Source organism: Terrapene carolina, unplaced genomic scaffold (genome assembly GCF_002925995.2).
Source record: "Terrapene carolina triunguis isolate 2854851 unplaced genomic scaffold, T_m_triunguis-2.0 Scaffold22, whole genome shotgun sequence".
Classification (NCBI taxonomy): Eukaryota; Metazoa; Chordata; order Testudines; family Emydidae; genus Terrapene; species Terrapene triunguis.
This window is the reverse complement of record NW_020664373.1, coordinates 16,154,498-16,226,586: the sequence shown is the minus strand read 5'-3', so window position 1 is coordinate 16,226,586 and position 72,089 is coordinate 16,154,498. Positions and strand designations below refer to the sequence as shown.

The 72,089-nt window shown below is 45.0% G+C and overlaps 2 protein-coding genes and 1 pseudogene across 2 annotated transcripts in view; all 3 read right to left on the bottom strand.

Moving 5' to 3' along the window:
• LOC113406044 (pyruvate dehydrogenase (acetyl-transferring) kinase isozyme 3, mitochondrial) overlaps positions 1 to 62 on the bottom strand; it is an 87,412-nt gene extending 87,350 nt beyond the window's left edge. The window contains exon 1 of the mRNA XM_026648208.2: positions 1 to 62. This exon is cut by the window's left edge and continues 169 nt beyond it. The gene's annotated coding sequence lies outside the window, so the exon portion shown is untranslated.
• A 33,794-nt stretch (positions 63 to 33,856) lies between these two features.
• LOC112118066 lies at positions 33,857 to 34,011 on the bottom strand (annotated as a pseudogene).
• A 4,290-nt stretch (positions 34,012 to 38,301) lies between these two features.
• Positions 38,302 to 67,637, bottom strand: LOC113406043 (organic solute transporter subunit alpha-like). The gene is made up of 8 exons (XM_026648196.1): positions 67,560 to 67,637; positions 53,457 to 53,608; positions 53,258 to 53,331; positions 50,966 to 51,124; positions 48,446 to 48,557; positions 47,527 to 47,673; positions 43,011 to 43,116; positions 38,302 to 39,416 (listed from the first exon to the last, which is right to left on the bottom strand). The coding sequence occupies exons 1-8, from the start codon at positions 67,624 to 67,626 to the stop codon at positions 39,229 to 39,231; spliced, it is 1,005 nt and encodes a 334-aa protein (XP_026503981.1). The 5' UTR covers positions 67,627 to 67,637; the 3' UTR covers positions 38,302 to 39,228.
• Between the last annotated feature and the right edge of the window lie 4,452 nt (positions 67,638 to 72,089).

The following is a 72,089-nucleotide window of genomic DNA, read 5'->3' as shown; positions in this document are numbered from 1 at the left end:
CAGCCGCCCCCCCTCATGCCGGGCAGCAGCGAGGCCGGCTCCGCCTGTCACCGGCAGCCAACGGCGGCCGGCTGCTGGGAGGGAGGGAGCCCGGCGACAGCACCTGACGCGCGCGCGCACCCCCCGCGCGCTGCCTGGGCACTGCGCAGCCGGCAACCGCCGGGCACCGCCCCCCCATCACCCGGGCGCATGCGCCAACTGCCCCGGCAGCGGGCCCGGGCTGGTGGGGATTCGGGGTTGGGGGGGTCAGGTTGACAGGAGAGCGGTGTAACCGCCACCCCGGCCTCAGACGGGGGAGAGACTGTCACACACAGACACAGCAACACCCTGCATGTCCTTCCTGGCACAGGGGAGAGACTGTCACCTGCCCCCTTCCTTGCCTCCCCCACAGAAGAGAAAACACTGTTACAGGCCCAGCAACCACTCTCACATCCACAGCAGGGGAACCACTGAATGAAAATACACCCAGCAAAACTCTCCTCTCTCCCTCCCTCCATCACACAGGAGAACAGCCTGTAGCACACCCTTCACGCCCACACAGGGAAATAGGTAACATGTTCACTGCCAAAAAAAAAAAAAAAAAAGTGTGTTTTTACATAGAGCTGTTTAATGGTGTAAAATCCCAGTGGAGACAAAGCATTGATAGTTTTACCGAATGTAGCCTGGTGGCAGTGTAGGTTGACCTCAACTAGCTACATCTAGGTTAAAAACTACTTGTGATTTATCTCCATTGATCTTGTTTCTAGAGTTAGGTATCTCAATGTAAAATGAACCTCTTGTGCAGTGAAAAAGCCAGAGACTGTAAGGTCTTGTGATCTGGGAGTAATGGTGTATTTTTAACCCATGTTAAGGTAACTCCTGTTAACATTCTATTGTAGATAAGGCAAGTTGTAGTTTCAACCCACATTAGCTGGTCAAGGAAAACCTTCAGATCCCCCCCGGACCAGTGTAGATAGGTTAAAACCATAACTGCTTCATTAGGATTTTAACATGGCTTAAATACCCTTTTTTCCTAGTGAAGTCACAGCCTAACTCACCCAGTAATACTGCCCATCTCCACATAGGTGGGGACACTAACAAATACAGTAATATCCACCTGAGAGAATATAATACATCAAAATCTTCTAATCTGAGGGACAAAGTGAGGAGCACACATGCAGTGCTCACATTTGTCCATAGTAAGGCAATCTCTCCACATGCATAAAAGGTTAGGATTATCAAGTGTAGAAAGGTGACAAATGTTACTGTCTTTATTAGCCATACATAGCAAAAAGACTTCTGAGTACTGGCAGTGACCTAGCCTAGAGTGACACTATTAACAGCAACTGCATAGGTAAGAGTGGGAGCTGATGAATTAGGTGTTAGACAGTTGGGGGTCATTTTATCTCAGTGGGTGGTAGTCATGAGTTGGGCAGGAAGGAGCACTGCTCTTTTGTGGGGGTGGGAAATTATTAATGTAGGTGGGTATATTAGTCTGGACAGGGCAATTAGGGGCTAAATTTAGTATCAAAGTAAGCATTAACTTCAGGGCAGGAAGTAAGGGAGCAAAAAGTTTGAGGCAATGTTATGGGGAGGAAAGGGAACAGCCAGATGTAGTGCAAAAAACAGAGCGAGAGAGAAAGAAAGGATTTGGGCCAGCTGATGCTATATAGAGAGAGGACGTTGAACGCACCAGCATACAGTACTCACTTATTAAATGAAATGTTGGAACCTGTACCTGGAATTTATGGTGCAATCTGGTCCTTCACAATAAAGCATAATTTATTGATATTCAGGGAGAGGACTGCTCCATAGCTAGTGTATCAGATGCAATCTGATACACTCTTTAGTGCCCTCATCTGTAAGGACTATTGTCAGTGTATGCTAACACAAATGAAGCATTATCTATGTTATTATGTCACAGTAGCACTTGGATGCTTCAACGGTGACCAGGGTCCCATCATGTTAGGTACTGTACAAACACATCATAAGAGAAAATTCCAGTTGCAAAAACCCTCCATCTAAATAGTTAAGACAGGCAGAGGATGGGAAGGGAAAGAAAGGCAAAATGATTTGCCCTTGGTCACAAAGCACATCAATGGCAGAGCTGAGATAGAACCCAGGTGTCCTGGGTAGTGTCACATCCACTGAACCAAGTTGCCTGTGTAGTAATGCCTTAGGCCATCCAAATATTTTTAAAAGTTTTTGTATTTTTTCTTTTTCTTTTTGAAAAGCCAAATCCCAAAGCTTCCATTGACTTCAACAAAGTCAAAATTTTACCCCTTAGTGTGCCTACTGTGACAGACCCAGACTAGTGGGGTACAGGAGTCTGGTAGAGGGCAAATATACTGGTCACTGGATGAGTAGTTTTCTGTTCCCTGAGTGACCAGAGCAGGGGCTGCACTAGAATAATCAGGAACCTGCTAGAACCAGTTAAGGCAGGCAGGCTAATTAGGACACCTGGAGCCAATTAAGAAGAAGCTGCTAGAATCAATTAAGGCAGGCTAGTCAGGGCACCTGGGTTTTAAAAAGGAGCTCACCCCAGTTGGTGGTGGGAGTGTGAGGAGCTGGGAGCAAGAGGTGCAAGGAGCTGAGAGTGAATGCTGCTGGAGGACCGAGGAGCACAAGTGTTATCAGACACCAGGAGGAAGGTCCTGTGGTGAGAATAAGGAAGGTGTTTGGAGGAGGTCATGGGGAAGTAGCCCAGGGAGTTGTAGCTGTCATGCAGCTGTTACAGGAGGCACTATAGACAGCTGCAGTCCACAGGGCCCTGGGCTGGAACCTGGAGTAGAGGGTGGGCCTGGGTTCCTCCCAATTGACCTGGACTGTGGGTTCTTCCAGAGGGGAAGGTCTCTGGGCTGTTCCCCCAACCCACATGGTGAATCTCCGAGGCAAGAAAATCTGCCAATAAGTGCAGGACCCACCAAGATAGAGGAGGAACTTTGTCACCCTACAATAATTTTCTAAGAAATTTTTGTTTCAAAGGTAACTTTCTTCTTTAACCATTTCACCGCTTTGCATTTTGTGTTATTTCTGTCTAGACTTCAGAAGTGCTCATTCTTTTTCTAGCCTTTGCCACTGGCTGGTTATTTCTTTAATATATGATAATAAAATAATTTGTCTCTTCTCTTGGAGGCATTATTTGAATTTTCATGTCTGAGAGCAATATTGAGAGAGACTTAAATTGTGGGTCTGACAGGAGAACAAAAAGGCAAGGAAAACTGGCGGGTGTCACTAAGCATCCTAAATGGCAATCCATATAGTTAGTGATGGGGAGATGTAAGATAAGGACAGGCTTCTACTCAGACCAGGTATGTCTTGTGCACTGAACTTGGACTCCAATCCTGTAAACACATGTGATTAACTGTATGCATGTTTGCAGAATCAAGGCGATATTGCACACCTGGGTATACCAAATAACTAGTCTTGCAGAGAATGGGGACTTGATACTGCTCCAGATGAGGTAATTACAATTTTGCCACTACTCAAAAACAGATTCATTGTATGTTAGTGGGTATTCAAATTTCTAAAATGTTACCTTCTCTGTCTACCTCACAGGGAAAATACAAGTCCATGTGTAGTCCAAGAACATGTTTGCTTTTTGTTTCATTTTAAGAACTTCAAAGGCAAATCTTTATCCAATTCAGGAAAGCACTTAAGTATATACTTAAATCCTATTGACGTCAATCAGCCTTAAACATAAATGCATGTGTTTTTCTGAGCTGGGAGGCCTTCCTGAATCAGGGGTCCAGAATTCTGCAGTGGTTGTGGTTTAAGTCAGAATTCTGCAACCATTTTCTGAAGATTCAGCAATACTAAACTAGCAGTTTTGAACCTCACTCTGGAAGTCATAAAAAGTATTATTTTTCCAACTCCAAGTGATTAAATGTGTTCTTTAGGCTGACTGTGTCTCATTAACATAAATATCACAGATTTTTCTGAAGAATTCATGCAGAAAGATAGAACTCTGACCCCTCAAGGAAAACCAAGAAATTAGAACAGACAGTGCCATAAGCTTTTTTCCTTTATTTTATAATATGACCCTCAGTTGTCTTACCCTTGGAGAAAATCACACCTGCATTTAGTATTTTATAACATGTTATTTATATATTTAGAACAGAAAGAAAAGTTAACTTTGTGTGTTGAGAGGTCAAGGGGTTGATATAATTTTCTTCCAGTGTTTCTTAATACTTTATTATTTACACCAATACATAGTTTATATCTTCAAAGCATTATTCATTAATGCTCATAATAAGGGACATAGTATTACCCCATTTTATTCACTGGAAACAGAGCCTCATTCTCTCCAGTCTTTCATCGTATGTAGTCATAGTAGTTATAAAATGGTACTGTTCTAATTTGGTAGTTTTTACATCCCCTTTGCATATGTGTAAATGGCTATCTATGGTCTGAGATAATGAACTATCCACCCCACAGCAGAATTCACTCAGAGAATTTGTGAGTTGCCGTGGGCCAACAATGATTCAGTGTCAGATGTGATTAGAACTAAGGCAGTTTGATGCGGTTACATGCTCTGTCCTCCAAACCATGCTGCCTCCTTCAGGAAGGATTACAACAATGCAAATGTCAACCTGTGTGTGTGTGTGTGTTTTTTTTTTTTTAATCAAATATTCATCACTATTTATTCTATAAATTCTTGCTGTATCTTTCTTGGCTCTACTAGATTTTACAGTCCACAAATATTTTTGTCCAGGAATTCATGAGTAGAACTAATTTCCAAGATTAAAAATCCTTAACTAAGGGACCATGTCTTCCTCTATGCTTAGGCTGGGCCACCCATGCTGATAGGTGCCCTATAAATAATTACACAGCTTCCAAGTACTTTGGAATGTTTGAATAGCCTTGTTTATGACCTCTGGTCTATTACCCTTTTCATCTGTTCCTCATCCCCAGCCACATGGTCTGATTTCTTCCTCCCACCCTGCTCCATAATTTGCTTTTAGCTAGGGCACCTCCAGAATATAGTGGCTGGACTCAATGGTCATTTAAACTAGTCATAGACATAAGATATCCCATTCTCTGCAGCAAGTAAAGTGATATGTAGACACCGTGTGTTCAAAATAGAGTACATTTGTGTGATGCTAGCAGACCAGGTGCCAGCTCATGCCAAGTCCCTAGGCCTCAACCGAACTCTGTCCAATACATAGGTGGAAAACAGTCTGACCGTTGTGGTTTTTTTTGGTCCATCCATCTCCCGGCCAGCAGTTGTCAGACACCTTCCTTTTCCTCCCAAAATCTTTCTTTTAAGGACCACAAAAGGGAGTGATGGGTGGAATAGCTCATCCCCACATTCTTTTGTCCACCAATTAAGTCTAATTTCCATCATACCTTGTCAAGGCTGTATCCCCACTTTGAACTTTAGGGTACAAATGTAGGGGCCTGCATGAAAAACTCTAAGCTTAACTACCAGCTTAGCTTTGGTCCCGCTGCCACCATCTCAAGAATCCCCTCCCTGGGAAGCCTTGAGAACCCTTTCACCAATTCCCTGGTGAACACAGATCCAAACCCCCTTGGATCTTAAAACAAGGCAAAATCAATCTGGTTCTTAAAAAAGACGACTTTTAATTAAAGAAAAAGGTAAAAATCATCTCTGTAAAATCAGTATGGAAAATACTTTACAGGGTAATCAAACTTAAAGAGCTCAGAGGACCCCCCTCTGTCTTAGGTTCAAAGTACAGCAAAACAAAGATAAACACTCTAGTAAAAGGTACATTTACAAGTTGAGAAAACAAAGTAAATCTAAGACACCTTGCCTGTCTTTTTACTTACAAGTTTGAAATAGGAGAGACTTGTTTAGAAAGATGGGGAGAACCTGGATTGATGTCTGGTCCCTCTCAGTCCCAAGAGCGAACAACCCCTTAAACAAAGGACACACACAAGCCTTTTTCCCCCCCCCCCAAGATTTGAAAGTATCTTGTCCCCTTATTGGTCCTTGGGGTCAGGTGTCAGCCAGGTTACCTGAGCTTCAAATCCTTTTACCTGTAAAGGGTTAAGGAGTCTCTGTACACAGAGAGCTGTTACCCTTCCCTTTATAGTTATGACATACCTATTTTGGTCCTTTGATTTCTGGTGTTACCCACATAATTGGGGACACCCTACCTATTCCCTACCAGTGGCTCAAGGTGTGACCCAGTCAATTTAGACACCCCCTACCCCATCCTTTCTCTTCCAAGGGCTTGGGGCATAAGGCACCTACTTACTCCCAGGGCTCAGGGAGCAACCTGGTCAATTTAAGTACCCACCATTACCCTCAGGGCTCTAGGCGTCTGCAGGACCTTTTCCCAATGAAAGAGCCTTAAACAGCTGTGCTCTAAACATCTATTTATTAGCAAGACCCACAGAATACACATGCCAAGCAAATCTCTTATGCTCATCACTCCCAATATACAGACAAATTTCATCTGATGGCCAGTCAGGATTTGTCTGGGGGTTCCCGGTGCTCTTACACATCATGGTCATGTAGGGTATGATGTCTTGTAGCTTGTTGTTGTACTGCAGTCCAGAGTTGATTCCCAAAGAGCATTATTTTTCATTTACATTCAATAGGTAAAACTAATTACCTCCTTCAAATTTACTAAACCTATCACATTATCCCACACTCTTAAGGAACAAAAAAATGTAACCACTCACACTGGTACCTATGTGTCCTCCTTCCTGCCCAAGTTTTTTACAATTTATCTTTCATGCCCAAATTGTCACTTATTTGTGACCTTCTGTGTTTGTGCTGATGGTCAGAGCCTATCTTACCATTTATTGAGTGGCTCTGTATCCTCGATAAAATTTCCTAGCACCTGGGTGTCTTTACTTTACAATCCTTTACAACAACAATAGTGGTGCTCAGCACCCACCAGCCACCTGCTGATCAGCCCCTTCCCAGGGCTTCCCGCAGCCACTGATCAGCTGTTTGGCAGCGTGCGAGAGGCACTAGGGGAGGAGGAGCAGGGACAGGAAGAGGCAGGGAGGGGATAGAGCCTCGGGAGAGGGGGCGGATCAGGGGCAGGAAGAGGCGGAGCGAGGGTGGGGCCTTGGGGGAAGGCACAGAGTGGGGCAAGGCCTTGGGAGCAGGGGTGGAGCGCTCCTGGAGAAAGCTGAAAGTCAGAACCTGTGCTTGGTGGTAATAACTCTTGTTAGGGACATTCCTGCAGTGGGCATGCTCTGTCAGCAGCAGCAGAGCATTCTTTTTTTCAATTTTAGTGGTGAACTCCCTGAATTTCACCCAAGGCTGGTTTAATATGGGGGGGGGGGGGAATTAGGTCTCAGGCCTACACTGGTGCCACTCTTCTCTTGTTTACCATTCATGATCTTAACACAGTCCCTTATTTATATCAGTTTGCATTAGTCCAGATAAAAAGGCCGTCCTTCTGCAGCCCTTTTGCACCTTTTCCTATCAACATTTATTGTTATAGATTATTGTGACATTTTTGAACTTTCACTTATTTCTCACAATTGAGCTCATAATGAGTGTAAATGTGTAGGCCCCATTATTACAACATAATGCAAGTGTGCACAGTCTATCAGCTTTTCAATCAATGTGTTGTCCAGTTTTCCTCTGAGGAGAGATAGATGACATCCATTAAAATGCTAATGGTCAGTCTCATCTCATTGGGCAGCTCTATAATAAGAGTTCCAGTTTTACTTATGATCTCACCAGCAATACCGCATTGGGCATTTTTAATCCAAAAAGGCATCTCCTCTAGTATATCTTTGGCCTAATTTTCTTGGCCTAATCTTTTTCTCATTATTTGTCTACCTTCTTATGGAGGATCTTGACCGATAGGGCCAAATCTTGCTCATCTTATCCATGTAGTCCCATTGATTTCAAAATGGTGAGTTTTAGAACCTACACAGCACTTTACAGAGGAGTTATGATAATTGTTAACATTTCTAATGTAGATAGATATTATCCCATTTTACAAAGGGGGAAAATGGGGCACAGAGAGGTTAAGGCCAACATTTTCAAACTTGAGTAAATGAAGTTAAGCACCTGAATATATTTAAGCATCTAAGTGACCTTATTTTTAGAGGTGCTGAGCACTCATAGTTCAGACTGAGGTATTGGAAGCTTTGACTCATCAGTAGCTTTAGATTTAGGTACCTACGTTTAGATATCCAGGTTTGAAAATTTTGTCCTATATGATCTGACAAAAGGCCACAGAGGGTGTCCGTTTCAGAGCAGGGATTACTCCCCTGCTCAGTTCTCTTGCACTTTTGAGCTGAATCTCCTTTTATACATAGGTCATGCTAGCTACGCAGCAGAGGATTTGGCTCAGTCACAGACAGCTGTCTGGTAGTCAATTTTCAATGATACTAATGTTGTAGCCATGTTGGTCCCATGAGGTGGGTGAGGTGATATCTTTTATTAGACCAATTTCTATTGCTGAGACAGACAAGCTCTGAAGCTTACACAGAGCTCTTCTTCAGGTCTGGGAAACATATTTTAGAGTGTCACTGCTAAATACAATGTGGAACAGATTGCTTAGCATAAGTATTTAATACATATTTCAAGGGACAATTTCATGGTGAAGTGGCCTGTTAATGCCTCTCCAGTCGTAGGGGGGGAAAGGAAGGCAAGAGGCAGCTGTGGGGAGAGGGGGTGGTTAGTACTAGTGTCATTTACAGTAGTCCAGGCAGCACTGTGAAATGACTTGGGGGGGCCACTGGGGCGACCACCCAGGGCACCATGGTTTGGGGGGGGCCATGCGGCAGCACAGAGATTTGCACTGCCAGCAGGCAGAGGAGCTCCACAAACTCACAGAAGAGACATGTTGGGGACAGGAGCACCGCCAGCTTTTCCGCCGCCCTAGGCAGCGGAAGGTCCCGCCCTGAAATGCCACCCCCCCACAGAGGCGGCAGAAGGTCCCGCCGCGGAAATACCGTCGTGGTCGCCGCCCCCCAAATCGCAGCACCCTAGGTGACCGCCTAGGTCGCCTAATGGGTTGCGCCGGCCCTGGTTGGGGAGCACCCAGATTTCTCTCTACTTCCTCCTGGCAGAGGAACATGGGGTGGGGGGTCACGAGCAGTGACTCACAGATACTGCTCCCCTCATGTTCTTCTGTGCCCCCCTAGGAGTCTGTGAGGTGGGGAGCAAGAAGCAACACCAAGCACGCCATGCATCCAGGTCACTTTCCCCACCTGAGCTGTGCTGTGAAGTGAGCATCAGGAACTGCTGCTCTCCTACCTTCTCCTTACACAGCCCAGATGAGGAAAGTGATCTGGATGCAGGGAGCCCATGGCTATCTTGGGAAGAAAGAGGGCCTGAAATGTACTTTTAAAAAATAAAAGCTGAGATTCTTTGTATACAAGTCCCCTGAGGTTTGTCTCCCAGATGGTGGGGGAACCTGACCACACCCAGTTACTTGCACTGGGAGGCTCCTGCACAGCTCCTAGTTCCTTCCTTCTTACATAGGCCCTTACCCCTTGCAGGCCTTCTTAAGTCTCTCCCGGGGAGTTTACTGCACTCCACGTAGGTTCAGGGTGAAGATCTTCTGGCTGGGAGGTCCTTGTGGCCCCAGGTGTCACACAAGCAGTTGCCTGATTAGCAATCCTGCTACTTCTCCTCCCACTCTAGCTGACTGCCATCTCCTCCTGTCTATCATATATGACTAACAAGGCCAGAGGGGCAGGGCTAGCCTCTCTGGTACCTCTGGCCTCTCTGGCACCTTCCTCATTAGTATGGGGTGTGTATACCCCATCACATTCTTCTCTACATTTCCATTTCCAAGGCATTCAAGGGCCCATAAAATCCAACTCTGGTATGAGTGATTCTTCTGGCCCTCACCCAACTCTGGACTTCCCATAACTCATTCCCACCTGCTTGCGTACCAATGAACGGCTCTCATGGGGCTGTTCTCTACAACTCACTGTGTAACTGCCTCCCCCCACTCTCCATGCAGCAGAACCATGTCCATCTTACTGTAAAAAAGGCCCCCACAGCTATGGAGGATACAGCTGGATTTACCTCACAGTGGGGGTTCAGTGCATCCATAACACACTGAGTACAGAACCCTTTGTAGATATCTAAGATCACTTACTTTGAAAAACAGGCAAAGAACAATCTTTACATAGACATCTAGGGCCAAAATGTTCAGGAGTGGCTACTGATCAAAGATGCCTCAAGTTTTGGGTGCCCAATTTGAATCACCAAAGGCCTGATTTTTAAAAATGTTTGGAGGATCCACTCTTCCCATTGACTTCAAGGGCCACTTTTGAAAATCTGACTACTTTTTTTTCTAGCTTTTGTGCTTTAGATATTTATGATGGTTTTTATATTTTAATAGGATACTGTGCACTTAATAGATAAAAGCCTTAGCTGCCAGACCCTCACACATGTGACTAGTATTTACTCATGTGAGTAGTCCCACAGAACAAGTCAGACTTGGCCACACATGCTCATTTTTATAGTCTTTTGTGGCCTGCTGTACGCTAGAAATTGGTCAGTTTAATTATGTCAGTCGGGTGTGAAATATCCACACCCCTAAATAGCCCTGTTAAGCCAACCTAAATCCCCATGTAAACAGCACTAGGTCAATGAAAGAATTCTTCCATTAACCTAGCTACCTCCTCTTCGGGAGGTGGATTACCTACACCGATGAAAGAACCTGTGCCAGTGGCAAAAGTAGTTTCTACACTGAAGTGTGCCGCTGTAGCATGTTAAGTGTAGACAAGTCCTATTTCTATTCCGTGTCCTATATTTCCAAAACTTTGATACTGTACATATTTCAGTTTCTGCTCTTTAGTATCTAGGAAGCAAAAGTTTTTACAGTGAATATTTTTTCTGACTGGGATTGGTTAATTCCATTCTTAATGAACCATTCAGAATATTACATCACTGTTGCTATAATCTCTCTAAGGGTATGTCTACACTACAAAATTAGGTCAAATTTATAGAAGTCGATTTTTTAGGAAGCAATTTTATACAGTCGATTGTGTGTCCCCACTAAGCACATTAAGTTGGCGGTGTGCGTCCACAGTACCATGGCTAGCGTCGACTTTCGGAGTGTTGCACTGTGGGTAGCTATCCCACAGTTCCCGCAGTCTCCGCTGCCCATTGGAATTCTGGGTTGAGCTCCCAATGCCTGATGGGGCAAAACATTGTCACGTGTGGTTTCGGGTACATGTCATCAGTCGCCCCTCCCTCCGTGAAAGCAATGGCAGACAATCGTTTCGCGCCTTTTTTCCGTGCAGACGCCATACTGCTTTCAGTAGATGGTGCAGTAGGACTGCTAACCGTCATCATCCAACCACCGCTTCCACTGCAACTCTGCTCTCCTGGTGCCATGAATCCACCTTGCAGGTCCTCTCGTCGTTCTTTATAAATATCTGTCTCGGTGTGACAGTTCTGTTTGTTTCTCCTTGATGAAAACCCGCCACCTTGGTTGACTCTACTTCCCTGTAAGCCAACCGACCTCCCCCCTTCGATCACCCCTTTCAGAGGCAATAAAGTCATTATTGTTTCAAAATCATGCATTCTTTATTATTTCATCACACAAATAGGGGGAAAACTCGCAAGGTAGCCCAGGAACAGTGGTTGAGGAGGGAAGCACCGGGTAGGGTGGTGGATGAGGGAAGGACAGTGCCACACTACAGTTCAAAACTTATTGAATGCCAGCCTTCTGTTGCTTGGGCAATCCTCTGGGGTGGAGTGGCTGGGTGCCCATAGCCTCCCCCTCCCCCCCCACACGTTCTTGGGTGTTTGGGTGAGGAGGATATGGAAGTTGGGGAGGAGGGCAGGCGGTTCCCATATTCTGGATTTTTCTTGCAATTGTTCTTTGGCTGGAGATCATCATTTCCTTTCTTTTTCCTCACCACAGGGTTTGACCTTGCCCCTTTCCTAACAGCATTTTTTAGAGGAGTGAGGAGAGGTGTGCATAGCTCCCTGGTTCTGTGGCTGCTGGTTAGGTGTGAAGCCGAGCTTCTCAGGGAAAACAGTTTGTTTCAGGAACTTCAAAGAGTTCCCACTATGAAAATATTCTGGTGTTTCCAAGAAAAAATATTGCAGAATTTCAGTTCTGTGAAAATGTTCAAGTTTTTGTTTTTGTTTGTTTTGGGGAGGGAGGTGTCTTGACTTGGGATAAAAAAATTCTGAAAATGCAAAAATATTTGATAGAACTGAAATTCTTTCCACAGCCAGCTCCACTCTGGAAGCAGGGCATTCCCCTGCTGTCACAAATAGGTCTGGTTCTGCCCCCATAGCAAGCAGGCTGTAGTACCCCATTGTAATGGATCTGTGAATCTTATTACTCAAAGAAAGGACATTTTCAGGTTAGCACAGATACATTTCCTTATTCTCTCCTTTCCCAGAGCTGGGGTCATAGGCAAACGCGGCCAGGTAGTAAGAGCCTCCACTGCAGTCGCAGCAGCCTCTCCCTAACGTTTGAGGTTGCTCCTTGTAATCAGACAACTTTTCTCCCCTTTATGGTATTTCTAGGCAGATCTCATCCTTCAAACTTCAAAGATTTTTTAATCCAGTATTGTATCAAGTACTTACTGAAATCAATGTACATGACATCCACTGGATTGTCTTTGTCTAATACACATGTAATTATAACCTTTTAGATAGCAAGTGTGACCTGATCATTTTATTAACCTGTGTTCCTTGTTGCTCATTGGGTTCCCTCCCACAACTGTTTACACATAGATTTGTTAGTTGTTCATTTTAGATTTTACATGGGACTAAAATTAAACTCACTGGATCATAATTTCCTGTCTCCATTTTTAAAATGTTTTACAGCATTATTGTGACCAGTAAATCTTTAATTGCTCTTAAATTATTTCTTCCAAGTGTTGTTGGTTTTTTCCCCTTGTTTGTTTCACATGTTCATTCTACATTGCTGATTTGCAAATTCACCACAGAAAAACTGCCTGCATTGGAACACAAGTTAAATATTATCTTTAACCTGTCTGTGATATCATGACCTTCAAATATACTCTTGCACCTTCTGCTGATACTTTGGCATGGATGTAATGCTTCCTGCCAGATTCTGAAGGCCCTGAATATTTCTCCATACTGAAGAGTGCAATAAGCAGTGTATTTTGTTTGGTTTTCTGTAACATTTCACAAACTGAAGCTTTGTGCCTATCATTTTAAAACAGTTCTACAAACCTGTCTCCTTGTCTAGTCCAGAATCCTGGCTCCTAATCCACTCAAACAGTGGCAAAGTTCAGATGAGGGCACAAATGTCACAGCTCAGACCTATGTCTGTAATGGAACTCAAGATGAACCCCAAATCAAAACCTTCTGAAATTTCTATTCACCCATATGTTTCTACCTCCCCTCCAGCTATGTATACTACTCTCATTGCTATAATATTCAAGTACCTGATCTTGGGAGTTTGAATCTGGATCTGAATTCAGGGGCTGAGGTCCATCTCTAATTTGGTTAGATGACAGCTATTCCAATGTTATCTTTCATGTAATCCTCATGGGTCTCTAAAAAAAAAGAGTTTCCTAAAAGCACTAAGGGCAAGAATGCCACAACTGAGGCACAAAAAAATCCCAAATTTCTAAACAAATTTTTAAAAATCATTTCCCCTTCTACAGAAATAACATTTTCATGACTTAAGTTCTATACGTGTTCTGCTGTTTAACGTATTTAATTTTTTTAAAGATTACATTATTTTAACATAACTACAGTACATCCAAAAGCCATTCTCCTGCAAGCAACATCCTGCCATTCATTTGACTAGTGAACATAACCACTAAGCAACACACAAAATCTTATCTTGCAAGATATTCTGGTGAGCAGTAAACAAGACAGTGCCCAAAGCACTCCAAACCTGGGGAAGAGAACCTTTATTTGGTTGTTTGCTTTTTAGATTGGAGACATTTAAGTGGATTTATTCCACATGAAAGGTGTAAAATCACAAACACTGGAACTTGATCCTCCTTCCAAAGAGTAAGTACAGCACAAATGCAACTTCCTCGCATTTATCTGCAAGCTGCACCTTCCTCGTGATAATAAAAGTAATTAAATGCTATGCTTCAGGACATAAACTGATAATATATACCGATCTGACTATAAGCAAGACATTCCTGCCCCCATGCAAACCATTGTACTGTTTGGTAGCTTATTATAGGGTGGATTAGATTTTTCTGACAGATTTGTTATTGCTTGGAACAGCACCTCTGTTTGAGTGGATTGGGAGCCAGGGTTCAAGTTCACGACATTAATAGTTAACAACCAACCTAGAAAGTTCTACACTCAGGTGGTTCAAAAAATTTCCACTTTCCCTACAGCTAAAATACTTCACTTCCTTGTGACTAGTGTGTTTTTGTGATTTGGATACCTACCTACTGGAAATTGGACTGAGACTTAGACTATCATTATATTAAGGTTGTCTGACACTTCCCATTATAAGACCCTGTTTTCAGTTTCTTAAATCTGTGCCAAATTAACTATGTGGGCTGAAATTTTCCATGCTGGGTGTCTGCCTCAGGCTGAACAGTTTTGGAAAATTTCAGCCAAAACAGTTCAGCTTTTTCTGACAATGTGGGAAAAAATGTTTAGTACATGTTTAATTCCGGTGACCTTTTCTTTGAACAACCACACCCTCCCCCCAGGCTCTGCAACACAAACTTGACATTGTGGCCTTTGTGTCATTGATGTGCCTTTTGCTATCCCCAGGAAAATCCCCCCAAATCTGGCCAAATTGTAAGCCTCTGGGGAAAAAAAAAATCAGAGTTTGTGCATGCTCAGAGACTTTCAATTTTAACAGCCAAAATCTCTGAACAGTCTGTCTTCGCTGAGCATGTTGAGCCTCTCACAGCTGTTCCTGCTGGTCAAACTGTGCATGCTGCATTCCCTCATGCCTCCTATTGATCATTAAACTGTGCATAGTCCATCCCCATAAGACCAATTGAGCATGCTCCCTCCAGCCCATGGCTACAGGGGTGAAGCCAGACTTTCCCTGTAATGGCTATTCCCAGCTGCTCTGGACTGAGGTGGAGCCAGTCACTGGTATTAAGCAGGAAGTCTCCCTCTCCTGTGCTCTCGGTAACCCCCATGCTGATAATCAGGCAGTGTGGAAGAGGAAGCCACCTGATTTGAATGCAGATAGTGCATTAGCCATACCAGAGTGAAGGGAAAAGAATAGATTGTGACAAGGAGTCTTGTGATATGGGGACTGGATGAGGAGAGGAAAGTGGGACTGGGACTGGCTGGGTGAGGCGACTGGGACTAGGAACCAAGGAAGAGGTGGCTGGACAAGAAGAATGGGGGCTGATGAGGGAAAAGGGGGACACTGGGACAACTCAGATCAGCTAAGGAGCTGGAGGGGAGTGGAAGAGTAGGACTGGAAGAGTAGGACTGGCTGTACAAGGAGACTGGGCCTAGGAGCCAGTGAGTGCAGGAATTGGGGTGGCAGAGAGGAGAAACATCTGACAAGGAGCTGGGGTGCAGGGAAGGAACTGGGACCAGCTAGGAAAAGCTACTGGAACAATGAGTCAGAGTGGGGAGACAAGAGTGAGAAGCTGAGGAGGAGATGGAAGGGGAGACTGAAACTGGATGAGGAGCCTGAGGAGAGAAACTAGGACTGGGAACTAGTGTGGGAAGAAAGGGAGACAGATTGGATGATGAACCAGAAGGGAGGAACTGGGACAGCTGGGAAAGGAGACTGAGATGGGGTGTGGGGAGGAGGAGAGACTGGAAGTCAGGGAGGACATTGGGAAAGCAAGCTCAGCAAGGGAGACTAGGACTGGGATGGGGAGACTGGGACAAGGAGAAGGCGCCAGAAGTGACGAAGAGACCATAGTGGGTCAAGGATGGAGCAAAAATGTCCACTAGAGTATGCTTCCCCTCCAGAGGCTGGAAAGGAACCCAAGATTCCCAAATTTCAACATTCCTCGACTATCAGCAAATATCTGTGAAACTCACTGGCAAAGTGTGTGTCGCTTCCCCCTCTAATGCTGGGTCACATAGACAATTACAACCCACTATTGCTGACAGTTACTCTATTAGCTCATGTGGCAGAGATCTGTGTGGTGGACCTAAAGGTTCCAACACTGCTGATGACCCACACAGATGTCAATATGATGCTACATGGTGGAATTTCTGGGAGGGGGGGTTCAGTTTGCTTTTTTAAAAATCTAAGAAATCTCAGACACACACACACACCTCTGTGTTAAAATAACATTATTAGGGTTGCAAGTCAAGCATTCAGAAGTTAGGAAATGCCAGAATTAAGGTTATCGGTGCAATTAAATTAATATAATGTTTGTGAAGCATTCAGCTGCTAAAATGCTAAGTGCCATAGAATGAGGAAATTAATAATTCTGTCTACAGAGCCAGGTTAGAAGCACATACAGTAAATAATGCATGGGGGCCACATGATGAAATGTGAGGGGAAAACAAATTATGGAACAGCTGCTCATTATCTACGAACCATTCAGCCTGTGCACTGAATGAGGTAGGGATCCTGTGGAAAAAATGAAATGATCATGTAACTAAAGAGTGTATCATAGGGGGCCAAATTAAGCTTGCATTGGCAAGTGTAATTCTGACATTTCCCAATCTTTGAGCAGTTGATTTGGAATCATAATGTCCTTTTATCAGTTTTTTGTGTGTAATACAGGTCTGTCGCATCTTACGCACATTTAACATGCGCCAATTCAGCTTTACGCGGTCGGCAAAAACAAAAAAGAGAAAAATAACAATTTAAATACTGTACCTGCCTATTTTTTGTTTTTGTTTTTTGTTTCGCTGACGACTTTCAGTGCGCCACTGTAGGGGGCGGCGGCGCGGAGGAGGGGAGCGGCTGCACCCTGCTGGGAGCAGGCTGCACGCTCCGTCTGCCCCAGCCAGTGCCAGGTCTGCAGCAATCCCAGCAGCCCGCGTCCTTCCCTCCTCACCGACCAACGACTTTCAATTCACCTGCAGGCGGGAGTGGCGCGGAGCCCTCCTTGCAGGCGGCGCGGCGGGAGGGGCCGAGTGGCAAGTGCCCCGGCTGAAGGAAGCCCTGGCCGCCCCCCTTCTCTCTCTCTCCCCCCCCCCCCCCGCTAGCCGGGGCGCGCACTCCATTGCCCGGGGCATGTCTGCAGTGCAGGGAGTCCCGCTAGCCAGAGTGCAGCTGCCACCTGCCCAGAGGCTTGCCAGCGCAGCCGGGGAGGCAGCCATGAGCTGCCAAGTAAGTGGCACTGAAAGTTTGCACCTTTTTTTTTTTGTTTGTTTTTTTCTTGTTTTGGTTGGCCGCTCTGCACCCTGGTTTTTGTTGTTGCTTCGCCGCTCCAGCTGCCCTTTTTTCGCTTGGGGCGGCAAAAAAGCCAGAGCCGGCCCTGCCTCTAGTGTGGTCCTGAACAGCTCTGTTGGAAAAGCAACAGCTGCATGCAAGCCAGGAAGTGGAGAGAAACTGCATGCAGAGTAGAAGCCCCACGAACCATATGCAGAGCCACATGATGGATGATACAACTGGGCATAGGTCTGTGTGGGACTTTTGGGGGAGCAGCAGCAGCATCTGAGCAGGGAGTCAGTGTAGAAGAGGCCCAGTGAGAGAAACTAACTGAGCCTAGCCTGCAAACTCCCATTTGTTTGAACAGCAACTGAGCTGTAGAGGGCACTCCAAGCACTAAGCCTGGAGAGCCCTAACTTTCAGTTGGACTGCCCCCGAGACCCAAACGAGAACTGCTATTGCTCATGTTGAACAGGAACTGTTTTTAAGCCTCTGGTATTTGCAACCTTTCCCCTTTTTCATAAGCCCTAGTTAAAAACCTTTTTGCTTAGACATGTATCTGAGTGATTATTGGTACCCACAGACCTGGTGCCTACAAGACCTAGCTGCTGAAGCATCTCCAATGGTTGCCTCTGAGATATGTTACACCTGGCATGCTACTGGCACCTTAAGGCAGGAGTTCTCAAACTTCATTGCACTGTGACCCCTTTTTGACAACAAAAATTACTACACGATCTCAGGACAGGGGACTGAAGCCTGAGTCTGCCAGAGTCCCACCGCCCCAGGTTGGGAGCCAAAGCCTGAGCATCACTGCCCCGGGCAGGGAAGGGGTGAAAGCCAAAGCCCAAGGACTTCAGCCCCAGCCAGGTGGCCTAAAACCTGAGCCCCGCTGCGCAGGGCTGTGGGGCTTGGGCTTCGGCCCCAAGCCCCAGCAAGTCTAAGCCAGCCCTGGGGTCCCGATCTACAGTTTGAGAACCGCTGCTCTAGGGGTTTGGTGTATTCCAGTGCTGAGCACTCACTATTATTACAAAGTTTTGATCACTTTTAACCTGAATGTGGGTTGCATTAATGTTAGTGATCTACTGTTTAAGAGATCCATGTCCCTTGATACATTTGTTTTTTAAATTGTTCTAAGGCAATAACCATAGTGTTAAGATGACTAACAGTTATAAGAGGCTAAGCTGAAGAATAGCATAGCAGGTCTCTTAACCATGAGCCCAATGCAACTATCTCAAACAAGGGCTCAGTAATGAGAGAAGTCATAAAACCTTTTTTATTTTAATATACAACATTGACAAGAATGCCTCTTATATCTTGCAATTTTATTGATGTTGGACCTTATCCTTCAGAAATTACAGTAGTTATTGCACAACAGAGCAAAAATCAGCCTTAGATGAGAGAATACAAATTAAGTCACATTTCCCAATAGATTTCATCAGAGAAGCTAGGGGCCATATTATCCCCTTGTGTAGTGATGCACGGACTCACCCCTGTGCCACCTCCTGCTGGTCGTCTCAGGGAATTAGCTCTCCAGCCATTGGAGCACCCTCTGCAGGTCGGTGTCCCGCTACTGCTTGGCCCCCGTGTCCCTCCCAGACTCCAGATGACCCTTTCTCTGGGTGCTGCCCCCAGGCAGTACCCCCAGTTTCTGTGGGTCTCCCCACTCAGGGGAACCCCCACCCACTATCCCCACCTTGTCTCAATATTTGGCTACTGCCAGTCACCATCTAGCCCCCACTCACTGGGGCAGACTGCAGTGTCTCAGCCATTCATCATAGGCAAGGTTGCGTCTAGACCTGTTGCCCCTCTCTGCAACCCAGTGCCTCTATGGGGCCTTGAACAAGGCCGTGCAGCCTGGAGCTTCCCCTGCCCCTCTGGCCTTTCCCCAGCCCTGCCTCACTCTAGGCACCCTGAGCTTCCCAGTAGCCAGGCCCCTCTCCCTCTCTCTGAAGGCAGAGAGAGACTCCCAGCCTCCTTTATAGGGCCAGCTGAGGCCTGATTGGGGCGTGGCCCAGCTGCGGCTTCTTCTCCAATCAGCCTATTAGCTGCTTTCCCTGCCACAGCCCTCTCCCAGGGCTGATTTAAGCCCTTCAGGGCAGGAGTGGGGTAACCACCCTGCTACACCTTGGTAACACTGCCCAAATATCAGGAAACACATTGTTTGGTACTAGCAAGTGAGGAACCTGCTCTGTGTAGTGCAGGAGTCTAGGAAAATGCCAAAATGGGTTGTAGGAAGGTGGACGGAGTCATTGGCAGAGAGGTTTGTACCATATAATTTCCCCTACAGAAAATATCATTAAAAATTAAAATAGAGCAGTACAGTGTTAACTTTTGAGGTAGTGTTCAGTGTGATTTTGGATAGGACAGAGCATATAAGTAGTCCTAGGTCTTGTCTATACTGGCAAAAATGAAAACATCCGTACAGCTTCACTAGTAGAAGCTGTAGCAAAAGAGGATTAAGAGTCCAGTGAAAATATGGTGCTAAAATGCCTGAGTCCTATCTACTCTGCAGCAGTTACCATTGGCAGAGCATAAATGGTAAATTACAGATCCCATTTTTGCCAGTTAAGATACCGCTCCCAAAATGAGCTACCGCACAGACTAGGAGGCAGCCATGCAGAGTAGACACATTGAGAGCCTAACAGCAAGCAGGAACACTGGAGCAAGCTAATATAGGAAATTATATAATCCTAAACAGTTAACAAGTCTCTCTAGAGAGGGAGGAGGGTTCAGTTGTCTGGGAGCTGTTCACGGAGAGCCAATGGACTGAGACACAGGCCCTGCAGGATGGGTCTGGAGCAACTAGGCCTGCCCAAGCTTGGAGGGAAATTATAAGCTTTAGGTAAGAGCAAGGCATAGAGGCTTTTTTCCTTGTTATATCCCTGTTCTCTGATTGTTATGTATATTTGGGTGAATAAACAATGTTCGTTTTGAAGAAGTTGTTTTGCGTCATTTTTAATTAGCTGCTGGTCACAAGCTCCCAGAGGGAAATTTCTTGCAGCTGCCAAATATAGTTGCAAGTGTGTGAACATGGTTGGTAAATGGGGCTGCTGCCCAGAGATCCAGTCTGAGGATGGTAGGATCTCTTGGTTCCACCCAGGGAAGCATGAAGGTAGCACAACCTGGCACTTGGGGTACATACTTGCAAGGGGCTGCAAAGGGGCCTAAGGCACAGCTCGCCCTGTAACCGTGACACTATCTTTCTGCTTCCCCCAATCCTAAAGCCAGCTGGGACCCAATTCAAGCCCTAGCACAATTTAGAGCAGTTTTAGGTCCGTTCTAAATTACAGTGGCTAAACTGCTCTCAAGGAGCCATTCCCCCAATTGGAGATTAGCCAAAGTGCAGCAGCATTCTGGCATGCCTCCCCTAACTGGCTGCAATGCAACATGCCTCCTACAGAAAGGGCTGCAAGAGGGAGGGGTGGAATGCTGGGTCTATGCAACTTAGGATTCCTCCATACTGGTTAAAGCAGTTTTCCAGCCCAATGGGGCAATATTGAAGGCAAGCATGCGGCTCAATTTAAAATAAAAATAACCTTGTATTGCACTCTCTTAACTGCAAACCCTCATTCAGTTGAGTGACTTGCATTTCCCTTTAAGAACAGAGCTGCTATAGCATAGGCAAATATTAGCATTACCACAAGATAGAAGAGCTTTACAACCTTTAGACAGTATAATTTAAATGCATCTCCTGCCATCTTCCCAACTGGTAGCACAAAGTAAGTGTTTTTTAATCACTGTGCTCTGTTCATGGAACATGCAGCTGATATGAAGCTTGAAACAGTTTTCTTCATAGGAAAAATGGAGCTCAGTAGATTTATCCCAAATAAAGGAGAGGATTAACACAGAAAAATCTCAAAGCCATATTCAAACATTACTTTGTTTTGAAAATAATGGCAATGGTTAACAGACCAAAGCAGCCTGCGAAGAGAGATGGTGTATTTACAGGACTCCCACTTCCAGCTCTAACGGAGTACCATAATCTGTACTTCCGACAAAGAAGGGGCCCAAGTCTTGTACTCAGAGGGCAGACACATCAGTACCACAAAAGCAGATTTGCTGCCAATTCTTTTCTTTTTGTTGCAGGAAGCACTTACCCATCTATAGTAGCTGCTTTTGTTAAATGGCTTTTTCTATTTCTAATAAACTGCTAATAAAATACAAAAAAGAAAAGCAAACAATACACACACCATGGAGCAACTGTAAGCAGCTATTATAAACACATTAGCCCATTTGGTCAGATTGTTATGGCCAATCCAGAGGAACAGGAGAAGTGGGGGGGGGGGATCAAAATTGTAAAGGAGAGATAAAAGAAATGCTGTCTGTCATGGAGTTACATTCACTGTAAAGACTCCCAGGAGCCCCATCCCAAGTGCCTGAAGGCTGCCTTCAGCTCTACTGAGAGCTGTTTGACGTATTAGAATCAGTAGCTCAAATCTTTCTAAAGACCCTAGTCTTTATGTGCACATTATATGCAACTACCAACAGCTGCTTGTACCAAGAATTTTCCTTAAATTTGCACCTAAACAAATCTTTTCCCCTCAGCGGGCACTCTCTTGAGAGATGTCAGCAAGGTAGCTCACTCAGCAATACACACCTGCCAAATTGAAGCTGACATTCATCTTGGTAAGGTTGACCTTCTTAGGAAAAAGGTACAGTCCTTTTTTTTTTTTTTTTTTTTAAAGTATAGAGGAGGTCCATGATTATTGTCTCCAGATCAAAGTCTCAGTTTTCAAGTTCTTTTGCTAACTGCCAACCTTGCAAGCTCAAAGTGGGATTTAAAAGCAAAGCTGTGGCTTTTTTTCTTTCTTAGTTTGTACATTACTACCAGGAAAGATTCCAGAGCCTACAGACCCATGGCCACATGTTTCAGTGTCCTAGAGGCCACCCCTTCCAAGTGCAGAGAGGACCATGAATAGCCCATGATGTTTAGTGCAAAAAATCACAGTAATAGAACATAAGACCTAGTGACTGGTTTCCATGTGAAGGCTGTCTTTGCAAGACAAAGCTGTAGATCAAGGGTGGCCAGCCTGAGAAGGAGCCAGAATTTACCAATGTACATTGCCGAAGAGCCACAGTAATACGTCAGCAGCCCCCACTCAGCTCCCACCCCGCTCCCTGCACCTCCCAGCCACCGGCAGCCCTGCCGATCAGCACCTCCCCATCCCTCCCTGCACTTCCCGATCAGCTGTTTTGTGGCATGCAGGAGGCTCGGAGGGGGAGGAGCGAGGGCATAGCAGGCTCAGGGGAAGGGGTGGAGTGGGGGCAGAGCCAGGGGTTGAGCAATGAGAACCCCCCGGCATATTGGAAAGTTGGTGCCTGTAGTTCCAGCCCCGGAGTCGGTGCCTACATAAGGAGCCGCATCTTAACTTCTGAAGAGCCGCATGTGTCTCCAGAGCCACAGGTTGGCCACCCCTGGTGTAGATGCTTCCCTGGAGGGGAGGTGGGGGCAGAGAGAGAGAGTGAGGGAGAGATTCTCTTTCACATGTTTATGTTCCAGTATTGCCAACCTCAAGAGATCAGCCCTACCCAGCCTCACCTATGCTCCCCAAGGGACTCTTCATATGCCTCTCCCGGACCTATGGGGGACTGCAATGGGATCCCCTATCCCCCTTCTGGGGTGGGGACAGTTCCAAAGGCTCTTCACCCTCCTCTGCCCCTTTTCAGGTTGGGTGCTACAGGGGGGAAGAATCCTGTCCCTGTTGCTCACAGGGAGGGAGGGGCAGAGCACCCTGAGCAGCTAGACTCTTAAGTTCCCTCCTCCCTTCTTGTGAGAATGGCTTCAGGTTGCTAGATAGGGAGAGGGCCTGCAGTAGTTCTGATTCTGCCCCACGAGGTGGGCAAGTGGAGCAGACAGCCAATCAGAGGGCTTGAATTTACTAGAAGGCTGGAGCTTCTTGCTGCTCATCACCAGACCAGCTCTAGCCCCAGCTAAAATCACGGGTGGTAAGATGGTCCTGTGGTTAGGGCAGTGGACTGTGGTCTCAGAAGAGCTGGGTACAGATCTAGGCTGTACCACAGACTCTCTGGGTGACCTTGGTCAAGTCACTTCATGTCTCTGTTCCACAGCTAAAATCATGTCAGTGGTGAAAAGATTGTTAGAGCTGGCCATGCTGATATCCACAAAAATTAGGGGGCCTGAAGCAGTGTTTTTCACAGACTTCAAAGGTCTACTCTCCTCCAGGATTTTCAGCAAGTAATTACACTCATATTCCACACCCACGAAATGCCAAGTCAGTGAAAATTGCACTCATTTACCTCTTGCACCTGTAACTGACATACTCATTTTTATCGCACTGAAATTGGCCCATTGTTTTTTCTTCCAAATTTGTCAAAAGTCTTACTGCAAAGCCTGTCCCAACTACTGTCAGAAGAGTTTATTGGAACAATATCTGAATATTTGGGAGGTGGCTACAGCACAAGTACTCAAATTCACAGCATTCTCCTCCAGAACAGGGCATACTGATATTATAGGCCCATCAGAGCCAGTGAGAGTTTGAAGGCACGTACAATAGCAAATGTGATTAACTTTGTATTGATTTCTCTGCAGTAAATTTTGATTAACTGTCAAATCAAAGAGTTTGTTTCCAGCTGTAATATCAAGATCACAAGCTTAGTTCTTTCCATGTGTGGTTTCTGATAACAAAAAGGACTCCTTATCAAATAGCTAAGAGCATTTCTACTCTGCTGTTACCGTGACTAAGATGAAGACTCCTCTCTTTCCCATCAGCCTGAGTATTAAAATCAATTTTTTTTAAAGTCTTGTTTGTACTCTACAAAAAGATCCCCTCACAAAATCAATTGTTCATATCTTCTGCAGCCGATTTCAGAAACCAGGCTTTTTATTGAAAGTGTATCTGATGTATTTGGTCACATTAGACGCTGCTTATCCTACAGAAACAATTAACCAGCAGAACAATTTGCCACGTGTTGGTAAGTTCCATCACTGGAAATTTTTAAATTAAGAATGACAGTTTTTCTGAATGGTATGTTCTAGTTCAAACAGGAATTGATCCAGGGAAGGTCTATGACCTATGTTGCACAGGAGGTCAGACTAGATGATCACAGTGGTCCCTTCTGGCCGCAGAATCTAATCATCTAAATGCTATGTTCAAAAACCAGTTAAAGATACTGTTTTAATGACTGGTGTGACGTCAGTATAGGTGACATCATAATCAGGGATGTAATACGTGCATCTCCATTTTGATGGGAACTTACATCTAGCTGTCAAACACTTTCATTTACCCCCATTTCCTCTCCAGTGCGTGTGTGTTACTGTGACCCTAAGAACCTCTCAGTGCCAACTGGTAAAAGGTTCATTGTTCTGCAATAGCAACTCCTATCAGGCAAAACATTATTATCCCAATTATTTTTACATGTGGGAAAGAGGCACAGAGGGGGGAAGTAATTTAGCAGAGGAGCCAGGAATAGAATGCCGGTATCCAGACTCCCAGTCCTGTGCTTTATGCACCGGACCATGATCCCTCTCTCAAGTACATAGGGGTCCCATATGTGAGTGATGCAGTCCTGGGCATGCCCTCTTCTTCCCTGCTTTATTCGTCCCTGTCGTACACATCAATCTCAAGGTCCTAGGTCAGGTCCTACCACCATCACCTACGATAGTAGTGGATAAACTGACTGCACCACTGGACCACACCAATAACACTCCTTGAAAGGCAAAGGGGTTGCTGATAAGTGTCATGAGGAATTCGTCTTCTGTTGTTAAGTGCCATCAGCAGACTATCTCCACCCACCCTTAGGGAGCAACTGTCTCTCCAGCCTGACTACTGCTCCTAGGCCACCCAACACCACATTTAGTCAACCATGGGGCAGAAAAGATCCCAGTGACAGGGAAAGAACGAGAGGTGACACGTAACTCTTGATAGTGGGGGGACACAATGTAAAGGCTGGGGGGCCTCATGCATCGCTTCTGGCCCCTTACCCACTCCCCCCACCATAGGTGCCAGCTTCCTCATCTCCCCCAGGGGTGCTCGACCCCCAGTGCACCACAGGCCTCACCCCCACTACATCCCTTCCCCCAAGGCCCCATCTCAGCCCTGCTCTTCCCACCCAACTCCCGCCCGGCCTCTTCCCAGCACCTGCCCTCGGTCCACCCCCACCCCCTGCACAGCTGATTTGCACTGAGCGGGAGGTGCGGGGAGGGAGGGGGAAAAGCTGATCTGTGGGGCTGCCGGTGGGTGCTGAGCACCCAATGTTTTTTTTCCATGGGTTCTCCAGTCCCAGAGCACCCATGGAGTTGGCACCTATGCCCCCCAAGCCTCCATACCCACTCCACGCTAGCACCACTCCCCTCACAGCTCCTTCCCTACTGCTCCCATTGTCTCCCTGCTGTGGGCATGGCGCAGGCCAGAGCGGCCTCCAGACACCTACTACTGAGCATCGATAACTGCGACTGTGGGCAAGGAAAGGACAGGACTAAGCAGGCTTCCCCTTGCCCTGTCTGCCAGCCTGGTCTCTCTTCCCTGCTCCAGGTGCCTCCTAGCAGGGCTCAGCAGAAGTGCTAGGTGCCGGTGCCTTTCTCAGGCACATCCCCCTCAGCCGTGCTCAGCCTGACTCCCACCCTGGAAGAAATCTGGGGGGCCATGTGACCCCACATGCCCTCTCCCCTGCGTCACCTCTGGAAAGAACTAAAGCTGTTAAGGAGCACATCTGTGTGGGCTGACTGCTATTCCAACATGGGCAGATGAGGTGAACATTAGCACGGCTGAACACAGAGCTTCTCTGTAGGAATCTTCAGCTTCTCCTGGGCACCGTAGGCCATTAGATACAGAACAGAAACATAATCAGTTGCCTGCAGCATAGAATAGAATCTATCTAGATTCTTTATGCCATGTCCATCAGCACCTCAGGACTGCAAAGCCTGTGATGGACATATCTGGCATCACATGGAAACAACAAAGAAGTGATATTCTCCTTAATCCAAGGGGAGAATCATTTTGAAATCTATAAATTTGAAGTAAATGTATAGAATGGAGACCAATTGGTGGAAAGGATGGAGACCTGGGAAGCTTTATGTTATCCCTAGGGTACAATTTGACCCAGGGAAGAGGTGCTTCACAATATTAGGGAGGAGCTTTTAACCTGTACTGGACAAAGACCAAAATTCATCCCTGCACAAATGGCCAGGCAATCCAGACACTTGTTGGAATGATGATAATTAATGGGACATAGTAATACCAGGGTACAAGTTGTGCACCACTTACATTCAGCTAAACCCTGATTTGAGGACATAGGCCAGATCCTCAGCAGCGGCAAATGGGCATGCCCTATAAGTCGTCTTTTGTGGGTCCTCTGCACAGGTGAAAATTTCACCCAGAATTAAGCTGTAAGGGGGCATTTTTTTGTACAGCATTAATGATGGTTTATTTATTTGGGGGTTTTACAGCACGCAAGCCTAGTAGGCACTGCATAGTACAAAGAGAAAGCCTTTGTCCCCAGACTGAAGAAGCTTATGTGATAGATGCATGCTAAGTTATTATCAATCAACATTTCTTTCCATCATGCAGTTTGAGTTTACGATTTTTTTCTGATGGTAACTGAAAGTCAGTGTGATGTTAGGCTACTACATGCAGCATTTGTGGCCATGATATCAATCATGACGGCTCTTACAGTTTTCAAATATTTGGAATTGTAAATTAAGTTGTTCCTCCCTCCGCCCATGAAAGCAAACTGATCAGTGAATGTTGTTTGTTTCCAATATAATAGCAGTATCTAAGGGTGCTTGTTTGTGGTGACCCAAGTCATTATTTCCCCGAAAATAAGTCACAACAAGTAATCCATGTCTTGCAGCAGCGGTGGCAGCAGCAGGAGTGGAAAGCCTGGTTTATGTCTTTTTTTGCGGACATTCCTCCAAGCAACTGAGGAGCACACTGTGCTTCAACATTACAATCACCGAGACTTATTTACAAGCACAGAAACTGAGCTTTTGTGTATTAAACTGCAATTTTACCAATTAAAGAAGAAAACTGAAGGAAAAACTAAAACAGTACAAAGAAGCTCTAATAAGGTTGTGTGCTTATTAAGGCACCTCTTGCTTCTCTCAATAATAACGTTTTCTAGGGATAAATTTGGAATGGATTGAAAGAGCTAAGAAATCCACAACTGTGAACTGTTCAAGTGTGCCACCTAGTGGTACTCATTTGTACTACAATGAAGTCCACATGAATATTTGATATGACACAATAATAATGTTATATATACTTTACAAGCTTTTTACACCTTGTCACTAATTATATACCGTGGAGATTATCCAATCAAATGTGAGATTGCTTAAAAATCAATGCGTTTTTCTATATCAACATCTTATGATAAAGAAGAGATCAGATTGGACACTCCATGCCTGATGAACCTGCATAATCCATGAAGAATTACAATCTGGGGCCATTTTAATTTGTAAATTAGTGACACTAAGGACTGGAAAAACTCTGACTTCCAACGCTATCCATTTCTTTGGAAGATTCATATATTATCTTGCTGCCCAGTGCCATTTAGTAATTTACATATGGATTTAAATAACACGTGTTCAGAGGACCTGACAAAAATATGGTGAACCAAAGCTAGGTAAGAGGTCATTTTAGCTGCAATGGGGTGAAGAAGTAGATTTTTTTTCAGCCCTAACTCTCTCAGTCCTGATCCTGGGAAGAGTTTGGCAAGTGTTTAAGTTTGCTCAAATGAATAGTTCTGTTCAAGTCACTGCATACATGCAGTTACACATGTGTAAATTTTTGCATGCTCAGGGAGTTAGGAACCTAAACACCTTTGAGGAGCTGATCCTGAAATATTATGCATTTTCTAAGTTGCAGGAGGCTCTTAAAGATACTTCTAGAAAAAAAGAAAAAGGCTGCATAAGAACGGCCCTACTGGGTCATACCAAAGGTCCATCTAGCCCAGTATCCAGTCTTCCGACAGTGGCCAGTGCCTGGTGCCCCAGAGGGAATGAATAGAATAGATAATCAAGTGATCCATCCCCTGTCGCTCATTCCCAGCTTCTGACAAACAGATGCTAGGGACACCATTCCAGCCCATCCAGGCTAATAGCCATTGATGGACCTATCCTCCTTGAATTTATCTAGTTCTTTTTTGAACCCTGTTATGGTCTTAGCCTTCACAACATCCTCTGGCAAGAGTTCCACTGGTTGGCTGTGCTTTGTGTTTAGAAATGCAGTTTTTGTATACTTTGGTGTGCTTGTTATACAACTATTTCTCTGTGCCTTTCTATATACGAGTACAGCTAATTTGAAACTAGTAAAATAGGCAAAAAATGAACAGCATGCCATTCACTTTTCTTCTAGCAGGGATTATCTTCTTATACCAGATTTGGTAAATAATGTGTCAAACTTTAGTACAGCAACTCCCATGTTAAGCCACTCACCGTGAAAATGTTGCAAGAAAAGACAACAGCAGCTGGAGAGAGAGATCCAAAAAATATATACGTTTAAAAATCACTTTAGAAGTCTATTTTGTTGATAAATTGTGTGGTAAAGCAATTGATTATATTTCAGTTTATTATGAAATATATTCAAGAGATCAAATAACCAATGTCAGTCAAGTTTATTGTTAAAAGCCAATAATATTATAGTACAGGAAACCAATTCAATATAATACTAGTCTCCGGGAAGCCATCTTGTTCATCACTGTTACACTCACCTTACGCAGAAAGTGCTCCCAAAGTTATAAATTTTAGCTGATAGTATGTATAGGATGATTTTACAAGTCACTAAAATTCAACCCATCAGTTTGTCCTGGTTCCTTTCCTTATCTTTCTTTTGGATACTAATATTGCAGGCACGTCCATGAAGGAACCTTCTATGTTTGTATCAAGGTTGGACAGTCATGTATCTTGTCCTCTTCCTTTGGGATGTTTCAGTAGCAGCCTGTGAGGGTAATTTCCTTTCTGTTGCTATGGTAAAGCACTCATCTGTCCTGATATTGACAGCTTCCATATTTGCTCAAGCCAAAACTTACTTCAGTCAGTGCAAGGGGCTATGGGATTTTTAGTGTAAGTGAGCAGGGTACATACACAGTGAGCAGATACATACACATTATCCACACATATTAGTATTCATTAAGCACAAATAGTATAGCAGCATTATAGCCTAAATTGGTTTTATATATATATTAGTGTGTGTGTGTGTATGTATACACACACACAAAGTCAGCATATATTGGTCAGTTTTTTGTAACAAATTAAAATTTTTTAGACTGAAAAATAAGGATGTATTATTAAGAGACTGGCAGCTATAGTTAATTTACAGTTAAAAATAAATGAAGACTATTGATATGTTTGCATATTATCTAGAAAAGGCTTCCAACAATATTTCCATGCTGTCATTTATATGTTAGATTGTTCATATATAGCCAGGGAGTAAGCTTTTCATCCAGCATTATCAACTGTATCAGCCTATTGTCTGTCTATGTTTTGTTTGCTAGTTTTGTACCTAATTCAATAAAATCTTTCTAAATCAAAAATAGAAAAGGTACCGCAAGGGGGAAAAAAATCAGTTTTTGCAACTGGAGAAGCATCTCAAGATTTAATCAAGTCTCAAACAATAAGTGAACAGATACTTAGTAGAATGATTTACTATTCAGACTCCTGTAGTTGTAATTTTCTGCTTGCTGGTGACATCTGCTTCATTACTATCTTTAAGATACCGAAATATGAACTTCCAGAACCAAGTGCTGATTTAAATCCTGGATTAGCGGCAGTTGCCTCAAGGTGAAATTCATCAGGGCTAAGTCCCACTTATGCTCTCAAAATAGGATTAACATGAAGCATAGAACAACATGCTAACCCTCTGCCCAGAGGTGAGTTTCACCCCATGAGCTTTGGGCTTATACTATGAAGGGCTTTATTGCCATTTGTACACCACCATAACTGTGCTGGATGCTTAATGGAGGAATACAAAATGTTGGTTGAGATTTTCAAAGTTGAATAGGGCATTTAGCCAAACAATTGCCTTTGAAAATTGTAGCTATTGCCTCTGCCTCAAACTGTTTACAATCTAAGGGCCCCAAATAGTTTCATTTGAGTATATTTACTGCGGTGGATAGTACCCCTGAAGTCGGTCACAGGTTTGCAGGATCAAGTGCCAAGTGAAGACACAATATGAGAAGGGGATGTAACAAAAATCAGGGATAGGGAGGGCAAGAGGTAAATAAAATAATGCAGGTACCTGTATTAACATTGGGGAGCTTGAGGGCTTTGTGGTTAGTTTTAAAATTAAGCCATGACAATGAGGGACAACTTAAGTTTGTAGGCCATGACGAAATACTTTTTAAAGAGAGACTGAGTAGAGGAGGAGGAGGCAGCACCATGGCAGAGCAGGTCAGGAAGGGCGTTTCTGGTAGAAGGGGATACATAGATTATGCTCAAAGATAAGAAGAAGAGAGGGAAATAGAATGGGTGGTTGTTTTTAAACTTAGTCTCACAAAAATATTCCATCTAGGATGGGAAAGTAGACAGGACCCACTATAACAGATACATTAACAAGGGGCCCAATTCTGCCTTCATTCAGACAGGCAAAATTCCCATCAACTTTCAAGAGCACTGCACCAATGAAAGAAAAGAATTTAGCCTTAAGTTGCCAATTTTAGTTTTGCTAGTATGGAGACCTGTTCAGTCAGAACTGGCCTGAGCGCAAGTTGGCATTAGATGATAGCTCAGTTCAGACCCAGTCTACTTATTTGAAGTAAAAGAGAGTATAGAAATTCTCCAAACAAGGGACCTAAACTGTACCCAATTCTCTCATCAAGTCTACACATGATTGCAATGTGATCTGTAGCTGGTGGGGGTGGGCTCAGGGAGGGTGGATGTTCCACATAAAGAAGAGAAAATGTTTACCTAAATGTCTCATACACACACACACAAAACCCACCAAAAAACAAAAACCCACAAGACATGAAACCTCACTTATGACTCTTAGAATCTTACATTCAGCAAACTGCCTGTAACCAACGCAACCAAATAAAATGTGCAAGATCTGTATTATATGTAGCACACAGGTAGCAGCTGCTGATGGCATTGACAAAAGCACATAGACACACAGTGACAGTGCAACAGATGAATGGATAATGGAACTGCAGTCCAGAATCCAAGCAGAAAAATAATCCATACCTAATGAGGTACCCTAAAGCAGATGTGCATGAGAAGAGAATTCACAGATGACGCAAATAGGAATGTGAGTAGCTCCCACTGTTAACATCCTATCCAATGCCACCGCCCACACAGCATTAATGTATGATTGGGAATAGCATTTTTTTGACAAAAACCCAAACCTATAACAGCTATTTGACCTATTCAGAACACATTGGTTAAATGAAACATTAATTCAATAGTAAAGTGCCCCCACACTAGTTACATACCCCTGAATGATAAACAGTACACATCCCTACACAGACAGCTTCCAATATATGCATAGTCTGTAGGACAGTAATGTGACCAGCATATAAATAATTGACTCTTTACTATCTTAGTCACTGATCCACCTCAAGTCCTCCCAGGGATTAGTAACCCTACCTGGGCACCAATTTCTGCTGAGGATCCAGTACATTCAGAGTGAATGAGGTGCAAGTTAAAGCTACCTTAAGCAGTTTTCAGTTGCCTTTATAAATAAATAAATAAATAAATAAATGCTGTTTCTCAAGGGGAACATAGTGAATGAAGACTTGGATGTTGCCCACCTATTGCCATTATCTATGAACAGCTTGCATACACCACTTCCTGAGCCCCCTTGCTCACGACAAGAACATGACTAGTCCTCATGAGTTGAGCTAGCACCTTTTTGTCAAAAACCTGTGCTGTACTACACAGGCCAATGAACCCCCTGGAGTAGTGCAGATTTAGTAATCTAGAGATTAAATCCTGTTCTCTGCTAATCCCTTAAACCATCCAATACTGCTACACAGACAGCAATCCAAAAGAACAGTTACCATACATTTGTATATTCATATTTAGAAAGGTGATTCTGCAACAGGACATACATTCCATAAGAATTGTCCTGTTGCAATCTAGAGGCTTCAAACCAAGCCCCTGGTCTAACAATAAGGTTCACCTAAACAGATCTCATTACAGGATTGGGCTAGTAATTCAGGGGGGGGGGGGGACAGATTAACAAGTGAGAGTGGGGAAATAGAGCTATCTTCATTCAAAATTAGTGGCCTGTAGCAAACAAAGTCCAAGTCTGAGGCCCACATTGCTTATCCACACTAATGCTAAGAGATACAAGTAAGTACAATATCAAGTTCACTACATAATAAACATCAGCCATTATGCATTCTAGACCTCTAAAAGTATGGCAACAAACAAAGCTCTTGGGGAACATAGATCACACCCTCTCTCAGTCTAAAGAAACTAATTCTTTACCTATCCACCTTCACATAGGTTTAGATGTTATACCATGTGGTAATTATTTCCAAATCACAAGTGCAAACACTCACCCTGATTGGAAAATTAGCAGATTTCAAACTCAGGTAATTTGCCCCTAATGAGGAACTTGTTGAACTGAATTTAACAATTAGCTCATACCCTTTCCTGGCTGTATGTGACAGGGCTATAAAAAGGCTCAGAAACTCACCTATTCAAAGTTTTTCAGTAAAAACCCAGAAATATTATCCTACTTCTCTACATAGCCCTTAGACTGGTAGTTCAAGGATTGTGGTCTTTGAAGAGCTGGCTGATCACATGATCCTGGCTCTTCTCATTTCCAGTTGCTAAACTGCATTAAAAGATGCTAAAAAAAAATCCACATTACTTCCCTAATGTTACTTTTCTACATGAGCAGCTGCTGTAGTTGCCAGATGGGTGCCCTGCAATCAGGTATCAGAGAAGAGGAGATCCATATGCAGTTGTGAATGACAGAACACAACAGTCATTGCAAGGGAAAATGTCCACAAGATAATCTCACTGTTAAATTGTGATCTACACTAGAACTGGTTGAAAACCTTTGAAATCTCACCAGGTTTTAGGGGTTTTTTCCCAAAACTTTGTCAACATTTTGGGAAAGCTTTTTGCTGTTTTCAAACCAGCGTTTTACAGCGGTTAATATTTTACAGCAATTGGGAACTCCAATGAAAAAGTTTTCAATTAGCTCTGGCCACTCTAGGAAAATTCCTGTCCTAGAGTGGTGCAGCCCTGGCATACCAAGAGCTTTATCATTTATCACTGTAACTGGCATCAGAATATTCCCAGAGAACACGTCACCAAGTTAAAAAAAAGGACAACATGCAGCGGAGAAAGGGTAAAAAGAATCTTTTGCAACAAAAAAAGGACACTTGAGAGATACACCTGTACATGGTGCCTCTTTGACTGCCTTTGTGCTAAAGCAGTAGGTATTTGAATAGAAGCTGAGATTCTCAGGAGTGAAGAATGCTATGTTTATGCAAGAAGACAGTAGAGCTTGTCTACCTATGAGGTTGCACTTTGACCTCTCAGAAACTGCATTAAGGTGTGCCTTAAAGAGAAAAGAGCACAGGAGTATCCTGCATATTTTCTCTTATGAATCAACTGTACAAAGGTCCACTCCTCACACCTAGTCTACAGGCTGGAAAAATTGATCTAGATGACCTCTCACCCAAAGATTATGCAGGCTGGAGATTTGAACATAGCAAACAGCAAATCATTTTATTGTTCTGCCTAGTAAAGGCTTAACTGCCAGTAAGATGATTTTTTTTTCCCCCAGGGGAAAGCGCGAACGCAGTCCCCCACTACCACAAATTATGCAGTCGAGTTTCCCGCATTTGGGGAAATCAGCACACCCGCAGTGCAATGGATGAGCCTCACCCTGGGAAAACCATCTTCGTGATCATGGTATCTCCCCTGCCAGGTAAGTATGATAGCTTAATTCACTATCCTACTGCATTTAGGAGAATGTGTTTCCTAGTAGACAGTGCACAGAAGCAGGAGCCAATAGCTTCTGGCTTTGGTACTGATTCCCCCCTGTAGCTTTGAGCAACTCACTTAACTTTTCTGCCTCAGTTTCCCCCTCTGTACAATAATGATAATAATACTCACCAAGTTCACAGAGGTGGTGGTGGTGGTAGGATTAGCTAGTTAACATTTTTAAAGGACTTTCAAAATACGCAATATAACGGTGCATACATTCCACTTTTCACCCATCAGTCTTAAATTGCTTTATAAAAATGTGTGTCTATTTTACATTGGGGATGCAGAGACACAAGCAGATTAAACAACTTGCCTGGGGCCAGAAAGCAAATCAGTGGTAGGGTCAGGAAGAGAATCAGGGTCCAAAATAGTTAAGAGACTGTAAAAAAGAGTAAAGATGATAAATGGCAGTTTATCAGTTTGGGGGAAAGAGAGCATAGGGATCTGTGGTCTTTATTTACTAGTCATGATCTGCTGGAGACGATAAACATCACAGTAATGATGTTTCCAAATGATATTCTTTGACTTAGTCTCCCTTTACATCACGCCACCTGCCCTCTCCACTCTACCAATGACACCAGCCTCAGTACTCCTGTTGTGTCCTTCTCTCACAGACAGCCGCATCTCTGAGGCCTCTTCCATGCTACCCTTATGCTCAGCATGCCCTTCCCTTCCCTGTTCCAGCACTGCCAATGCTTGTGAGTTCATTGCAATATTTGGTGGTTTTTCTAAAGCCCCAGCCCTTGGATTCATGGGATTACCAGGGAATCTCAACTTTCATTTTTTAAAAAGTAAGTTTCCACGCCTTATAACTGTGGAGAAAAGCCTGAAAGCATGAACCCTAAAGGCTCAGAAAGCAGAAGGCATTTTCAAAAATCTCATGATTTTAAAGTCATGACAGAACAAGAAGTAATAGTCTCAAGTTACAGCGGGAGAGGTTTAGGTTGGATATTAGGAAAAACTTTTTCACTAGGAGGGTGGTGAAGCACTGGAATGGGTTACCTAAGGAGGTGGTGGAATCTCCTTCCTTAGAGGTTTTTAAGGTCAGGCTTGACAAAGTCTTGGCTGGGATGATTTAGTTGGGGATTGGTCCTGCTTTGAGCAGGGGGTTGGACTAGATGACCTCCTGAGGTCCCTTCCAACCCTGGTATCCTATGGTTCTATGATTTTGGGGGCCCGACTTGTGGTGTTTGAAAATATGGGGTTGGCAATGGTGCTGGGCCCTAGAGCCTTGATCTTGCAGCAGCATCTGTGAAGGTGCAATTGCAGGGTCAGCGCCTGAGCTGCCCCCTCACCACATCCAAACCATTCTAAAAAGGCACTTCTGCCATCTCACCTATTAGCAGTGAGGGGGAAGAAAAGTAACCATAAAAAGCCCAACCCTTGAAGAGAATTGTCCACACATGGACACACCTTGCTATATAAACACACAAGAATTGTACTGTCACTCTTGTCCTTTTCAGTTTATTATTCTCCTCAGTCTCACTAGTTTTCCAAATGCTTACAACATTTTAACCTTTGATTGCAATTCCCCCGCACTTCTCTCTCCAGTTCTTTGTTTAATATGGATGGTGCTTTTTATCATCACAAAAGGCACGATAAAAATATCTTTATCCTATCTTATATGACAATCTGAAGTAGGCTTGGCATCAAGGCTATGAAGTTAACCCTGAGGTATCTCATTTTATGGCAGCTGTTTGAAATTTGACTCATGGAACTTGAAGATCAGTCACTCTCTGGCCGAGAGAGCCTTGACTTTATAGTATTTGTAAACCTTTAATGTCACAAATACACACCATTGGAAACAAAATGTTCTTACTCTTTGAGAAGTGATTGTTACCAGAATGAGGAGAAAGCACCTCAGAATGCCAGAGGTCGAGCTAGGAGGAAAGACACATTACAAAAATAAAGTAGAAAACATTGTCATGTTTTATTTTTGGATAATTAAAATAAAACATTAAGAACAACAAAATTGATTCATTCTGCCACTTTCATGATCATTTTGGCTCTGATTCAGGAAAGCATTCCTATTCAGGAAAACACTTAAACACATGCTTAAAATTACGCAAGTCCTGTTCTGACCTAATTAGGGTTATACATAAGCATATGCATAAATGCTTTTCTGAATTGGGGCCTTGGGCCCAGATCCTCAACGGTATTTAGGTTCCTAACTTCAACTGATTTCAGTGGAAATCTGTCTTCTTAGCTGACAGCGCAAAAGTCCACTTAATCCACTTGCTAATCACTACCTAAACTGTAAATTTCATTGCTCAAATATGCAATGTAGTTGTAGTTGTGTCAGTCCTACCTTGAATGGTCCCTTAGAGTATATGCTAACTACTGATGCTCAAGAGTCTGTTCCACCTTGCATTTAGCTGTGACGCTGGAGTACCTTTCCCAAACCTAAAGAAGAGTTCCGTGTGGATCGAAAGCTTGTCTCTCTCACAAACAGAAGTTGGTCCAATAAAAGATATTAGCTTATCCACTTCGTCTTTCTATTGCTCAAATATGACACATGAATAATAGTAGAAGTATTAAAAATCTACTCTAAAAGCATAATAGCTAAAGAGACTCTCATGGTGAAACTAAGCTCACATTGATTTTAAAATATAAATCTATTTTAATGAGCATTTCAGATATGTGATTGTGACAAATGCTTGGTTGACAGTGATGGAAAATGAAGCCTTCTCTCCACAGAATAGGTTAATCAGAGGCAGTATCAGAAGAGGCTTCTTGCTTTGCCCAGATGACACACCTTTAACTGTGTGTGGGAAGATCCAAGTAATTCAGTCTCCATGCCTGTTCCCAACACTTGATTTGAGTTCTAAATCCCCATATATACTAGGAAATTGATCAGTTATTAGCAACAGGTCCCAGTGAAGCAATGCTGAAAGCCATTTAATTTAATGTATGGAACAAAACAATTTTAAAACTCATTAGAGAAAAAGCATGACTTTTGAAAATGATTTTGTCCCATTTGCACTAGCAATTAAACTGTTTCCAACCCCAATTCATGAGAAGACTTGTTGGCTCTAAATAGTCTATTTTCCCCATGTGGGGTCCCATGAAGTCACAGCCAGCCATTATAAAACACTAGCAAATGCCATTTTATGTGGATAGGTATTAGATTACAACTATGGGAGTAACTATTGCTAATTGCTGTGGTTAAGTATCTATGGCCTTGTCTACACTTGGAAAATACATCACGTTAGAAAACGTGTTAAATAACAAGATGTTAAACATGCTTTGGTACATAGCATGGACAAGTACAATCGTGTTTAAAAGGTGTAAGCTGGTTATGATTAACCTTAGAGGGAGAATCTAGAAGCTAAGTCATATCTGATATCATGTATTTAAAACAGATACATTTTCCTAGTGTACATATGGCCAAAGCATCAATGCCCAATGTGAACTAGAGAAGCCAGAACACACTCAACTCCTGACAGCTTACTAAACATTACATCGAAGTTATATCGAACCAAAATGGAGCAATTAGCCTCCTCCAAGAACACTGGATTTCCAGGGACCCCTTACAATAGATGGAAATTCATTGGAATGAGGCTAATCAATGGGTGTCAATGATGGCAGTATTTGTACCAACAAGTCTAAAAACAGTCTAAGTCTTAGTGCAGTGTTTCTTAAACTGGGGGTCCCGACCCAAAAGGGGGTCACAAGACTATTGTGGTGGGTCATGAGAGTGGTATCTGCTGGCAAGGTGCCCAGCTCTGAAGTAAGCAGCAGTGCAGAAATAAGGGTGGCATGGTATGGGGGGAGGGACATCAGAGCTTGAAATATTTTCAAAGGGGGGCCCAGCAAAAAAAGTTTGAGAACCCCTGTCCCTAGTGGGCTTCAGGATGGCTCAGGATTGGGGGGGCGAGAAGGGAGCAATTCTTTGAAAATGATTCCTTTTAATAAAAATACTTAGCTTTATAGAAAAAAATTGTATACATTATCTCAAAGCGCTTCACAAAGATAGTTAAGTATCATTATCCCCATTTTACAGATGGGGACACTAAGGCACAGCAGGTCAGTGGCAGAGCACAGAACATAACCCACCTCTCCTGCCTCCCAGTCCCATGCCTGATCCATTGGATCACACTGCCTCCCATGGGGAGGACTATTGGTAGCTATTATTAAATAGTCATGAATGGTTACTGTGTGCTTACTGGTATAAAACAGTGGTTCTCAACCAGGCACACGCTTACCTCTGAGGGTACACAGAGGTCTTGCAAGGGGTACATCAAATCATCCAGGTATTTGCCTAGTTTTACAACTGGCTACATAAAAAGCAATAGCGAGGTCAATCCACACTTAAATTTTATACAGACAAATGAGAAAGTAAGCAATTTTTCAGTAATAGTGTGCTGTGACACTTCTGTATTTTTATGTCCAGTATCGCAAGCAAATAATTTTAAGTGAAATGAAACTTGGGGTATGCAAGACAAATCAGACTCCTGAAAGGGGTACAGTAGTCTGGAAAGACTGAGAATCACTGGTATAAAAAAAGACAGGAAAAAGTGACAGCCCTCACCCAAAGAGCTTATCATCTATTGAGGTGGATATCGCATGCAGGATGTGGTGGGGTTTGAGAAGATATATTTACTGAGGTATGTTAGCTGTTTCGGGCTTAGTGAGAAGAGTGAGAGTTTTGAGGAGGGATTTGAATAAAGAGAGGGTGGGCACCTGAGGTGTTGGACCAGGGAGAGAGCTCCAAACACAGAGGTGGCTACATGAAATGAGGAAAAAACAAAAAAGAGAGTGAGTCTCCAGTGTTGCTGCATTGTATAAACACCGTAATGTGTGCAATACAGTATTACATCACTTCACATTTACACTGCAGGGTTCAAACAAGCTGATGGGACCCAAACTGTCTGACAACTGCATGAAATTATATGGAGACTGAAATCTCTCACTCGGTGTATATATCTCTGAAAATAAGGAGGTTTATCCTCCCACTTTTTGGTCCTTTCTATCCAGGTCACATGAATTTATACCAGAAGCTGTTCCAGTTTGAATATCTGCTATTTGCAGTATAAGGATATAAAAGTTGCAATGGACGTCTCCTCAAGTAAAGCATATACATTAGTCAGGATCTTGCCATGGGCAAGCTGAGTTGGGCTACAAGTATTGTCCCAGCTCTCACAAAACAGCACATCCATCCATCTTCTAAACATTGTGGGTTCCATCTTCAATAACTTTGCCATTTAGGTTGATCTTGGTGTTCTGTTTGTTGTCGCTAGTTTCCTGGTCAGTGCACCCTGGAAGTTCCAGATCATCATATCTTTTCCTATACACCACCCTTGAGATCAGTGTTATCAGAAACATTTCCATTATGAGAAGCTGTTGGTTCATATCTGGCAAAAAAAGAAATCATGTCAGAATTGGGGAAGAACAGTAGGTTTAACTCATCCCCATTTGCCCAAAGGGCATAGGCACGGACTTTTATTTTTCCCTGAGGGTGCTCCACCCCTGTTCTGCCCCAAGGCCCTGCCCCCACTTCAACCCTTCCCCTGGGGGTCCCTGCCCGCCTGCTGCTGTCTGCCCTCCCCTGAGAGCCTCCCCACAGCTGCCAAACAGCTGATCAGCGGTGCCACCAAACAGCTGTGGCTGGTGGGTGCTGAGCACCCACTATTTTTTTCCCCAAGGATGCTTTAGCCCTGGAGCACTCATGGAGCCAGCACCTATGCAAGGGAAGCAGCTTCCTCCTAAGCCAGCAAGTGGCTGTTGTAGCCCAGGTGGGTACACTCCTGCAGAGGGTAGCCAGGACTTGCAGTCTAAGCTGCCAAAGATCCACAGAAGCTCTGTAGGCAAAAGTTGCCTTGGGATGTGTTGAATCAGCACATCTCCTGGATGCCCAGGCCTCCCCCCTCCCTAGCAAGTGTTGGCTTGGGGAGGGTGAGGGGAAGGTTCCTTGTTCCTGGCTCCTTCCAAGGATGAGACTGGTGCTACTGCCTCCCATTTCTGGGTGGAGTTAAAGTTGGGAGCCTTGGTTCAGGGTTACACTGCTGGGAGATGGGAGTGAAGAAGGTCTAAAGCCTGGTTTACACTTAGCTATGGAGCTCAGGGATGTGAAAAATCTACAGCCCCGAGCGCCCTACTTATGCCAACTTAGCCCCTGAAGTAGATGCAGCCTTGTTATTGGAACAATTCTTCCATCGATCTAGCTATCACCATTGAGGCAGGTAGATGACCGACAGCAATAGAAAATCCTTTTCCATCACTGTAGGAAGCATCTACACCAGTGGTCGCCAATCTATGGGGCACGCTGTGACATTCTGTACTCCAAAGTACCACCTTGGTGCCCCCATATTCACCAGCGTTATATAATTGCAACAAATCTTGTACAAAATATGTCATGTAAGGTGTCAATGGAAAAGGTATGGTTTGCTGATTATGATTATCCTATTTGTATGCATGTATCATTTTTGTATCTGAAGTTATGAATATTGACTATGGGCCAGTATTTCAAATGTGGTTACTCCTAGGTAACACCCATAAAGTAGTTTACATCCAATCTAGCCAATACATTGTGAATGGACTATTCAAGGTAAGGGCCGATCAATAAACACAATGGGCCAGGGGAAAAGCTTTCCCAATGGACTTTCCTGTGAACATTCTAGCCAGAATATGGGTAATGGCCCTTGCTATGACTCATCCACGCATGCAAGGGCATATGACTATATCATGTGACACTGGACTCCATCTTGTGCCTGTACTTTACTGTACAAACTGTGCTGGGACTTTGCTTGGAACAAAGAATTTCCCTCCACATGGAAGAAGCTATACAAGGGGGAAGTGACATCATCACTGGGCCTCACTCCTCCTACAACAAACACATGGAAACACCTTAGGAACAAAGACTGAACTGGGGATGTGGTCCCAGTCTGAAGGGATTTCTAGCCTGTGTATGGAAGATTGGTGGACTGTTTGTACCATCAGGGTGAGACACTGATTGATTCAAATCCGGTCTAGTGTATAGAACTTAGCCTGCGATTTTGTTTTTTTTTCCCCTTAGGTAACCAATTTTGATTTGTATGTTATCACTTACAAGCACTTCAAATCTCTCTTTCTGAAGTTAATAAATCTGTTTTATATTTTTTACCTAAAACAGTGTGTTGCTTGAAGTGCAAAAGGGAAATCCGCTCAGGAACAGGGGTTGGTACATTGTCCTCTCCACACTGAGGGAGGGGTGGACTGGGAAATAAACTTACACTGGTCAGGCTTTTGACCAGAGCAAGACGGTACAGCTCTTGGGTCCTAGGCTGGGGAGCTAGTGGGGGGACTGACTGGAGCCACTCTATTGTCAGTCCATGAGTGGCTAGGAGAAGCATTCATGTAACAGCAGATGGGGGTGTCTCTGTCTGTGAATGTCTGTGTAAGTGCAGGATCTGGAGGGGTCTGCAGCTTGTCCCAGCATCACAGTGAGTGAGGAAGCCCAGGCTGGTGATACAGAAGGCTCAGCGATACCCCAGTTCCAGGTGCACCCTGGGAAAGTCCGTCACACTCGCCCCCCTAGGGGGGCACAGAGGAACGTTTAGAGGGGTGAGTGGCAGGCCCAGGCCAGCCCCCGTGGGGGGGCAGGGAGGGAGAGCCACCCAGTCCTGCTCCACCCCCAGGCCATCTCCAGTGCCAGCCACAGCTCCACTCCACACCATGCTCTGGCCCCAGCCCAGCTCTGCCATCATTCGTTCTCTGCCCTGAGGCCACATCCACCTCTAGCCCAGCTCCTCCCCCCATCTCCAGTTCTGCCCCCAGCTCCACCTTCAGCCCCAGCTCCTTTGCTGAACCAATTGTGCAGTAATGGAGTGGGGAGGGGTGTGGACAGATTCCATTACCGGCGTGGGGTGGGAGATGGATGACAGGAAAAGTTTGGGCACCACTGGTCTACACTATGGGGCTGCAGCACCATAGCTGTGCTGCTGTAGCGCCCATAGTGTAGACATGGCCTAACACTCAACTGAGTGGTATTTGTCTGTACTATGGTAACTTTTGAACACCACATCTGATCAATTCCAAAATTTCAGGGAATATTCTAGGCATCAAAGAGCAGAAAATGGTAAAAAAACAAAAGGGGGGAAATGGGGGACACACCACGCCCCTGGCATCTGGTTAGCAGAGTCACAGCTTCAAGTGCCTCCGTAATTGTCTATAGATCAAAGAACCCGCTGATGGCAGCCATTAACACTTTCCAGCCTAACGATGCCCATCTCATGTCTTTCCAGCCTCCCAACCGAGTTTAACAGGCTGACAGCCTAAATGATTTATCTCCCCACAGAAAGAAAAGAAATGAGAATTGTGGGGGGAAGATGGGAGTGGGGGGGCACGATGGCACACACAATACCTTGTAGGATCAGCTCCTTAATTCTCACTGTTTTGGAGTTCATATCTCTGTAAAGTGCTTTGTTGCTCATGAAAGCACTTTAGTAAATGCATACTTTACCTCCCAATAGATTTGTGGGTGTCCAATTTCAGAAACCTTTGAAGGGGCCTAATTTTCAAAGGCTTGATGTTCAGTACTTTATGAGATCAGACGCTTTAACACATCTCAAGTTAGACACTAAAAATCACTAGTCATTTTTCAAAACGTACAGTATTGCCAATTCAAGCATTCAAAAATCATAAGATGGGCCCCAAAAAAACCATGAGAAAGTTTTTTTTTTTAAATCTCATGATTTTTAATCCTGATATGTGTTGGATTTTTTTCTTTGACATCTGGTTTCTGAGTCATTATCACTTATCTCTATAACCAGGAGAGATAGAAAGATTTTTCTGGGAAAGTTGAAATGCTCATGTAACTGCAAGATGCCAGGAAACAGATGTTTAAGGGAAATGCCAAAATTTCACAAGACACCATTAAAATCGAAAGCGTTGGCAACACTGATTTCCAGGCCTTTATACATTTAAAAAAATAACCCTCCCCTACTCTACAGCCCTCCAAAAGAACCTACACGCTCCTCTTGCTAAAGAAGCCAGAGGTGGTGCACAGGGAATAATTCCTTGCAGAGCCAGGATATTGATGATGGCTGCCTGGAGTTGGCTCAGAATGAGGACAAACTGTGAAAAGAAACAAAGAAAAGGAGATTGATACTTCAGTACTACAAAAGGGCTGTATCTCAGCCAGGGCCGGCTCCAGGCACCAGGCAACCAAGCTGGTGCTTGGGGCGGCACCTGGAGGGGGGCGGCGCGGCGCTCCGGCCGCCGGGGAGAGCGGGGCCACAGCCGGGCTCGCCGCCCTCCCCCCAGCACTCTGGGCGCCCCCCCCCCCCCGGCGCCCTCCCCCCGGCCGTGGGGGGGAGAGCGGAGCCCCCGCCGGGGCTCGCCGCCCTGCGTCCGGAGCCTTTTTTGCCTGGGGCGGCAAAAAAGCCAGAGCCGGCCCTGATCTCAGCACAGTGATCTTGCTTTCATGAAGAATATAAAAATCCTCTTCCACCTTGTCTCTCTCCTCTCCTCATCTCCTACCCTAAGCCTGCCTCCCCTGCAGAATAAATCTTTTGGTGAAGGCAATATGGCTCACAGCTTGAAAATTAAATCAAACTTCCTAGCTGTAAAAAAGGCTTGACCCCAGCTCTTCGGTCCAAAGATGCAATAGCTGTGAGGCTTCCATTTGGGGTAACAATCAATATTTACTGCTTCATATCAGAATAAAACATAAGAAAAATGGAGTCTTACCAGCCTTGTAATTATTAATTTGTACCCACCTCTAACAAGGGGGCAACATTCTTCTGTTGCCCTATTCTCTTATGAGGTGTTGGAACACACACACACACACACACACACAGAGCAGAGAGATGCTGACTGATTCCTGCTAACTCACTGTGGCAGGGGTGACTCTTAAACTGTCCCCTAGTTATAAGGGAAGTGGCTTTTGGTGCAGAAGAAACTAGATTCTAGGACAGAGATGTCTTTGCAGTGGATCTCTAGGAAAGCCAAGCTGGGGAAGAAAGGGCAGGGTGATGTGTTTGCATTGTTGTCGTTTGAGTAACCAATAAAGCCAATACGTCAGGAAGGGAGTAAGTTTGGACTAAATTCTGTGGACCAGCTTTATAAAGTTGTATACGTGAATAAAGATGCAGATAGGTGCCCGGTGGGATTCACAGACATGCCTAAACAGATTAGGGCCCAGATTTTTAAAGGTATTTAGGCACTGCTGTGCACAATGTTGCAAAATCTAATTGATTTAGGAGCCTAGCTCTCATTTTCAAAAGGGATTTAGACACACACAAGTCTAAATCCCATTGACAGTCAATGGGCAACACGTTTAAAATCTGGGCCTAGGTGCCTAACTCCCATTGAAGCCATTGTAGGCACCTGGCCTGCTTAGGTGCTTTTGAAAACCCCATTAGGTGCCTATCTGCATCTTTATGCACCTAAATACCCTTGTAAATCTGGCATTTTGTGTATAAATTCTTCTTAAAGCAGGGTAGAAACACAGCCTGCTCCCTTGAACTTTTCTTGCCCTGTTCCTGACCTGAGAACTTTCCCCCTGTGCTAGTCAGCGTCTCACTCGGGAGTTCGTTCTGAGCCCGTGTCTCTAGTTGGTGTGTGACCAGAGCATTTTTGAAATCGGTCAGGAAAACTGAGCTTTGCATACATTTAGTGCAGAGTGTTCGCTGTCTTAGCAGCCCTGCCCACAAAGTAATCAGTAAACAGATGTAAAAATTAAGAAATTCTTTAAGGCCAGTGAGGACAGAATAGCATTCAACTACTTTCTCAGGAACTGATAAGGGTGGAGGAGGGAAAGAAAATCTGTGGTTCAATATAAGATTATAAAATCCATTGCATAGGTTAAAATGATCTGAACTCCCTCATGAATACATTTCCCATAAAAATTCCAAGACAAAAATGTTCTCATTCACCTCAATTATTATTGTCTTTACTAGTTTAGTGCTGACAGTGTACAGGACACAGAGAAAGACATAGTTCCTGTCCTAAGGATTTTATAATCTAAGGGCCTGAAGCACTTCATACGAGGTGTAATATTCGCTTCTGTGAGTAGTGCCTTGAGTTTAATGGGACTCCTTGTGGTAGTAAGTCTAACTACTGAAAGTAAGTGTTGTAGGATCAGCTGCGAAGGCCAGCTGTGATCATGCAGAACAGATTTCAGATCCAGGTCATCAGGATGAATCACCCAATGAAGTAATTTTTAAAAACAAACAAATGCATGTGATCTCAGAATAGAGAGAGTGCTCTAGAGTGTGACACCTCTTAGTCTGTGCTGTTCTTAGCCATATATCTTGGTGGGCATCCAAGATATTTACGGGACACATATGGAGTATCAGTGACTCACTAGCTTGAAATCGTGTTTAATTCCATGTTGAAGTAAATGTACAGGCTGACTTCAATTAAATAGGGTTGGGGGAACTAGCCTAAAAACTATCATATATAGATCTATACCTGAGAGCAAGAGCCAGTAAAAACTACATGCTGCTTTTGTACTGTGTTAGATGGTGCAAATCCCAAAAACCAGAGTGAATTTAAAGCTGTACTGGTCCCAGATCCAAAAAAAACTTTGCCATCTCCATCCTGCCAGACAAACAGCAATATCTGACATGTGTTGCTGGATGGCATCCAGCTGCTGCCTGCCCTACCTGTTCCTTCAGGTCATGTACTGACATGTACTGACTACTTGTGAGTGCCTCATGGACACAGGCTGCACCTCCTCATTGACAGCATGTGGCCAGAGAGACTACGCAGCCTGCTGTACACTGGCCTAAGCCTTCTCTACACTGAGTGTATACCCCAGTGTAGACACTGTACCAGTGCGTAACCCCTTTGCAGTTTAGAGAGAATGGCCCTGTTAAATCTTTGTCCTGAGGGGAGGAAGTGTTGATTTTTCCAGGAAGAGGAAGTTCTGTTTTGAGGGGGTGGGCATGGAGAGAGGGGAAACGACAGGGTGTATGTGTGTCTGTAGCTCCAGACAGAAGGGCTGCAGCAAGTGGGCCCTCACGCAGTGAAGCAGCCAAGAACCTGCCTGAAGCCTGGCAGGGACAGAGCGGCCGATCAGGGACACCCCAGGACAGGAGCCAGGAGGAGCACCATGCCAGGGTGGAATCATCTGAGAAACAGGAGCTGGACTAAGGATCACTGTTGCCCAGAGCTGTATGGGGCTGCGAGTACTGGGTCTTGTGACTTTGCATTGGGAATAAGGGGAGAGGCGGTAGCTAGCTAAGTGGGGAGGTTGCCGCTCTGTCTGGGTTTGCAGAGAGTGGCAGAAGAGGGCACTGGAAGGGTTTGTTGGGGAAAGTTCACTGGTGCCCAAGATGACCAGGAGCACCCAAGACTCACTGCCAGACTGGAACTCTGCCCGGGCCTCCTGATCTCTGAGTGCAGGTGTAGTGCTCAGTCTCTGCCCTTTCAGACTGTGGTACTGCTGGGCCTGTGGGGCCTCGTGGTAGATGTAACTCTGTTTTACCACTGCCCCATCTTTCCTCCTGTTGTTCTCCATTCATCCCTCTGTAAATAAATATTTCCTCTCCTGTATTCATTGTACTATTCCGGTGTGCATGTGTTCACATCAGGGGGTGTCGAACAATGTACCCCTGGGGCGGAAAGGACTTTCCCTGCTGCGTTCCTGCGTGCGCCTTTTCTTGGCCAGAGCTGCCTACAGACCAGACTCCATTTTGGCCACGAGGGCACTAAAGTTACAACTTAGTGTGACTTGCACTAGGGCAACTTAGTGAGGTAAACTGCCCAGGTGTGAGTCATGGTTTACAGTTCTGGCCATTGCATTTACACTAAGGTTTTTCACTGATGACTAAAACGTAACACAAACAAGGCCTTACAGCACCACCTCCTAGGGATGCCCACAGATGGCAGGGCCCAAATAAGAGGACACTGCCTCAGTCCTTGAGGATGGAGGTATCTTTCACGGGTTTCTTTAATATTGAAAATGGATAGAACTAAATCTGGCCCATATCTGGCCCCACTCTATTATTCAGTGGTTTCCTACCAATGTTTTTATTATTATCTTATTCTCATTTGTAGACTGGCCAAGAAAAATAACTAACATCACAGAAACAGCAGCATGTTGCAACAATTGAAACAAGAACCCCCCACCCCAGTTCCAGAACCCTTCCCATCTTGTAAAGTACACACTAGAATTTTAACATTGTATTACAGGATACACCATCTACTATATGAGGCTTCCTTTATGCTGAGAAAAGAGAGCTCAGCTATGTGCTATTTTTTCCCCACAGCCCAAGGAAGAATGGATTATAAATATTTTTCAATTCTCCAGCATTATACAAACACCAGATGCAAGTTAATACAAGTTGAGCATGAACAAGAACAACACTTCAAAGAGAAACTACATCTTTAACCAATCAAAGGGTGTGCCTTTGTACAGTAAGTTTTAAATTACAGTTTTTGAACTGAGAAGCAATAAGCCGTACCAAATTCTGCCCAGGACTTGGGTTATTCTATATCAACAGCAATGCAAATTCTGAACTGAAATGTGAATCTTACCTCATAAAGTGCAAACTTAGGGATGATCTTCTTACAGTTAAGAAGAACTCGAACTTGTTGAAACATGATTCCAATTGGCCACAGAGCAATGATTGTAAGGACACCAACAAAGCAGTTAATCCATATTGCAGCTCCATTAGGAGTTAACTAAAAAACAAGTTAAACAGGCATATGGATAAGACTTGGCAACTGTGAAAACATGCAAAAAATAAAACGCCTGTTTCTATTTTTATGAAAGCTGAAATCAACAACAGAGGCTTCTGGGATTTGCACTGGAAACTGCTCTGAGGACACTGCCAACAGAAGGGATAATATGGAATGCAGTACTTGCTCACCAAGCAGCCAGTGGCTTGCAAAACTGGTAGGACCTGGGAAGGTGACAAAGAGCTAGATTCTTCCAGGACCTGAGCACCGTCCCCCTCCCATCAACACCAATTGGAATTGCGGTGCTCAGCATCTTGCAGGATCAAACCCAGAATGACCCACCAAAGGCTTCTTCTGAAAGACAAATTGTCTCCCCCAGCAGCCTCAAAGATATTTTACAAAAACAACAAGGAGTCCGGTGGCACCTTAAAGTCTAACAGATTTATTTGGGCATAAGCGTTCGTGGGTAAAAAACCCACTTCTTCAGATGCATGGAGTAAAAATTACAGATGCAGGCATTATTATACTGACACATGATGTTGTGAGCGTTATCTTGTTGCATGACAACTGGCAGCCGTGCAAGGTGAATGTACAATGCTACTTTACACTGAGTTCGCACAAGTATAAATGACAGCACAATATGCAGCGGAATGATGAATTGGGTCTACTGTTTATAGGATGTTGGTTGGTACATAAACCTGGCCTTTTAGATATTAATTGTCAAGCCAAATGGTAAAAGCTTAGTGAGCAATGGCTGATTAGAATATTTACTTACATCAGAAGGGCTGTAGTTTCCATTGGTCCAAAGCACTATTGACAGAAACATTAGCACAGGTCGAAGGAAAGCAAGTTGAATGGTCCCCAACTTCAGCAGAAACAGGGTTCGTCTGACAAGTCAAAAAACCACCACTGCTCAATACCTTGTTAATAAGCTTAACAACACTTCACTAGATATTGTTAAATAGTAGAGGCCCCACATTTCCATATGTACTGTACATGGCTGAAATCTGGCAAGGAACATCTTCTAGAACCTAAGTAGCTTGTCTAGAATTCTCTGTTTTTTCACAGCATATTGAAAGATGTAGACACGAACTTAGCAGAACAGGCACAACATAGTGTTTTTTGCTCCATTGCTGATTCTGCAGCAGCAGTTAAATAACTAATGGAGCTGTGCAAAAGGTGATGTATTAGAGTCTACTGGGGAGCCAATGGCAAAATAGCTAGCACCTGAAATATGCCATTAGCTCCTCCACTGCAGCCATACTATCCCAACCTTCTGCTACAGTGGGCAAGTTGGTGCTTCACTACCAGCATTAAACTTAATGGCAAGTTACCATAGATCTTTAATCCTTGTCTAGAAAAACCATGTCACATATGGTGGCTTCTTCCTGATTCCACCCTTCCTATTAGCGAACCCCCAATCTTGTGGTAGTCCAGGAAAGCAGGGGTTTTGAAGGATCAGGAGAGAGGATCAGCATTTTCCAGAGTATTCCTCCATGAACACTGTTCAACAGCCATCCACTTTTCCTCCTAGGTTGGAGGAAATCATCCACCTTCGACCACTACACTTCCTAGCCCCCTCAGGACAGCTGGTGCACACTTCCCTCTCTTCAGTGAGTCATAATCACAGACCCAAAAAACATCCTTCAGATTTTAATGCTGTTTTAAAAATACCATAAGGAAAGGGCGGGGAGAGGGGAGGAAAGGGAAAGACACTTGTCTCTCAGATACATGAAAGCTGATATAGCTGAACTATCTAAGTGCACACTGGGCAAGATCCAGCTCCTACTCCCCTTTTCTTTGTCAACTTTATTATTCCTCATCTATTTCCCAGCTCTCGCTCTCTCTGGTTATTTCGGTCTTCGCTGTTGTGCCCTTGGCCCCTCAGACACTCTACCTAATGAAGGCTCAGCAGCCAGCCAGCTGCCATTTAATGTGTAATGTGATATATTAATGAACCTTGATTTATTATAATTGCTCAATTAATACAGCCATAATTACATCATTACAGTGGTAATTTTACTCCCGCAAATAATTATAGAACTATAAACGGTACAAACAAGTGTGAAATGGGCTGAGACAGGTCACCCGATTAGTGCATTTGCCCTTTCAAGCATTTAGAGAATTGTGACAACAGAGCAATTGTTGCTGATAGAAACCTGTTACTGTACCTTCCCCTGTTCCTGGCCCTTATCACTCTTATCTGCACTAGCCTGTCCTATCTACCATCCTTATTTCTTATTTAAAAAAAAGCTAAGTTCAACCAAACAAGAGACACCTGCAGGAGGGGCCAGAGGAGGATGAAATTTTCAAGAAGTTATCCTCTGTCCTGGAAGAAGCTTAGAGAGCTCAAGAGTTAGTAGAAGACAAGGCCTCCCAACCCTAGGTACCGATGAGAAGGAGCCCAACACAGGTCTACAGAGGTAGGAGTAGGGTTACCATATTTTAATTTAAAAAAAGGAGGACACTCCGGCCCCGCCCCAACTCCACCCCTTCCCCGCCCCTGCCTCTTCCCCAAAGTCCCCGCCCCAACTCTGCCCCCTCCCCTGAACGCTCCGCCCCCCTGCTCCTCCCCCTCCCCTGCTTCCCGCGAATCAAATGTTCGCGGGAAACCTGAAACAGGGAGGCAGCAGGTGGGCTGGGGCTGGGGCTGGGCACGGCGCGGCCCAGTCCGGCCCCCCCAGCCGAGTGGCTCCCTCCGGCGGCCGGACGGCCCAGGCCAAGGGGCTCTGGCCCCGGCGTCTCCCGCCCGGCTCGGCTCGGGCCCTGGGGCGCCGGCCCTGGTTCCGGCCTGCCCTGGCCCCGGTGGCCCCAGCGGCCCCGGCCCCTGGCCGAGCACCGCCAGCCCCAGCGGCCGCGGCCGAGCACCGCCAGCCCCCGACCGAGCACTGCCGGCCCCAGCGGCTCCGGCCCCCGGCCGAGCACCGCCGACCCCAGTGGCCCTGGCAGCATGACTCCAGCAACAGCCTCATTTTCACTGAAAGCCTGAATGTCCGCTGGGTTGACCAAGAATGATACTACGGAGATTGTCTGGTCCCCAACTCCAAGCCCTTCCACCCCAAAACAGTGGAGGATAGCCACATGGTACAAGCTGAAAGAGTCAATTTTGATGTGGCCCCATAATGATAATACACCTTAAAATAGACAGCATGAGATACAGAGGTAATGCATACAAAATGCACCGGGTGCAAGTTTTCTCTGGAGCGGGAAGACCCAGAATTGTATGTGTGGCTCTGCTAAGTTGCTGGTTTCTGACACCAGTACTCTAGCTGGGGAGCTCGGAAGTGAAACTCACCTAGTGATGTGTACATAAGGGAGGCAAAGGCAACAGCAACAGCAGGGACCTGTGCTGATCTTGAAACGATCATTTTCAAATCTCCTGAGAAATAACTTTTGACCTCCACACTCTTCAATCATCATCAGCATGAACTTGTGGATCACAATGGCAAAAAAACTACAAGAGAAAAAATATCAGGTTAAATATACACAAAGTGCATGTGCTCTTTGTATACCAGCATAGACATGTATCTTTAACCATCCTACTACAGGAATTTGCAATGCTGACATTTCCTAAAGTCTGTTAGTAATAGTAATATTTAGCGCTAACTGCATAGAAACATTACTTTATAAGGGCAGGCTGAGTTAAATATTAATTTCATTTTTCAGAGAAGGAAATCGAGACATAGAGCAACTAATTGATTTGCCGAAGGCCACATCACATGTAGGTGGGAGAGTCAGCATTAGAATGCAGGAGCTCCTGGCTCCCACCCTAGTGCTCTATCCATTAGACTATGCTGCCTCTGCTTTTTGTACTATTTTTCTACTTGTTGGCTGAGCTCTCACCAGTGCAGTCATACTTGGTACTCACACAGTCAGAACCTTGTAAGCAAATCACATTCAGCCTTCACAATTTTCATTTTAAATATATAGCCTATGATTGGCCTATGATTTCATGGGCAGGGATCGTGTCTCTAGCCTCTGTTGCCAGAAGCTGGGAATGGGTGACAAGAGATGGATCACTTGATGATTACCTGATCTGTTCATTCCCCCTGGGGCACCTGGCACTGGCCACTGTCGGAAGACAGGATACTGGGCTAGATGGACCTTTGGTCTGACCCAGTGTCACGGAGTGTGGGGGAGTCAGGGCCTTGCACCCCCCACTTCCTGCGATTCACCGTGACTCTCAGCCAGCCAGTAAAACAGAAGGTTTATTAGATGACAGGAACACAGTCCAAAACAGAGCTTGTAGGTACAGACAACAGGACCACCTCAGTCAGGTCCATCTTGGGGGGCAGGGAGCCTAGACCCCGGCTCTGGGTCTCCCTCCTTTTCCCCAGCCAGCTCCAAACTGAAACCCCCTCCAGCCTCTCCCCTGTCTCTTTCCCAGGCCAGGAGGCCACCTGATCTCTTTGTTCTCCAACACCTTCAGTTGGCACTTGCAAGGGAGGGGCCCAGGCCATCAGTTGCCAGGAGACAGGGTGTCAGCCATTCTCTGTGCAGAGAGCATCACCAGGGCCAGCTCCAGGCACCAGCGGCAAAAATGCTGGAGCCGGCCCTGAGCATCACACTGGTCGTCTTAGGCTCTGCAACAATCACTCTCTCTTATCCCATGCATAGGGGAAACTGAGGCACCCACACAGTATTCAGAAAAAACATTAAGAATATTCCCACTTCGTCACACCCAGTATCGCCATTCTATGATTTTGTTTTCTTTTTATACGTATTTTTAGCATCACGCATACTTCTACAGTTAGACAAAGTTGGGAATCTAATAATATGGCAGAGATTTGCATGGTTTTATCTCAGACACAGATTAAGCCAGTGAGAATTTGCATTTACCATCCAAATAAAAGCAACTTAACTAATTAGCATTGCACCATGTTGTTTTATTCCATCTCAGACTCTTAGTTAATGCAGCCAGAAGTCACAAGGAGTTAAAGGGGAGATTTGCAAAAACATTTATGTTATTTAGGAGCACAATTCCCATTGACTTGCCAATGGAGCTTGTGCCCCTAAATCACTTAGACAGCTTTGAAAATCCCACACTGTAGCCTTCAACCTTTCAACCTCTGCCTTAAAATTAGAGGGTTGCACCATTACCTCTAGGAAGCAGAGACCACAATTCTTCATCCTCCCGTTTACATGTCAGAGCTGTCAAACCCTCACACAAAGATTTTATCAGGACATGTATGGAACATTTTCTCATTGATATACTCATGGAAGGTTCACTTGCCATCGTTAATAAAAGGCCCATACAGTGCATCATTAATAAAAGCACAGTGAAAAGTCATAGGTCAGAGTCTCATTCTACATGGCATTGAGAGAGATACAGGAACGACTCTACTATTTCAACGCTGCTGCCAATCAAAGGGGTCAACTATTTTCTTTCATTCTGCAGTTCCCACACTAAGGGGGCTGTAGTACTGGGAATTCATTTTTTTTTATTTTTCTCCCTCCCTGATAAAACAAGAGATTTCATCTCAAACTAAAAATCCATTATTAAATTTACAAAATGACTATGTTTACCTAGTGATAGAGGCTGTTTAAAGGCAGGAAATTCAGGGTTCAGAGAAACAAGAATACATACACTGCTGCAGTGAAATCTGTAAACATTGTTGAGCGAGGAATCCACATCCCAGTGCATGATGTAGTAGCTATCACCTGGACAGAAAGACAGGAGGGTGTCAGAGGGGCAGAGATAAAAAGAGGTTTGTGCATTAACTACAGCATCTTTAGAGAAAGGGTCTTTTTGATATTCAATTGAATTTCTTTCTCCCCCCTCTTACCGGAGCTGCTGCATTTATCCAAATAAAAATCGTCCTTTTAGAGGAGGGGATTTTCCTGTAGATGTAGAACACTTCCTCTACAAACACCAGGTTGGCTATTAGTGTCATTAGAGTCAAGATGGCAAAGAGAAATATACCTGTTATATCAAGGCCTGCATAAAAGAAAAAAAGACACATTTTATTTTAGGAGTGTAACATGTTCAATGCAAGAAAGTGCCTCAGAAAGAAGTTTTAGGTCCCACTCCTGCAAAGGCTTTCTTAACTTGACGCACTGACATTGACTTCAATGGGATGCCTCGCAGTGCATCAGGTTAAGCTCACGAGCCAGGGCCGGCTCTGGCTTTTTCGCCACCCCAGGCGAAAAAGCCTCCGGCCGGAGGGCAGCAAGCCCCGGCGGCGGCTCTGCTCTCCCCCCGGCAGTTTCTCATTCTGCAGTGAATATGCTGACAATGGTACCTCTGTGTGTGTTATCTTCAGCTGCTGCCACTGCAGCCTTCAGGTCTCCCCCTCTACACTTGCTGAACGCCTGAGCCAGATAAGGAGGAAAGAGAAGGGGACTTGGGAGGACGTGTTCCAGGGCATCTTGCAAGCCAGTGCTGGATCAGACTGTGAGCACAGAGCCTGGAGGATGAAGACCGCAGGCAGCCTGAAGAAGGTAAGAGCAGAGAGGAGAGAGTCCCAGGAGTCCCAGCAGGAAAAGGAGAGGGATGCACCAGGACATAATGGGGCTTCTCAGGAAGCAAACACAGATGCTGCAGGCTCCCTATATCTATATCAATATTCCATGTGGCATCTGGGGTTTCTGCACTATCCCTACCACTCCACATTAAAGACAATCACAGCTTCCCCTAAACTGACCTGTGAAAGCCACGGTTGGTGTATGTGTAGCTGAAATGGACATGAATGTTCTTTCCTCTTCATAAGCTCTGCTCTCTTAATTTATTAAACTTTATTAAGTTTTTAATGTATTTGTTTTAAAATTGCACAGGTTATTTTGCACTGATTTTATTACAGAATAAAATTACATTATTTGGAACTCATTCAGCTTTATTGGGTCAAAACATATACCAATGAGTGCTCAGCAGTTCTGAGAGTAACCATGTCACATAACTCATAGGATCATTCACAAACAAAATTAAGAGGTGCATTGACTATGTTATATTCCTACATGTCCAGCGATCACCAAATGATTCCTACTAGGCCACAAAAGAGGAGGGCCAGGGAGAGCCACTACAACACCACACACTTCTCTGGCTCACTGTTAAAATGGTCTTTCAGAGCCGCCCAGAGCTATATAGCTCTGTGTTGAGCTCTTCTAATAGTCCTTGTATCTGGCTGTTCAAATTCAGCAGACAGCTGCTTCACCTCCGCCCTCCACTCCAGCGGAAACTTTTCCCCCCTTTGCTTCACAGATATTATGCAGGACACAGCAGGCAGCTATAAACCATTGGGGTATTTTTCTCACTGAGATCCATTCTGGTGAATAAACAATGCCAGCAGCCCTTCAAATGACCAAAAGCACATTCAACTGTCATTCTGCACCTGCTGAGCCTGTAGTTGAATTGTTTCTTGGTGCTGGCAAGATGGTTTCATGAGCCAGGAATATGCTGCCTCCCCCGGGATCACTACTGGCATTTCAGCGTTCCCAATGCTAATCCGCCAGTCAGGAAAGAAAGTCCCTGCTTGTAGATTTCTGAACATCCTGTGTTCTTAAAGATGTGAGTGTTATGCACCTTCCCTGACTACCTAACATTGATGATGGTCAACAATGATGACGCATCCCCAGTGATCCAACAATGATGTGTAACTATAGAAAAGTAGCCCTTTCTGGTGATGTACTCAGTGGCAAGGTGGTCTGTGCCAAAATAGGGATGTGTGTGCCGTCTATCACTCCTCTGCAGTTTGGGAACCCCACTGCTGCAAATCCATCCACTATGTCCTGCACATTGTCCAGAATCACAGTCCTGCATAGCAGGAGGTGATAAATAGCCCTGCATGCTTGCATGACAATGGTCCCCGCTGTGGATTTCCCACCTCCAAACTGATTTACCATTGACCGGCAGCAATCCAGAGTTGCAAATTTGCCTAGTGCGATCGCCACTCGCTTCTCCACTCTCAGTGCACCTCTCATTTTGGTGTCCCTGCACAGGAGGCCTGGGGCAAGCTCGGCACACAGATCCAGGAATGTGGCTTTGAGAATCTGAAAGTTCTGCCGCCGCTGCTCATCATCCCACACCTGCATTACAATGCAATCCCACCACTCAGTGCTTGTTTTTCAGGCCCAGAAGTGGTGCTCCACCATGTGCAGCTGCTCCATGAATGCCAGCCACAACCTTGAAATGGCTCTTCCTATGTTCCACAGCACTTTGTCCTCCAAGAAATTGTTATGTTGCCCACTCATTCAGTTCTTCTTGCAGCTCTACAAACGCTCCAGGATCGTGTGCCCTGTGCTTGCAATGTTCATGACAACAGTGCAGAGCTGTGCGGGCTCCATGCTTCTGTCAGAGATGGCAGATAGCAAGGAGGGCTGTGCGGGTTTGTGGGATTTTGAAAAAAAGGCACAAAAATTATGGGATACAGATAACATTGTGGGATGGAGATAGTTGCAAACTCAGAAGTTAACCCCATATTCCCAGTCACCCTACACGACTCGTTTCAGTCCCATCGTGCATTGCCAAAACTTCCAAAAACACAGTGCGCTGGACAGGGTCAAGTTGCACAATGGGATACTGTACAAGAGTTTGCCGGGGCTCGACCCTCTCCGGGCGCCGGGGAGCCACACCGACTCACTACACACCGGGGCTGGGCACTCTGTCCGGCGGCCGGGTTTCCCCGTCGGTCCTCGCTGTCCTCAGAGACACGATAAGCCCGGCCCGAGCTCCGGGCGGACACCACTGTTATGTCAGGGCTCAGACCCTCAGTCAGGGCTGAGCAACGGTATAAAGTCTTTAGGCCCAGGCCCTAGGTCAGGGCGGGGCAACAAATGCTGGGGCAGGCGCTCAGGCCCTCAGTCAGGGTTAAGCAACAGGATAAACTAAGCCTCAACAGGCCTGGGAGAGGGGGAGACTGCCACCCCCGGGTTGGGTGGCAGGTGGGACGCAGGCCCACCCACTCCACTGCGTCCCAGCCCGGGGCCCTAGCAGTGGCAAACGCCCGCTGCTTAGTCAGTGGGGATCCTGGCCGCAACACACTGACATAGGCTCTGGTAATGCTGCAGCCAGACTGGGGTCGGCTGCCCCCGGGCTACTTCCACTCTCCCCCCCTGGGCCTATCTGGGGGCCGGTGTCGGCCTCGGGGGGATCCTGGACCATGGGTTCGTCCAGCCAGGTGTCGTTCGGTAGGTCCAGCAACTCCTCCGGGTAGAGGGCACAAGGCGGGCCTGGCAGCTCCTCTGGATAGTAGGCGCAGGGCAGGCTCAGCAGCTCCTCTGGGTAGTGGGTGCAGGGCAGGCCCGGTGGCTCCTCTGGGTAGCGGGCGCAGGGCAGGCCCGGCAGCTCCCGGAGGCCGCCCCGGGCTGCAGAGGTTTCCCAGCCCCGAGCTAGGCTGGAGACGTCTGGTCTCTTCGGCGGCTGGGGCCTGACTGAGTTCTGAGGGCCAGCCTTTATACTTCCGGGTCGCCGCCTGACCCCGGGAGGGCCGGGCTCAGAGCTCCCTGGCTCCGCCCACTGCAGCCTCCGGATGGGCTCTTCCCCCTCCGGGGCGCCGGGGAGCCACACCGACTCACTACAGATACCTAACCATGGTGCACTGCACTCTGCATCGACTCAAGCACTTCTGGTGAGTACTTGCACTGCCGACACAAGGTGCCAAGTATGCATGCGCACAAGCAAAGTACTAACTCCAGCAACTGTATGCCAACGTCACTTGAGTTAACATATGTAGCCCTGGCCTAAGAGATATACTCTCTCAAAGAAAGGTGCTGCCTGAGATAGATGAAAAAATTCAATGACACCACATCCCATTCAAATAGGAACCTTATCAAGGCTCACTGGTACTGCTTTGCTCTAGGCTATAAAATGTTTGAGAAGGTGTTAAATGGTGTCTACACAAGTGCTAAGGGGACTTCCCTGTCATTTTAAGATAACTCAGCTGAAAAAAAGTGCCTTTACTTTCTTGTGTAAACAAGGCTGTAGACGTAAGTGGAAATACTTTGAATCTACCCCAATGTGACAGGGAGCAAAATTTAGGATTTGGGTCAAAGGAGCTAGGTGAAGTTTATCAGGATTGCTTCACTTTCTCTCTCAGTAGTTGTTCCCCTTCCATTGCATGATCCAAACACCATCCTGGCTGCAAGCAGTAAGGAGTGACCATGCTGTCATCTCGCCCTTCCCTCTCCCCAGGGGTGAGAGGCAGTAAAGCCAGCATCATGGCAACCAGTTTCATCAAGGCCAGGAACCCATTGTCAGGCCTTCAATGAAGGCTGATTGGTTAGCAGCACTTGGCAAAGGACTGATTCTCTCACTCTGCCTCTTTACTACTGCAGGGAGTGAGATGTGCTGGACAGCACCGTGTCTCATTGTATTCATTTCTGGTCAGTATATTCAAAAGCTGCAAAGATTTTTTCTTTAACCCTAGGACATTATTAGATTGGGACACCAGGGGCTTGAGTTTTTTCTCATGTGACACCTGTAACTCAGTTGGAACAGCACTGAAGTCAGTCGAATGACACCAGTGCATTATTTAGTGCAACTGGAAAACAGCTAACATTCCCCATAACAGTTAGCAAAGTCTCACTTCCCTTTATACAGGACCCACTCCAGATGGGTGCTAAGCATCCACAATTTCCCACAGGTGTTAAAGGGTGCTGCAGCTGTCCTCAGAAGTTTGCTGACTGACTATTTGTGGTTTCTCCATTGGTAGGTAACGGCTAGCCTTGTTTTCTGGTCTGTGAGGCAGCAGCAAAACTGTTTGCCATGGATAGGAAGCACTCAGTAATTAGTTTACAGGGTTTGAATGTTTTTGCACCAAACACCAATTTGTGAAACTCCTGCTTTTGCTGGTTTTACAGCATATGAGATAGCCTGACCTTTCGGCAAGGAACGTTCACCTTGATTCAATTGTCTTTCCTGTCCCATAACTCCTCGTGTGTCAAAATATAACAATGGACAAAGGCTTTACTAAGCTTCAGAAACTGGAAGTTATGTACATTTCTGGCCATTGGGAGGCCCCTGAGTTTCAGACTTGGTTGATCCAACCCAGACCCTTTAAACGAGTTAGTTATGTTCCCCTGCTGCACAGCAATTTACTTAGAAGGTTGCCTGAGTGCATCTGCCGCTGTAGTCTTCTGAATCCCTGGCTCAGAATTTCACACTCTATTTGATCTCATTAGGCAATTTTCCTTACATTCAGCCTGAGTTTTCCTCTTCCCATTAAACACCATAAACAATTCCACTTCCTCCTTGGCCTTTAGTAGAGCAGTGTGAAATGCCTGTTCCTAACCTGAATTCAGTCTGGTCTCACTTATTGTTCTTTATTTGTACTGCAAATATTTTGTGCTTGAAAGTCCCAGTCACTGATCCCTTAGGCACTGTGTACACGTATGAAAAAGAAAGAACCATTGGAACAAACCTGATCTGGTTTTCATCAAAATTTTATTTTTAAACATTGGACTCATCAAGCAGCATTTATAGCTTACCAGAGCATCTTATCTGTGTAGCCTTTGTCTCCCCAATCCCCCTAGTATCATCACTGAACACATTTTGTGTAAGATTAGAAGTAAGATCCTTCGGGCAAGGGCCTTGCTTTTTATTTGTTCTATACAGCCTAATGCACAGTTATGCCACTGCATAAATGATTAATAAATGTAGGTACATTTTAAAAAAAAAATCAGCTTTTGCTTTCAAACACAGTCGTTGCCGCAGTCTACAAAGGCGGGATTCCCAGTTGTCCTGGAGTTTGACAAAAATATCAGTGAGCAGGCCCACAGTCATATGCGGCGTACACTCTGGTTTATGCAGGACAGAACTAAAACATAATTCCATCTTTCATTCACCATTCTGTTTCATGCAGTTGTCTGCATCATTGTAAGTTTGCAGAACAACCACTGGGAACAGGTCAAGCAGCAGCCTAGAAAGGGTTAAGGGATCCCTTTTTATCAAATGGCTGTGCAGGGTGTGTAAGGAAGCTGAAGATTGGAACAAAGATAAGTCCTGGCTGTGGATTGTGTCCAATATTTTCTGTTGAGTTGTTTATCCTTTGTTATACATGATAAACCATGATCTGATGAAAGGACCTTACTTAACAAGGACTTGGCCAGGGCATTTGCTTCCCTTTCCTGGCTGGTGAAACAGCATAGCAGCCTACAGTTACTCACTGTGTACATGACTAGGAGATTAAGTGTGAGTAATGAATAAGTGAGGGAATCCACAGACAACAGCTGTAAACAATACCATGAAATCCAGACGCTGTGCTTTTACAGGAAATATTTCAGCTGTCTTGTGTTCCAGAAGAGACAGGAAATGCTATGCCAGACCAAAGTGGTGGCCCATCTAACTTCTGCTCCTCTCTCTCTGACAGTGGCTAGTACTACATGCTTCAGGAGCAGAAACTACACACTAGACAACTGTGGAATAAACTGCCCAAAGAGGAAGTTTCCTTCTAACCCCATCAGTTATTCTTATGTCCTGACATACGAGGGTTCCCATCCCATGTTAAAGCAAACATTTCAGTCCTGTGGATGTTCTCATTATCTACATAAATATCTCTGCTTTTTCTGAACCCTAAGAACCTTGTGTCTGAGCGCTTCATAATGGGTACAGCAAAATGTTGTGCAATGGGCAGTAGGAAAAGATTATTTACTTTCTCAATTCATTGCTCTGACTGTAGTAACGGCTTCCACAGTTTTCAGTTTTAAATCCTTACTCCAAACACACTGATGATTCCAATCTGGAACTGGTCACCATTGCAACATCCGGGCAGAGGTCATCTGTGTTGTGAAGAGCCACGCACTGACTTGTACGTTCTTAAGGTTGCTGGGTAATTTAGCTGAGGGTGTGTCCACACCTGAAATGCTACAGTGGGAGAGCAGCTGTAGTGCTTCCCTGTAGACGCTACCTATGCCGACGGGAGGAGTTCTCCTGTCGGCACAGGTAATCCACCTGCCCCAGAGCTGGTAGCTAATTCCATGGAAGAATTCTTCCATCAACCTAGCGCTGTCTACACTGGGACTTAACTTGGCTTAACTATGTTGTTCAGGAGTGTGGATTTTTAATACCCCTGAGGGATGTAGCTGGGTCAATATCATTTTCTAGCATAGACCAACTCTGAGTCTGCAGACCCTCAGACCCTGCGATCCTCCAGTAGGAAGAAATAAGGCATGTTTTCTTTTGCCAGCCCTAACATCCTGGCTCACTGCCTTCTCACACTCTAGAACTACCCTCTTTCTAATGCTGTGCCAGTTCAGTGGTAGGGGATAATCTGATGCTGGACTATGTGTAACCACACTGACGTGATTTAAGATGTGCTCACTATTGGGTTATGTTGTATGTTGAAAAAAATAATAAGAAAATGCAGTTTGTCAAGATGGCGGCCTTTATTCACCAAACTGCTCAGCTTAGCAGTCCTCTATCATTGACTAGCAGTTAAATTGTATTAGCAGCAAGGGCCTTTTGTTAACACTCTTAGGCCTGGTCTACACTAGGACTTTAATTCGGATTTAGCTGCCTTAATCCGAATTAACCCTTCACCCGTCCACACTACAGAGCCAGTTAATTCGAATTAAAGGGCCCTTTAAATCGATTTCTGTACTCCACCTCGACGAACGGAGTAGAGCCTAAATCGATTTTGTTAATTCGAATTAGGGTTAGTGTGGACGCACACCACCGAATTACTGTGTTTAAGTTAATGGGGTAGTGTGGCCGCACACCACCGAATTAATGTGGTTTAAAACCGAATTAAGGTGCTTAGTGTGGCCGCGCACAATCGAATTTATACAACCTGTTTCCCAAATTCGAATTATCTAAATTCGGATTAATCCTGTAGTGTAGACATACCCATAGGGAACGGCTGCATGTGAGTTAGGAGGTGTGGTTCCCAGCTCGCGCAGACAAACCCGCGCTAGCTTTGCTCAAACTAGCACCTAAAACTAGCAGTGTGTCTGCAGCAGGATGAGCTAGCCAGCTAGGGACGTTCCCAGGGGCCGGGCAGGATTGCACTAGCTTAAGTGGCCACCCATGTCATCCTGCACACTCTGCTTCTTTTAGGTGCTAGCATGGCTACATCTACATGAGCTGGGAATCACACCTCCCAGCTTAAATGTAGACGTACCCTGAAAACCCTCACGCTTGACTCCCACGTTCAATGTCACTTTCGTGTCATTTTTGTCTTATCTTTTTACAAGAATAACATAAATAGCAGAATGTTAGTGAGAGCGGCTTTCCCCTCCAGCTCTAGTGCCCTCAGGCCAGCTGGACTGAGCCTCACTCAGTCCCCCACTACAGCCAGCACACAAAGCACCCACTTCCCCTTGCCCTGTGTCAAGGCTGCCCCTCTTCTAGACTATGTTTAGGATACTATCTTGACAGCTGAGCCTTGACCACAGAAGCCGCGTTACAGGCCCTCCAAGACAATGATGCGAATAAGAGTACTAGACAAGAGATGAAGATTGAGAGCCCTTCTAGTAAAAGGTACATGACATGTCATACAATACCCAGTGTGCAGGAACATCACCTCCAGATTCCTGAGTGGGATTTGGACAACAAAGATATGAAATACATGCACCCCTTCCCTGGATCCATCTCAGGTTTTATAGTGACCCCAGTGCACTGTGGGACAGGAGTTAGTGTTGCCAATCCCAAGCATGCAGAACTCAAGAGTCAGGAAACAAAAACTCATGAGACTGACTTAAAAACCATGGAATTTTAAAAAATAATAAATGGAGGGTTGATTTTATTTGCTTTCTAGTTTTGCAGACTTTAGGATGCATGCGTTTACACTTTCCTCTACAACTATCATGCTAGAAACGTCCTTTTTTTTAATGAAAGGTGAGAGTCTCACAGTCACATGATTCCAGAGACGGGGCAATACGAAAAATGCCAAATATCACAAGACTCGTGATACAACCTTAAGAGTTGGAAATAGTGTCTGTACTCCCTTGCCCAAGTTACCTTTGATCTAGCTAGCTCAAGTGACACTAGCAGTGAAGCCATGGAAGCACGGCTGGTGGCTACTCGAGTATGTACCCAGGGTGCTGGGTGGGCAGGACTAGCTTGTGCTACTGCCTGGGCTGCTGTGGTTTCAATGCTATTGTGCTGACATGGTCTAAATCCCATAGTTTTGTACTCACTATCAAAACTCAGGCTTTGTGTACATAGTAACTTGCACTGGTCAAAATGAACTCAGATTTAAAACCACTTTGGTTAAACTGCTGCAAGATACTTGTTTGGAGCCTCTTAGCCCATTTTAAAACTGGCTTGTATCAATTAAATCAATTCCTTTCTGACTTAAGCTAAAGCACCACAAACCAGGTTAAATTGTCTTTAAGTGTTTGTCTTTATGCTGGCTCCCAGCCTGGTTGCTAGGCAACCCAGCAAACTCAATTGGACCCAATGAGCTCCCTCCATATGGTTTCATTTTGATTGGGCAGAGAAGCATTGCCAAGTCCTCTGTAATTTTTTTTTAGAGCCGCGGGCTGCAGGTTTTGGGGCTTGTTTTATTTGGAGGTTGCTTTTTTGTAATAGTGGACTTCCATGCCACTCATACTTCTGCACTGCTCCTGGCGGCGGTGCTGCCTTCAGAGCTGGACGCCCGGCCAGCAGCCGCCCCTCTCTGGCCGCCCACCCTGTGCTTACTTTGTGCTGGGGCTGAACCCCGCAGGGGCACTGGAACGGGGGGACCACGGGGCCATGGCCCCATCACTTTTTTCCTGCCTTAAGGGGGGTAAGAGGCAGAGAGGAGTAAGTGGCAGGTTGGGGAGCCTCAGGAGGAGAGGCGGAGTGGGCATGGGGCCTCAGGAGAAGAGGTGGGGCGGGGTGGGACCTCGGGGAAGAGGCAGGACCACCGTTCAGGTGCCGGTGGCCCCCACACACTTCTCGGGAGCTTCCAGTACTCCTGAGTCCTGGCAACTCTTTCATTTAAGCACTGCCCCCACACACCTCCCTCTGAAATGGGCTGGGCTAGTTTGGGGCTTGTTCTAAAAGGCAGTGCCACTTTTTTTCCCCTTGTGTTGCCAAGTCTCACTCACATCAGTGGCTGTTCGGTGCATACAGCGGTGCTTAACTTGCTCTCACTTCTGCTTAAAGCCTACTCCTGCTCCAACCTCAGCCTGTACCTGTTCCATTCTGGTTTCTGACTCCTGGCTCTGACTTTTGGCTACATCCCTTGGCTTACCCATTGGCTTCTGACCTTTGGTTTGACCCCTGGATCTATACTCGATTACTGGAACTGCTAGTACAACCACAGGAAAGATCCTGCTCTATCCACTGGGCAGCTTATAGTGTGTCCACACAGGGCTTTGCACCTCTTTAAATCAAATAATTGTACAATACACTTTTAGTGGAAGCCAGTGCCAATGTATGTGTATACAAGGCCATACTACTTGATGTAAGGAGCTCTCAGTAACCTGGGACACAAGGGGTATGTTTACACTGCCAAAAACAAAAACCCTGCGGCAGCACATCAACTTTGTCAACTGACTCAGGCTGGTGGGGCTTGTGCTATGGTGGGGCTAAGAATAGCTGTAAAGCCATTCCTACTCAGGCTGGAGGTGGGGCTCTGAACCCCCGCGGGGTGTGTGTGCAATGGTTCTGAGAGCTTCAGCTCCAACCCAAGCAGGAGTGTCTACAATGCTACTTTTAGCCCTGTAGTACGAGCCCTGGGAGCCTGAGTCTGTTGACACAGACTTTGAGACTTGCTGCAGTAAGGCTTTTGGGAGGAACGGGGGGTTGGTTTTTTGCAGAGTAGACATACTCCAAGGTCAGGGTTGATGTCCCACCATGCTCCATTCTGACACCCATTAAGAGATAAGGAACTCACTTCTCTTCTCCCATTGTAAAATCTATGGGGGTCGGAGGGCTCTCCAAAAATGTCATGAAGTTGGAGAGATGCAGCTACATGTACCACTCAGGGGAGAGGTCTGTGACCACACAGGCCTTGTCTTCAGTAGAAACAAAGGGATATTTTGAACATATGTAAAACAAATCTAGTGTAGAATCATAGAATATCAAGGTTGGAAGGGATCTCAGGAGGTCATCTAGTCCAACCCCCTGCTCAAAGCAGGACCAATCCCCAGACAGATTTTTTCCCCACAGATCCCTAAATGGCCCCTTCAAGGATTGAACTCATAACCCTGGGTTTAATAGGCCAATGCTCAAACCACTGAGCTATCCCTCCCCCCCAGGATAAATTGACAGGGTAAATTGTACTTTTAACATATGTTAAAATCCTGCTCTAGACCAGGCAGATTAACACGTTAGCTAACGTTTTAAAAACACTTTTTTCCTAGTGAAGGCATGGCCTTAGGGGACAGGAAGGAAGTGGCATGACAATACAGACCCCCAAGGACATACAGGGAGAGCTTAGGACAACCCCATGGGACTTTCCCTCCACGTGCCTGTCTATTCTCAGTCCCCTAGCTGCACAGGAGGAGTCGTGCAACATTAGGAGACTCCCTGTGGCTACACATGTCCCTATTGTCACTGATTAAAAATAAAAAGGAGTTAATGCTGCTTCCAGCAGACTTTTTGATCAGCAGAGCTGCTCCCCAACTGTGATTCCTTCCCACCCCCCAGTCCAGGAAGCCCTGATTGCATTGAGTTTACATGGAAGAGCATACGTGGGCATAGCAAGGAAGAAGCTGCTGCATCATCCTCTTGATGGTTGCTGCACAGATTCTGTGTGACTGTTTACTCCGCTCTTCTTGGGAGGAAGGAAAGGGCATCTGGACCCAGAAACATAGCACCTCTGCCCAGCTCCCCCATCCCAGTCACAGATACACCAAAATAAGGAATACTCTTCTTATAAATGGTCTATAAACTGCAGGTGACAAAGCATTAGCTCTTTTTTCAGGCATTTTTCTGGGTGTCCCAGTCACTGCTGAATCTATTCTCCCCCTCCCCATTCTATTAAATAAAAAGTTAATGTTGCCTCAATTTAGCAGTGGATTTTTCCCACTATCTTGGACAGCCTGGAAACCATTATGCAATAATGCCAGCTGAGAGATGATTCATTGTATTGTAGTCCCCTCCTGAACTTCCTGAGTAAATTTACAAGTGACAGACAACTCATTAAGGGAATCATTAAGAAAGGGATAGATAATAAGACAGAAAATATCATATTGCCTCTATATAAATCCATGGTATGCCCACATCTTGAATACTCATGCAGATGTGGTCACCACATCTCAAAACAGATATACTGGAATTGGAAAAGGTTCCAAAAAGGGCAACAAAAATGATTAGGGGTACGGAACGACTGCCATATCAGGAGAGATTAATAAAACTGGGACCTTTCAGCTTGGAAAAAAGATGACTAAGGTGGGATATGATAGTGGTCTATAAAATCATAACTAGTGTGGAGAAAGTAAATAAGGAAGTGTTATTTACTCCTTCTCATAACACAAGAACTAGGGGTCACCAAATGAAATTAGTAGGCGGCAGGTTTAAAACAAACAAAAGTATTTTTTAATACAACGCACAGTCAACCTGTGGAACTCCTTGCCAGAGAATGTTGTGAAGTCCAAGACTATAACTGGGTTAAAAAAATAACTAGATAAATTGATGGAGGATAGGTCCATCAGTAATGGCTATTGTAATGGCATGGAGGATAGGTCCATCAGTCAGCTGGGGACTGACTGGCTAAGCAGCAGTTCTGCAGAAAAGGACGTGGGGATTATAGTGGATGAGAAGCTGGATATGAGTCAGCAGTGTGCCCTTGTTGTCAAGAAGGCTAATGGCATATTGGGTTGCATTAGTAGGAGCATTGCCAGCAGATCAAGAGAAGTGATTATTCCCCTCTATTTGGCACTGATGAGGCCACATCTGGAGTATTGCATCCAGTTTTGAGCCTCCCACTACAGAAAGGATGTGGACAAATTCAAGAGAGTCCAGCGGAGGGCAACAAAAATGATCAGGGGGCTGGGGCACATGACTTACGAGGCTGAAGGAACTGGGGTTATTTAGTCTGCAGAAGAGAAGAGTGAGGGGGGATTTAATAGCAGCCTTCAACTACCTGAAGGGGGGTTCCAAAGAAGATGGAGCTCGGCTGTTCTCAGTGGTGGCAGATGACAGAACAAGGAGCAATGGTCTCAAGTTGCAGTGGGGGAGGCCTAGGTTGGATATTAGGAACCACTATTTCACTAGAAGGGTGGTGAAGCACTGGAATGGGTTACCTAGGGAGGTGGTGGAATCTCCATCCTTAGAGGTTTTTAAGGCCCGGCTTGACAAAGCCCTGGCTGGGATGATATAGTTGGTGTTGGTCCTGCTTTGAGCAGGGGATTGGACTAGATGACCTCCTGAGGTCCCTTCCAACCCTAATCTTCTATGATTCTATGGTGTCCCTAGCCTCTGTTTGCCAGAAGCTGGGAATGAGTGACAGGGAATGAATGGATCACTTGATGATTACCTGTTCTGTTAATTCCCTCTGGGACACCTGGCATTGGCCACTGTCAGAAGACAGGATACTGGGCTAGATGGATCTTTGGTTTGATCCAGTATGGCTGTTCTTATGTAACTCACCATAGTATAAGCACTTGGTCTGGTAATAAATGTCGACAGGATCAGGTTGTATAGCATCAAAATTACAATACAGCATAGATTATACTTAGCATGGCCATTACATTTCTGTTACTCTGGTGAACTACTTTGTACTAAAAAAATTACCTCCAAATATTAATAATTATCACACACTTCAACAGTGGGTCCATTGTTTAGCGTTTTTAGTTACTGGAATCCCTTTCAAACACTAACCCAGCTTCCTCATGTTACAGATCACTAAAATAAAACGGGAAACTAGTGACCGGGTATTTAGATGTACATAGTCTGCAACGAGAAAACAGGGCTTTCAGTCCAGACACGTTTCAACTAACAAATCTTCCTGGAAAATCCCTCCACCCCCCCCCCCCCCCCGCGCGCACACACACACAGTTTTTAAAGCAGCAGCAAAACTTACTTCCGATAATTTTGTGAGAGAACGGAGGCTCATTTGCAATGCAGACGGGATCGGTCCCATTCTGCATTTCTTTAGCTTCTGTTAAGCCTTGTCTCCTCCTGCTGTCCCTGAGGCGTTGCTTCCTTTTCAGTGTTCCCAGTCCCCAGATGGCTGAGTTACAAAGCACTGCTACTTCTGCGCTTTTCCAGTAAGGCGCTGAGACTTGTTGCCAAATGTAAATTTCCTCCCAACCACCTTTCGATTGGGTAAATGCTTGACAGTCCGAATAGCCAGCTCTTTCTCTCTCCGTTCAAACACTGCTGCAGAATGAGGCGCCAGTGAAAGATCCCCCAAGGAAACCACAGGGTGACTGGGTGGCGAAGTCCTGTTGAGCAGTGCCCACACACAATTTACACTCTTGCCTTGTGCGTTAGCAACATCCTTCCTGTCGGCAGGGAGGTTCCACACTTGTGTCCGTGTCCCCTCTAGTGTTGTGTTATTTATTTGCTAGGTGCTGTTAAAGACATACAGTAAAGATGTCCCTGCTCCACAAGACACATAAAGACAGAGCTCCCTAAGGCATACAGTGTTAATACTTACAGTACAAGTTCCAAGCTTCAGAATGTCACCCTCTTCTTCACACACACCCCAGCACCAGGCAGCACCTCCCACACACCACCTGAAATGTCAGCGATAGTCACTTTTGCAAGGCTTTGAGAGAAACAGTTTAAACCTATGAGCAAGAGGCATATGTACTGCACTCCGCATTTACCTCTCTGTGTGAAGTTAGGGGCGGGGGAGACCAATGGATACATTTCAGACCAAATCATGGTCCTATTAAAGTGGAAAACTACCATAGACTTCACCCCTAAAGGAACCAAAAATGGGGAGGAGAAGCAAGTGAAAATTAAACTTTTTACCTCATGTTTAAAAACGATTTAACAGGAGAGCTCGATTTTACTCAACTCTTAAACAAACAACCACACCATTTTGATCCAGTTTTGCAAGTTCTTGCCATATAAACCAAAACTACTTTTTGCATAAAAAGGGAAGGGGAGGGGAGAGAGAGAGTTACATTACAATGAAGGGGAGAGAGTTCAAGAGAGAGAGTTACATTACAATGAAGGCAGATTTATAAACTTAAAAAAACCAACACAAAATAGCAGAATTTTTCAATTTGATCTCTGTAGCAGGTAGAGCTGGTTGGGAATTTTTGTTGGAAATATTTTCCAAAGGAAAACTCAGTTTGAACAAAATTGACATTTTCCACAGGAGAATGTCAATTATGCTGCCATTTTGATTTTCTATTTGGAAAACAAAATGGAAATATTTCCTTTTGGATTGGTTTCACCTGATTCTGAATATTTGGGATTGTTGAAAGCCAGGGCTCTTTGTTTGGAGCCAGTTCAACATTAAACTGCATTTCCCTAATTGTGACACATTGCTTTATGGAAGCTGTAGTTTGGGCTCATGTTTTCTCCTATGGGCTGAGCTCCCTGGCAAGACTTCATTTCTCATGATGCAATACAGTCTACCCTTTGACTGAGCATGGTACATCATAAAAGTCCCATAACTACAGGTGCACAATGGGAGATCAGTGGTGTAGTGGTAAAAAAAGAAAATGAGTAAACTAGCCTAAAGGAAACTCTATATTCCCTAAATGAGAAGTGGGTCTACTCTGTTTACCCAAGTTTACCATCAACTACACTACTGTGGGAGATGTAGTCTGGCCAGGGAACCTGGCCCATAGGGGATAATCTGAGGTACAACACCCCCAAGGCAATGCATCACAACAGGGAAACATAGTTTAAGGCTGAAATTGACTCAAAAATGAAGCATTTATGGTCTGTTCAACAAACCAAAATGAAACATTTTGATTCAGAAATGTCAACATTTTATTTTTTATCAGAAATGCTGAAGTGAAATATTTCAGCCTTTCCCAAATGAAACTTTTCATTAATAGAAAAATGTTGATACTTCATTTTTTTCATTCTGATTCAGGACAAAAGCAAATGTTGAACATCAGAACTTTCTACAGGATGGAAATTCTGATTTTCCACTCAGCTCTACTAGCACCCCCTTTTCTGGGTATTCATGACCGTGGGATCTTCATCACAGACCTCTAAAACTTGAGCTAAAGGGGTAATTGTCACTAGTAGCAATACTAGTTTTTTATCCTCTAGAGAACCAGCCACTAGAAGGGGATGTGGCACACACTTAATCAATGTCTTACACCTTCAGGTTAGGAGGCATTTTATCTTGCTCTTTCCAGCAGTAGTTATGCTAGTTGTGTAATAGGATTGTCAGGCAATGCACACAGGAAAGTGGAAGTGAAACCAGACATATCCATCTTGGAAAACACTTGAGAGAAAATGCAAGAACCATTTGCTTTGGAAATCTGGCTCAGCCTACTGCAGAACTCCCCAGACAGGTTTTGGGCAGCAGGTCCAAGTGTGTGAGATGAGAAAGCGAAGAACTGTGGCTGGATTTAGGACAGTCCCTCCAGGACAGAAGAGGAGAAATATAAGGAAAACCCAGACTCCAGAGGTTAGGGTCTGAGGAAGGATAGGCCTGCCTAAGATTCTAGGTAAGATAGATGTGCATGTAGGCCTTTTGTAGTTTCAAAATCCTTTCTCTCTTGTTATTATTTGCTCCTACTGTTAAGATTAAACAATATTTTGTTTTAAGAAAACTGGTCACAAACTCCTAAACAGATCTGCAGCTACTGAGTCAAGACAACCCAGTCTAAGAGTGGGAGAACTATGTGATTCCACCCCAAGAAAGGAAACAGCTCGAGGCCTGGGATCCTAGAGCAGTGGTTCTTAACCTGGGGTGCACGCACCCCCTGGGCGTGCAAGATGCCGTTTCTGGGGGTGCGAGACATGCCAGATTTTTTTAGAAGGTAAATCATCGAAAACACAAATTAAGCACAGGCACGTAAGTACAACTACTTTGTTTCATCAAACCTATGTATTTATTAACATTATACAATTTTTAACAATTACCATAATATACAAACAAAAAATATATCTAGGTTTAAGGGGTGCGAGAACATATTTGAAGAACCAAAGGGGTGCAGGCTGCAGTAAAGGTTAAGAACTACTGTCCCGGAGGGTGCCCTCAGACACCGGAAAAGGGACATAGAGGAGGCTGGCTGTGTTACTGTGACAGTAGTGATGTGCCTATATATTTTTTCTAGGGCTGTCAATTAATCACAGTTAACTCACGCAATTAACTCAAAAAAATTAATCGCGATTAAAAAAATGAATTGCAATTAATCGCATTGTTAAACAATAGAATACCAATTAAAATGTATTAAATATTTTGGATGTTTTTCTACATTTTCAATAGTGATTTCAATTACAACACAGAATACAAAGTGCACAGTGCTCACTTTATATTATTATTTTTTATTACAAATATTTGCACTGTAAAAATGACAAACAAAAGAAATAGTATTTTTCAATCCATCTCATACAAATACTGAAGTGCAATCTCTTTATCATGAAAGTGTAACTTACAAATGCAGATTTTTTTTTGGCTACATAACTGCACTGTAGCGGAGCGGTTACCGTGCTCCTGGGATAAAGGAGTGAGAGCAGCTGAGGGAGGCTGGCTGAGTAGCTGGCCATAGGTGTGGCCAGCTCAATCAGGGCACAGCTGGCCCTGATAAGAGGGCTGTGAGTAAGGAGCCATGAGAGTCTCACTCTAGCCCTGGAGTGAGAAAGACCTGGCTGCCTGGGAGAGACAGGGTACCTTCGACAGAGCAGCCCCTGGGGAAGGGGCAGGCTGAGCTGGGGAGCTCAGGCCTGGCTACCTCCCAGGCTGAGGCCTGGCAGGAAGGCCTAAGGCAGTACTGTGGCTGCAGGGAAAGGCAGCAGGTCTAACCCCCTTGCCAATGATGAATGGCCATTACAGACTGCAGGTTGCCCCAGAGAAAGGGGGCTAGATGATGACTGGCAGTAGCCACTGAGGCAAGGTGGGCATGGGGGAAGGGGTTCCCCTGGGAGGGGAGACCCAGAGTGGGGGTGCACTGCTGGGGGGCAGCACCCCAAGATAAGGGTCACCGCAGGCCGGGAGGGATGCAGGGCCTGAAGTATGGTGGTGGAGACCAGGAAGCAGGTACCGGTAGGGAGACTCTGGCCAGCAGAAGGTGCTCTGAGGCTGGAAAGAGCTAATTCCCAGACTGACCAGCAGGAGGCACCATGGCAGTGAGTGCCCGCCATGCTACATGCACTCAAAAACAAAACAGTGTAAAACTTTAGCGCGTACAAGTCCACTCAGTCCTACTTCTTATTCTGCCAATCGCTAAGACAAACGAGTTTGTTTACATTGACAGGAGATACTGCTGCCTGCTTCTTATTTACAATGCCACCTGAAAGTGAGAACAGGCGTTCACGTGGCACTTTTGTAGCCTGTGTTGCAAGGTATTTATATGCCAGATATGCTAAACATTCGTGTGCCCCTTTATGCTTCAGCCACCATTCCAGAGGACATGCTTCCATGCTGATGATGCTCGTTAAAAAAATAATGCGTCAATTAAATTTGTGA

What these genes read in the sequence shown, in the direction of transcription:
- LOC113406043 (XM_026648196.1), bottom strand. Translation starts at nt 67,626, where the DNA reads ATGCAGAATGGGACCGATCCCGTCTGCATTGCAAATGAGCCTCCGTTC. An exon ending in ACAGATTTCACTGCAGCAGT is followed by an intron (nt 51,125 to 53,257) that starts GTATGTATTCTT and finishes TTTCTCTTGTAG; the next exon opens with TTTTTTTGCCATTGTGATCC. An exon ending in CTAAGTTTGCACTTTATGAG is followed by an intron (nt 43,117 to 47,526) that starts GTAAGATTCACA and finishes TTCTTTTCACAG; the next exon opens with TTTGTCCTCATTCTGAGCCA.